The sequence below is a fragment of the Gossypium hirsutum genome, chromosome A12 (genome assembly GCF_007990345.1).
Source record: "Gossypium hirsutum isolate 1008001.06 chromosome A12, Gossypium_hirsutum_v2.1, whole genome shotgun sequence".
NCBI lineage: Eukaryota > Viridiplantae > Streptophyta > Magnoliopsida > Malvales > Malvaceae > Gossypium > Gossypium hirsutum.
The window spans coordinates 105,929,075-105,995,896 of record NC_053435.1 but is presented as its reverse complement, the minus strand read 5'-3'; the positions used below and the strand labels follow the sequence as shown (position 1 = coordinate 105,995,896).

The 66,822-nt window shown below is 32.5% G+C and overlaps 7 protein-coding genes across 11 annotated transcripts; 2 read left to right on the top strand and 5 right to left on the bottom strand.

Moving 5' to 3' along the window:
* Window positions 1-19,885: 19,885 nt before the first annotated feature.
* On the top strand, window positions 19,886-22,517 carry LOC107943520 (protein IQ-DOMAIN 1). The gene is made up of 5 exons (XM_016877267.2): window positions 19,886-20,584; window positions 20,699-21,019; window positions 21,105-21,356; window positions 21,431-21,568; window positions 21,655-22,517. Exons 1-5 carry the CDS (start codon window positions 20,456-20,458, stop codon window positions 22,372-22,374), a joined length of 1,560 nt encoding a protein of 519 aa, XP_016732756.1. The 5' UTR covers window positions 19,886-20,455; the 3' UTR covers window positions 22,375-22,517.
* Window positions 22,518-23,732: 1,215 nt separating this feature from the next.
* Window positions 23,733-26,087, bottom strand: LOC107943523 (growth-regulating factor 8). 5 transcript variants are annotated; one of them, XR_001696023.2, is made up of 5 exons: window positions 25,297-26,087; window positions 25,014-25,172; window positions 24,597-24,936; window positions 23,991-24,527; window positions 23,733-23,955 (listed from the first exon to the last, which is right to left on the bottom strand). XR_001696023.2 is itself a non-coding variant. In XM_016877269.2 (4 exons), the coding sequence occupies exons 1-4, from the start codon at window positions 25,712-25,714 to the stop codon at window positions 24,044-24,046; spliced, it is 1,401 nt and encodes a 466-aa protein (XP_016732758.1). In that variant the 5' UTR covers window positions 25,715-26,087; the 3' UTR covers window positions 23,733-24,043. The 5 variants fall into 5 exon arrangements, 4 of the variants coding, with proteins under 4 accessions (XP_016732758.1, XP_016732760.1, XP_016732759.1 ...); XM_016877269.2 differs by having other exon boundaries at window positions 23,733-24,527; XM_016877271.2 differs by having other exon boundaries at window positions 23,733-24,527; window positions 24,597-24,933.
* A 5,428-nt stretch (window positions 26,088-31,515) lies between these two features.
* Window positions 31,516-32,867, bottom strand: LOC107943524 (protein BRANCHLESS TRICHOME). Its single transcript, XM_016877272.2, has one exon. It carries the CDS (start codon window positions 32,729-32,731, stop codon window positions 31,799-31,801), a length of 933 nt encoding a protein of 310 aa, XP_016732761.2. The 5' UTR covers window positions 32,732-32,867; the 3' UTR covers window positions 31,516-31,798.
* A 2,769-nt stretch (window positions 32,868-35,636) lies between these two features.
* LOC107943522 (protein CANDIDATE G-PROTEIN COUPLED RECEPTOR 7) lies at window positions 35,637-37,357 on the bottom strand. The gene has a single exon (XM_041083611.1). The coding sequence runs from the start codon at window positions 37,295-37,297 to the stop codon at window positions 35,987-35,989; it is 1,311 nt and encodes a 436-aa protein (XP_040939545.1). The 5' UTR covers window positions 37,298-37,357; the 3' UTR covers window positions 35,637-35,986.
* A 5,252-nt stretch (window positions 37,358-42,609) lies between these two features.
* On the bottom strand, window positions 42,610-45,085 carry LOC107943521 (GDSL esterase/lipase At5g41890). The gene is made up of 5 exons (XM_016877268.2): window positions 44,787-45,085; window positions 43,683-43,813; window positions 43,368-43,610; window positions 43,041-43,299; window positions 42,610-42,969 (listed from the first exon to the last, which is right to left on the bottom strand). The coding sequence occupies exons 1-5, from the start codon at window positions 45,037-45,039 to the stop codon at window positions 42,731-42,733; spliced, it is 1,125 nt and encodes a 374-aa protein (XP_016732757.1). The 5' UTR covers window positions 45,040-45,085; the 3' UTR covers window positions 42,610-42,730.
* Window positions 45,086-50,491: 5,406 nt separating this feature from the next.
* On the top strand, window positions 50,492-54,231 carry LOC121211169 (probable lysophospholipase BODYGUARD 3). Its single transcript, XM_041083610.1, has 4 exons — window positions 50,492-51,595; window positions 51,674-52,005; window positions 52,089-52,288; window positions 53,651-54,231. Exons 1-4 carry the CDS (start codon window positions 51,034-51,036, stop codon window positions 53,979-53,981), a joined length of 1,425 nt encoding a protein of 474 aa, XP_040939544.1. The 5' UTR covers window positions 50,492-51,033; the 3' UTR covers window positions 53,982-54,231.
* A 4,498-nt stretch (window positions 54,232-58,729) lies between these two features.
* LOC107947206 (transcription factor MYC1) lies at window positions 58,730-60,660 on the bottom strand. Its single transcript, XM_016881785.2, has one exon. The coding sequence runs from the start codon at window positions 60,306-60,308 to the stop codon at window positions 58,881-58,883; it is 1,428 nt and encodes a 475-aa protein (XP_016737274.2). The 5' UTR covers window positions 60,309-60,660; the 3' UTR covers window positions 58,730-58,880.
* Between the last annotated feature and the right edge of the window lie 6,162 nt (window positions 60,661-66,822).

The following is a 66,822-nucleotide window of genomic DNA, read 5'->3' as shown; positions in this document are numbered from 1 at the left end:
CTTTGACAGAAAACCTAAAGAAATAGACGCTATTTAGGCTACATTTCTCAAATGTTTCCAACCCTTAGGTTGGTTAGTTCTAAACAATAGTCCTGTTTCAGGTCCTCGTATTATTTAGAAACTTTCAGAGTAATATGCAGAACTCCTTCTGCATGTGTATTGTCAGTCCATTAATCGTTATTTCAATGAAAAAATGCTTGAAAAAGATTATCAAAATGGACAAAATGAAATTTTGTTGAGAGCAAATCTCTAAACAAACAAATCAAGATAGCAAATTTTGCTGAGATACGAGATGAATAAGATGAAAAAGATTATCACAATGAATAAGATAGAACTTTATTGAGAGCAGAGCTCTAAATGAACAATAGCAAATTTTGCTAAGATGTAAATAAGATAAAAAAAGATGCCCCAGATATCGCAGCATGAGCTTCTCTGCACAAACTCTGTGTTTAGAAGTCCTAAAAGACTTGTTGATGCCCCAAGATGTAGCATCTCTCATTCTTGTTAATTCGGAGAAGAAAAAACTACTCTATGCCTCATCTTTGATCGAAAATTTGAATTGCCCATTCCTGGGTTTCAATCCAAACCCTTTGGTCTCAAGGTGCCCTTTGCGGGTTTTCGCCTTGGCCTCTCCTTTTTTTTAGGCAAAGTACCTCTTCACTGAATCCGAATTCACAGGATTGGGCAAGCTTTTGCCATCCATCCCAGTTAAATTAATGCCCCTCCTGAAAATGCCTTTTTACTACATAAGGTCCCTCCCAGTTTGGCATCCACTTTCCTCTGAAGTCTTTTTGTATGGGAAGGATCTTCTTCAGTACCAGTCCCCTTCATGGAAGTTTCTAGGACGAACTTCTTATTGTAAGCTCGCATTATTCGTTTCTGGTACATTGACCATGACGGATTGCTCTTAACCTCCTTTCTTCAATCAAGTTCAGCTGATCATATCGGGATTGACCATTCTGCTTCGTCTAACTTAGTTCTGAAAAAACTCGGAGAGAGGGAATTTCAACCTCAATTGGTAGCACTGCCTCCATTCCAAACCAAAGAGAATGGTGTTGCCCGGTAGAATCTGACGGACGTTCGATAAGCATAGGGCGAATGGCAACTTCTCGTGCCATCTCTATAGGTCTCAGTCATTTCCCCACAATCTTTTTGATATTTTATTGGCTGCCTCCACCGCACCATTCATCTTCGGACGATATGGCGATGAGTTGTGGTGCTTGATCTGAATTGATTACAAACCTCTGCTATCGTGCTATTATTCAAATTTAATGCGTTGTCTGATATGATCCTTTTAGGCATTCCATACCGACATATGATTTCCTTCTTAAAACTTGCTGACAGCTGTCTTTGTGACGTTGGCGTAAGAAGTAGCCTCTACCCATTTAGTAAAGTAGTCAATCACTACAAAAATGAAACGATGTCCGTTTGAAGCCTTTGGCGATATCGGCCCAATGACGTCCATGCCCCACATGGAGAAAGGCCATGGGGAAGTCATGACGTGAAGAGGTATGGAGGCACATGAATCTTGTCTCCGTAAATCTGGCATTTATGGCACTTCTTAGCATATTGATGCAGTCTCCTTCCATGGTAGACCAATAATATCCAAATCTCATGATCTGTCTGGTCATTGTGAACCGTTAGCTTGTGTTCCACAAATACCATCATGGACTCTTCCAAGATCTGCTTGGCTTCCACAGCGTCCACACATCTTAACAGCACCTGATCTTTTCCTCTTTTGTACAGGATCTCTCCATCTAAGACATAACCACTGGCCATCCTCATCAACATTCTCTTGTCATTCTCAGTTGCTTGGTTTGGGTATTCACAATTTTTCACGTATCGCAATATGTCCTGATACCAAGGTTGTCGTCCTTTTCTTCTTCCTCGTCAATGTTACAACAGTGGGCTGGAGCATCATAAATGCTCATTTGGATAGGCTTCACATCCTCTGGTCTATTTACTTTGATCATGGAAGCCAATGTAGCTAAAGCGTCGGCCATCTGATTCTCGTCTCGTGGGAGATAACAAAAAGTGATGTCGTCAAACTCCTCAATCAATTCTAGGACTATCCTTCGGTAACTAATCAACTTAGGGTCTCTTGTTTCCCATTCGCCTTTGAGCTGATAAATTACCAATGCGAATCCCCATATACCTCAAGTACCTTGATTTTGCGTTCCATAGCCGCGCGGATTCCCATGATACATGCTTCATATTCCGCCATGTTATTTGTGCAATCAAAATCTAGTTTACTGGTGAAAGGATAATGATCACCGTTTGGATATACCAAGACTGCCCAATCCCGTTGCCCAGGGCATTTGAGGCTCCGTCAAAATTTAATTTCCAAGTATTGCCTTCTTGTGTGCTTGCTTCAGTAGTTGCCACATACATCAGATCCTCATTTGGGAAATCAAAGTTCAAAGGCTCATAATCGTCCAGGGCTCTACTTGCTAGAAAATCTGCTATCACGCTCCTTTTTACAGCCTTTTGATTCACATAGGTTATGTCAATTCAGATAATAGAATTTGCCATTGGTCATCTTTCCGTTTAGAGCAGTTGACTCCATCATGTATTTCAGAGGATCTAACTTGAGATTAACCAAGTCGTATGGTAAACATGTATTGTCTCAATCTCCGAGTAGTCCAAACCAATGCGCAACATAATTTTTCAATTGGCGAATATCTCGTTTCGCATTCAGTGAACTTCTTACTGATATAATAGATCGCTCTTTCTTTTCGTCCTGACTCATCATGTTGGCCGAGCACGCACCCCATGGAATTCTCAAATACTGCCAAGTATAGTATCAGTGGTTTGTCAAGGCAAGGTGGCATCAGTACTGGGGCGTTGGACAAGTAATGTTTAACTCTTTCGAAAGTTTTCTGGCACTCCTCATCCCATACACCTGGATTGTGTTTCCTAAGAAGACGGAATATGGGGTCACATTTCTCAGTTAATTGTGAAATGAATCGAGCGATATAATTTAGTCTTCCTAGGAACCCGAACTTCTTTTGGTACTTGGCGAGGTAATCTTGTATGCCTTAACTTTGTCTGGTCAATTTCAATTCCCTTTTCGCTGACTAAGATCCTAGCAATTTCCTGATCTAGCCCCGAAAGTACACTTGGCTGGGTTAAGTTTAGCTGGAACTTCCTTAACCTCAGAAACAGTTTTCTCAGAACTTGCACGTGTTCCCTTTCTGTTCTGGATTTTGCGATCATGTCATCAACATAAACTTCTATCTCTTTATGCATCATAGCATGGAATAATGCTACCATGGCTCTCTGATACGTTGCTCCCGCATTTTTCAATCCAAAAGGCATCACTTTATAACAAACGTCCCCCACATCGTTATGAATGTGGTCTTCTCCCTGTCTTCAGAAAGCATCTTAATTTGGTTGTACCCGGAGAAACCATCCATGAAAGAGAACAGTGAGTATCCGGCCGTGTTGTCTACCAAGGTATCGATATGAGGCAGTGGGAAATTATCTTTTGAGCTGGCTTTGTTCAAGTCTCTGTAGTCCACACACATTCGCACCTTCCCATCTTTCTTAGGAACAGGGACTATATTGGCTACCCATTCTGAGTACTTTACCACCTGTAAGAAACCAGCATCAAATTGCTTCCTAACTTCTTCCTTTATTTTTAGCAAGACATCAGGCCTCATCCTTCGGAGCTTTTGTTGGACTGGTTTGCATTCTTCCTTTATAGGCAATCGGTGCACCACGATATCAGTAATTAAACCTGGCATATCTTGGTAGGACCATGCGAAGACATCTTTAAACTCTTGAAGCAACTCAACAATGTCTCGCCTTGTTTCCTTGGCAATGCAAGCACCAACTTTTACCTCTCTGCCCTCTTCTAAGATCACAACTTCTACTGATTCCTTATAGGGTAAAATTTGTTTTTCTTCTTCTTCCATCATTCTTAACAAATCCGGAGATAAAACGCTGTCTTGGTCACCCTCAAAATCTTGAGGATCATCTATACTCATGTCTTGCTCAAATAGAGACTCTGAATTAGTAACAGCGTCGCTCATCTCGTTGATATCTGAAGACCTGTTATTGGAACAAATGGAGGCCCAAATAAAAGAATCTAAGAATACTTGTATGCATAGTATGATTATAAAGGGGATGAAAAGAATGAAAGAATATTTGCTCAAGATGAAACTGAATGATAAGTTTTCACTGAAATTAGATTTTGGACATGTACTTTTACAAAGATTCTTATCACCCCCAGGCTTAGGGCAACAAGTGTTCTGAATATTACTCTGAATTAGTTCTAAATGTTACAGGGATCTCTTCTGCAGTCCAGTTATTCAGAACACTTCCAGGTTCGTAAGGACGAATGCCCGATAAATTCCTTTCCACCCTTTCTTCCGCGGATATGGCATTGATGTCCAACATCTCAATCCTTCCTTCTGTAACCTCGTCATTCTCTTCAGGGTGGACAATTCCCCCTGAAACAAAAGTCTTAGATATATGGGGAAAGGTTATCGGTCCCCACTTGACTTCTATCCCGCCCAAATGTGCTCTTCTCTTTCTTGCTTTTTCTCCATCTCTTTCCTCCTTTCCCTCGCATTAGGCTTATATCCCAAACCATAACGGTCCTGTTTGTTAACTAGGATCGGTACTCCGACCCTTCCCTGGAGGTATTTTCCCAATCCTCTTCCAGGCAATGCTCCATTTCCCATCGTTAGCTGTAAGCTCATTGACGTAGCTTTAGATATTTTAGGCTCTGGGATTTTGCTCATCTCGATGACAAATGTGACATTTATGAATTCCAATGATCGGAATAAACATTCTATCGCTTCACTATCAGCCTCTATGTATGGCATATCATCGGTGACTGATGCAATGATGTCTTCTTCTGCACCTATAGTCACCAATCGACCCTCTATCACCAATTTTAACTTTTGGTGAAGTGACGATGGTACAGCTCCTACAGAATGGATCCAAGGCCTCCCAATAGGCAATTGTAAGATGGTTTAATATCCATTACCAAAAGTCCACCTCGTATGTATTTGGACCAATCAATAGAGGTATCTCGATTCTTCCCATCACTTTTCTCTCAGTGCCATCAAATGCTCTCACTATATTTTGGCATGATTTCATGTGAGAACTATCCACAGGTAGCCTGTTTAATGTGGACAGGGGTAAAACATTCAGGGCCGATCCATTGTCAACAAGTACCGCGGGTAGTATACACCCCTTGCAACGGGCAGTGATGTGCAAGGCCTTGGTAGATCCCATACCGCCTGGCGGGATCTCATCATCATTGAAGAAGATGAAGTTATCGGCATTTATATTGTTAACCAGGCGATCCAATTTGTTCACTGAGATATCTTTAGCGACATAAGTCTAATTTAGCACTTTTACCAACGCATTACGATGTATCTCTGAACTTAGAAGTAACTCGAGCACTGAGATGCGAGCGGGTTGCTTATGCAATTGTTCCACCACGCTATACTCGCTATGCTTCAAGAATTTAGGAATTCTCTAGCCTCATTTTCAGTCACCGGTGTGTTAATATGCGGTTCAATTCCGGTCGTCTCCATTTTATCTTGTTCAACCGCCAAGGCTTTTCCTTTTATAGGCTCCCTTTTTGTATTTCCCAGGTCGTAACGTTTTCCACTACGCGTATAGAAGCCTGCGTCATTACCCTCTTTTGAAGCATTTATCGGGTTCTCCTCTCCCGTGATCATCACATTGCAGTCGTAATTCCAAGGAACCTTTTTGCTATCTTTGTAAGGAAAGGCTACAGGTTTTTGGATTATGACCCTTGGCGCCAGTTGTATTCCAGATCCTGTACTCGTTGGCCTTGAAATAATCACCACTGGGTGATTTGGGGCCTTTCCCGTAGGCCCCTCCTCCGAGGCATAAACTTCTCCATTTTCAAGTCATTTGATCTCTTCATAAAATTCTAGCTCTTTGTTGTTCATCAGATTTTGCACCATGGCCTTGAATTCAGTGCAGTTTTGAATGTCATGGTCTTCTCCAGCATGAAACTCGCAGTACGTCTTTGTTCCTTCGGGCTTTTCTTTTGAATCTTGTTTGATGAGACCTCCTTCTATCATTTGTTTCCAGACCCAACTCAATGGGGTTTTATCTCTGCAATGTCGGTTTTGATTCTCTTTTTCTCACCTTCGATTATTGCGTTTACCCCTTTATCAGCATGGTTGGGTAACGGATTCGCTGCTACGTTGGGTCCTAATGGGTTGTCAAACTTCACAATCCCCATCTTAATGAACCTTTCCACCGCCTTTTTAAACCCAGTGCAGTTCTCAATTGAATGTCCTGGTATCCCTGCATGGTATTCACATTGGGCATTCGTGTCATACCATTTGGGATATGGAGGTTGCATGGGCTCGAGATAAAATGGAGATACTATGTGTGCATCAAATAACTTCTGATACAGTTCCCCGTATGTTATTGGAATGGGCGTGAATTGAAGTCTCTCTGTGTTAGTCCTTGTGTTGGGCCTTGTGTTGGGTTCCTGCCTTGAGGGGGCTTGGTGACTAGTGGTTATTATTTTGGAGGGCCAACAGTAATCGGTTTTGAATGGCTCTTGCTATATGTGCTTACGTTGTTTACTTCGCCCTCTTTTTTCCTTGGGGCTGGTCTTTTAAAGTTTTCCCCCGTGTCAATCTTACCGCTCCTTACCGCGTTCTCAATCATTTCACCGGACATTACCATATCCGAGAAGCTCTTGGTAGCACTCCCCAACATGTGGTTGATGAACGGGGCTTTCAAAGTGTTGATAAACAACATGGTGACCTCTTTTTCCAAAAGGGGTGGCTGGACTTGTGTTGCCACTTCTCTCCATCGTTGGGCGTACTGCCTGAAATTCTCGCTAGGCTTTTTTTCCATGTTTTGTAACGTAATTCGATCGGGTGTTATATCCGTTACATGACTATATTGCTTCATAAAAGCTTGCGCCAAGTCTCTCCATGAACTAACTTTAGCACGACTCAGTTGGTTGTACCATTTGGCTGCAGATCCGATCAAACTGTCCTGGAAACAGTGGATTAACAGCTGATCATTGTTGACGTATCCTGTCATTCTTCGACAGAACATAGTTATATGAGCTTCAGGACAACTAGTCCCATTATATTTTTCGAATTCCGGCATTTTGAACTTAGGTGGGAGTACTAAATCAGGGACCAAACTCAGATCCTTGACGTCAACCCCGCGATGATAGTCGATGTTCTCCATGACTCTAAATTTTTCCTCTAACCATCTACATCGGTCCTCTAGTTGTTTTGGCAAGTTCATTCTTGTTTTTCTGTTTCTGCCACGTCATCGAGGTCCGGGACCACAGGATTAGTGGGATTATCCCCGGGATTAGAACCCGAGCTCATTTGAAAATGCAATGGTACCGAGGCACCAGTCAGATATTGAGGTCTAATGGTAACCGGTACCCTCTGTGGGTACACCTCTGGTTGTGCTTGGATGTTAGTTGGGGTCTTTTCCTTTGTTATTTCCTCCAGCCAATAACTGCTTTAATTGGTTCATCACAGTGTTCTGGGATTCTAACATGTCCTGCTGGATTTTTTCCAGTCGTTCATGCATCTGATCTTGCATCTCTCGTTGCAACTGTTCCAATCTTTCCAACCTCTGATCCATTGCTTTTGTTTGGCGACGAGTACCGTAGTGATATTTGATTAGATTTTTGTTGGTTTCTAGGGTAACTATCATAATTTAATTTTATTAGGGTCATTTTATGAAACTTACTGCATATGATGTAATGCAAATGTATGAGATGAATGCAAAAAGAGGCATTGATTCGAATTCAATTTCATTAGAAAACTCAACTAGAAAGCAAATTTCTTTACATAAAATAAATTACATATATGGCTTCGCCTTTATACCCAAAGCCTTAACCTTCCTAAGAAGCCAAGCTAAATCTCGACCTCGGCTCGATTCTGACTCATATTTTAAACTCAATACATCGGCCTGAACTGCTAATATTTGCAGATGATCAGCCACTTCCCGCACTTGAGTCACAGCTTCGCCCATAACGTAATCTCTATCTCTAACCTGACTTTGAGAATGATGGAATTGCTCTTGCCATTGATCATTACTCCTCTCAATAAGCTCCATTCGTAGCTCAGAATTGTGTAATGCGTCCTCAAGCTCCCCTATCTTTCCTTTCAGTTCTTCGATCTTATTTAAGCTCGCTCTAACTCGATCATAGAGTTGCGACTACGGTACGAGTGAAGTGACTTTTCTAGCTCTGCCACCTTAGCCTTTAATCTTGCCTTCTCGTTTCGGCACTCTAACAAACTCCTTTCCAAAGCGTTTTCTCGAGCTCGAGCATCTTGAAATTTCTTTTCCCACTGATCGGCCCTATTCTTTTCCTCATTGATCTCTTGTCGCCACTGCTCTGACGTTTTACCCAAACCGACAGTTCTTATTGACAATCGCAGCTTCTTGTAATCTGTTTTTAGACTATCCAAATCCTCTTCAGCCTTGTTCTTTCTCTTCCTTAATTTCTCGGCTTCTAGCTTGTGGATATCGATGTCTAATCCCAAATGCATTCTTTCTTCTTCTAGCTGTTCTATCCTCTTTTCCAACTCAGAATTTCTTTTCTCAAAGTCTCGTTTGATGATCTCTAATTCTGACGGAGCTACTTGTAGATGCTCCTCTATAGACTGAACACAATCTTCCCTCGGCTTAGGGATGTTGTCATTGACTCTTTTACTCCACCACCCATAATATTCGGGAGTTGTCATCGCTCCTACAGTAAATCTTTTCATTCGGTGAACCTGTTTCCAAGCGTTAGATATTTCTCGAGTTTTTCTCTTGTAGTTTTCATCCTTATAAGAAAACTCACATTGAGCCAACCCTTGTGTTACTGGTATGAACTGTCTCGATCTATATTATCTTAATACGAGTAAAGGGGCATAACCGATAGCTCCCCAAATTCCGAGTAAAGGGACCCAGTCGAAATCACCACATCGATACAGGATCTCGTCGGGTACCATCCAAGGAGCTTTCCATTCAACGTCATCCTCTTGAAGATTTTGGAGAATCGTCATCCACTTCTCTTCCGTGATGTCGTCTCGTCTTGGTATAGCAACTTGTTCCTTCAATGGGGAATAACCTTCTGAGAAGACTCGATAAGAGACATTTTCCACCTTCCAAAAGTGACTATGGAACCACACCAATAGTAGCTGTGCGCATCCGATGAACCTTCCCTCCCCTGCTCTTCGACATGCGCTTAGAGATCTGAAGGTTTCTGCTAAGATTGCCGGGATGGGCGTGACTCCCTTACTAAGCCGATCGAATAAATCAGAGACGGCCTCATCTATGTGCCCTAAAGCTCTAGGGAAAATTACCAATCCATAGATACTTAGAGCGAAGACATCCACTCTTTTCTTCACATCAGGATGTGCTAATACTAAATCTCGCAAGCTTTTCCAAGGAATGCATTTACTGTCTCCTTTCTGTTGGATTCGGGCAGCGACCCACTGTTCGCTCATCCCTGTAATGCTCATCAATTTTTTAATAATGTCGGGACACTAGCAGCTCTAGAATAGGCCTTGTCAATTTGAATCTTTGGACATCGAAGCAAGGTCGTATATTCTTCCACGGTGGGCACCAAATCCACTTTTCCAAAAGTGAAACAACTGTAAGCAGGATTCCAAAACTGGGCTAGGGCTCGGAATAAATGCTTGTCCACTTTGACACCAAGTAAGTAAGGCAAGTCCCCATAGTCACAGTAAAACATCTGCTTGGTCCCATCGTCCCATTGATCCCATATTTCCTTCATTTCTCGAAGATCATTTTGGATTACGCTGATACGGGTGAAGTCCCATAACTCTGATACGTACCCTTCTACAAGACTATCGCCTTTCTCTTTCCACATCGTCTCAGCCCACACTCGTACAGCTGCATTGTCTTCTACTTTATCAAGAAACCTCTTTTCCATGATAAGCTTTCTATTATACTGAACGTGAATCGACACCTCTTTTGAAATGAAAATGCCATGCAATCACAAACAAAACAAATCAGCGCTAGGATTTAAAGTAAACAATAATAAATAAAGCATCTATTCGGTAAGCACTAGGGTTTAGAATAACTCTATCTCGGTGGGTTCTTACGGCTCGCTATATGTGGTTTGATTCTAAAGTAAGGGTACCTGAACTAGCAGATTCCTCGATCCTTACCCATTATAGGCTCATATGGACCGAGTTCAGTTCAGGGGAATACATTTCCCTATAGCCATGCGGAGATGAAAATCTCACGAAGACATAGGTACGGATGTATCCCGGAAGCGATTCACTATCCCATGCGGAGGTGAAAACCTCACGAAGGCGTAGTCTCTCACTCCCACTTAAAAGGGTATGACCAGCGGTCATGCAATGCAATGTGCAGAGGTATAAAACAAAATACAGAACATGATAAAAAAAATATAACTCAAAATAAAAAGATGCAATGAGAGGATCGTAAATTTAAATCGAATTTTCCACTTTCAATAAAAAGACAAGAAATAATCAACACGTGGCTTGACTCTCTTACTGTCCCCAGCGGAGTCGCCAAGCTGTTGACACCATTTTTTTGGATGAAAACGGGGTCGACTTGGATTTAAAAAAAGAATGAAAACGGGAGTCGCCACCAATCCTTTTTGATGAGGTGTGATCGGGTCACCTCAAAAAGTGGTTGTTTTTTTAGTAAATGATTTAATTTTATTAAAACAACGATTTTGGTCTACGAAATTCAGAAAAATGAGTTCGGGAGTCGGTTACGCACGAGGAAGGATTAGCACTCTCGATACGCCCAAAATTGGTACCTAGTTGATTAATTAGTGTCTTAGTGTCGAAAATTGGAAATTTGAAGAGTTTTTTAAAAAAATACGATCCTTGAAAGAAATTCTGATAACGTGAATTGGAATATAAGATTCTCTTGTTCCGAAGGAATATCATATCCAGCACGTTAGGACACGATACTCTAAACCATCGAAACCAAGATCATCTTATAGTTTAATGAAACCATGCTTTGAAGCTTTAAGAGGATATTTGGCTATTTAGTCGAACGAGAAATCGAAACCCAGCACGTTAGGGCACGTTTTCTCGATTTTCCAAATGCGAAATATTGCCTTATTTAGAAAAATTTTCCTTTTGATGCTTGGTATTAATGCTTGACAAAACAATAACGAATACGACAATGTGAGCAAAGTAAAGTGAATAACAACAATACAATAGGCAAAATGAAATGACGAGACGATTACATCAACAAAGCATACAAATAAATAAATAGAACTAACATTTTAGAAAAAGCACAAGTGTAATGGATAAATAAACAAACACCAAATAACAATGATGACGATAAATACAATAATGTAAAAATATATATGCATGTATAATTTAAAGCCATAAAATAAGAAATGCATATAAATTACAGAATATGAAAACATAGATAAATATATACATATATATAAAATCGGTAAGTATAAAAATAAAAATGTAAATGTGTGTATATATATTTACAAATCGTGATAATATAAAAATATATGTATGTGAATTATAAAATATGTGAAATATACAAAAAGCATTTTTAAGAATATAAAGAATATATAAGTATGTATATGATGTAAAATATGCATAAATATATGTAAGTATATAAGAATTATGAAATATGAAAAATATATTTAAGTATGTATAAGTACGTATATATACATATTATAAATATATAAGTATATAACAAAGCATAAACTAATAAAAATAAAAATAATAATAATAATAATAACATTGGAATATAAAAGAAATAAACATAAAATTAATAAAATATTAAAATAAAGTGAAATGAAAAATATTAAATATGAAAAAAATATATATGTATACACGTGCGTAATAAAAATAAAATGACAATATATGAATAAGAAAGTAAATGTTTAAACAAATAAAATAAAAGAATAATGAATAAATAATCAAATAAGTAAATAAATGGACAAATAGATAAAATAACAAGGCTTGACTAAAAGTTTAAAGGAATTTAAAGAACGAGAAAAAAATATAATGAAGCAGGGGACCAAACTGTAACTCGCAAGTGAAACAGAGGGTTTGAAAGGGAAAATATCCCTATGCTCTTAAATGCCATGTTTTATGCGGGACTAAAATGGGATACCAGTAGAGTTCTGAGCCAAAATTAAAAGAAAAAGAAGGGACAAAAAGAGGGGCCAATCGAAGCAGATCAAAAGAGTGGAATGACCATTTGCATAATTTATCCCAAAAGCAGAAATATGCTTATCCTGGGGGTTGTGACGCCGTTTCTCTAGTTATTAAGACTAAAAATAAATAATAATAAAAAATCACTTGAATGGCCATCTGTCATTTTCTACAAAAATCAAAACAAATCCTAACCCCCATTCTTTATCCCTCAATTGAAAGCCAGGCATCCTTATCCTACAATTGGAAGAAGAAGGTTTTCCCTTTATTCTCTTTTGGGCTCGGTTTCGCCGATGGAGAAGGAGACTCCGGCGACGTGACCGTGAGGCGATTCAGGTAAGTTTTTCTTTCTTCTCCCTTTTATTTTCATATTTTTATTTAAAATAGATTTATAGAAAAATGAAAAGAAAAACAAGAAAATGAAGAGACAAAAGATTAAAACGAAACCTTTTCTTTCTATTTTGCTTTTTTGATTTTTTGGATCTGCCCGTATTACAGTGTTTTTTCTTTGTATTCAAAAAAGGAAAAACCCCTATTTACAATCGTTTTTCTCTTTTGAAATCTCCAAAAAAAAATCCCCCCATTTCAAAATACAATCCGTTTCCCCTCAAATCCCTCATCCAAATACAATCTGTTTTCCCCTCCTTTGAAATATCAAAAATCCTCCTCTCAAAACAGTGATAAGCTTTGGCCTTTATAGCCGGATTACAACTTTTTATATTTTTATTCGGATCGTTCGTCTGTTGTTTTCTGCTTTGTTGGTTACATGTGGCTCTCTGTTTGCAGGTGTCAGAAGGCGTCAGACGCATGGGTGGCCGGTGATAGGCGAGCAGTGGCGGTGGGCGTGCGCAGGAGGTGGCAGCAACAAACATGCGGCTGGAGTTTCTTTTGTGTTTGAAAGTTGGTGTAGTTTTGGGCCATTCGGGCCTCTAGGGTTTTTATTAATATTGGGCATTTGGGCTTGTAATTTTTGGGTTTATTTTGCTGGTATGGGCCCGGGCAGATTTTGGGCTTTACAACAATTATTACGAAATCATTTAGGAGCATTTGCATTACAATTATCATTAGTTTGCTGCTCCATCTTTTCACTATAAATGGCAACTTTAAATGGTTTTTAATGACATAAATGGTATACCCTTTTTCCTTACTAATAAATACATACGCTACTTGTGTTATATTCTTTGCGATTTTCTTTAAATGAATGTATATTTCCTTAATTAGTTGTATATTAGAGAAAAGAAACTATGTGAAATAATATCCAATAGATCAGTTATGGTAAAAGTATTATAAAGGTCCTTGTATGACGAGTTGAATGGTATTTTATTTTATTTATTCAATAAATGAAAAATTAGTCCCCGTATGTTATATTAGAGATCAAATTATTTAGTTCTGTTGAAATTTTTACTATTATTTTTACTGTTAAAAACTACTGTGATTAACGAAATAATTAGACATTTACACTTGGCATGCCACGTATATCTCATACTAACATACATGGGCCAATTTTTAATAGAATGACTAATTTGCTTATTAATTTAACATTAACTTGTTCCTTTTTTAATAAAGAGACAAAATGCAATTAGACTCCTAATACAAAGACCTTCATTATACTTTTACCCACTAATCATTAGGTTTTTACAATATTTATTTTCCAAATTTTCATCACCAATAAATTAAAATGGGTTAACGTACTATTTTCCTCAAACCTTGCGCTCAATTATTACTTTGGTATTTAAATAATTTTCTTTATCAGTTTGATACATGAAATTTCTAAACGTCAGGCATGTTACTCTAATCGTTACTGCTTTATAAAAAAGATGACGTGGCACGTAGGAGTACACCGCATAACTCAATTTTCTGTTTTTTTTTCTAAAATAAGTGCAAAAAGAAAAGGGAAAATTTCAAGAAAATAGCAAAAAAAAACTTGAAAAATCTAAAAAAAATTAAAAATCAAGAAAAATTATAATAATTTTCTCTAATTAAAAAAATTTATCTTTTTAGAAAACATAAAATATTAAAAAAATTGAAATTTCAAAAAGAAAAAATATTAAAAATATAGAAAAAAACACAAAATAGTATAAATATGCATATGTGTAGAGTATGTTTATTAACCTGGAAATTTTTATTTTTAATTTTTTTTAAATTTATCTTTTCATAAAGACAATTACTCAAAGCTTGATACTTATTTTTTTAAAAAAAATAGCTATGATCTTAATTCTATAAAGTAAATAATAGTAAATTTACTGTTATTTACTATTCTTATATATAATTGAACTTGAGAGTTTGTTTAAATCAATTTCAGATTTAGCTTATAAGTAAATGCTAAATGCAATTCAAAAGGGAAATAATCTCAACATTATATTTTAGCTCTAAAAATTTGTATTTGTAATCAACTCATATTTATGAATCAAATAAAAAAAATCTAACGGCAATCAAATTCAAAAGTATTTACATTTAAATAAATTAAACTCAAAATGGACTCAAACCTCAAATGAATAAGGTTAATTGAAGAAAATTATGACAACTACAAATTCATTTACATGAAAACTTATGATACGGGACCAAAAGTGATTGAAAAACGAACATAAACAATCTGTAAAGTTAAACCCCAAAATATTTTGTACAATTTTAATTTAATTCTTGAGTTTTGACAAACCTTGAAAGAACCATATACATATTGTGTAAAAGATAATTTTTAGAGCTCTTTTTATAATCTTTGTAATTTTTTTTCTTTTTTGCTTTTTTAAAAATTTTATTGTAAAAATAAAAATTTTAAAAAATAGAAAACATTCAAGGTGTTAAATTTTTTATGTTTTTTAAAATTTTAGAAAAGTTTTACAATTTTCCTGTTTTCTTTTTCATTTATTTTAAGGGAAAAAAAAAAAAGAAAATTGGGTAACGTGGAGCAGTCAATTTTTTTTTAATTTTTTTTATAATGGCAGTAACAATTGGGATAACGTGCTTGACATCTAATTTTTTTTTTTAACAGTAGTTACGTTTAAAAACTTCAAGTATTAAACTAATAAAAGAATAGTTTAAATACGAAAGTAATAATTGGGTGCAAGTTGAGGGACAAATAATTGATTAACCCAATTAAAACCGATGGAATTTAAGTGTGAGCAAGTAATGCTAAAATGATTAGACAAAATTATAAAGAGAGGGTCCCCAAAAGAAGTTTAAATTTAGGGAGTTCTTTGACTTCATGAATCGACATTGATTGCTTATCTGCAATCCTTCAATTGGAAAAGCCAATTTCTTTGCCCAAACTTTTTATTTATCTCCTGAGAATTTATGGTAGTAATTAATGAAGTAGTAAATACAACACGCTAAAAACAAAATTCAAATGAGCATTTTCATTATTATACAACACATATTTATCGATTTTGGTTTTATTTATTCGTACAGTTATTTATAAAATTTAAATCTTAAAATCTAAAACTGGAAAAGTAGAAAACCAAAAGGCAGTATTTGCAATCATTGGCTCCAACAAATGTGATTGAATATCTTCACCGGCTCAAATAAAGTGTAATACTTATACTACCTAGTTATAACTAAGCAACTCCAACTCCATACAAAACTACACTCATGTATTTATATCTACGACATTTTTTAATTGAATTGGTTGTCGACTCAGTTGAGTTTTATAAGATAATAAACATTATTATAAGGTTTTTTTTATCATTTTAATTCATATAAAATTTAGAAAATATACTTGATGGGTTATCGTGAAAAGTGTTTGGTTCGTCAAATCTTAAATTACGTTTTGTAATTGGATTATAGGAATATAAAATTACGAGTGGAATGTGAGATTACATGGTTTTGTTCATTTGGCTGGAATGTAAGATTAACGTGTTTGGTTGATGGAATGTAAGATTATACATTTATTTTATTATATGAAATTTTATTGAAGTATCTTATGAACTCAATTAAACCACCATTAAATCTAATTATGAAAATTTATTTATACGATTTTTCTCCTCACCGCATGCCAATCATTTTAGGAATGACTCAAATCTGTATACGAGACAGCTTCGCCAGTTTTTAGAGGTCTGTGTTTTTACTTGTTGCGACCATTCTTAAGTACTGCATTAAAGCACTAACTGTGACCAATTTTTTTTTCCAACAAGGAAAATCTTACGATTTATATATTCACATAACTTGTACTCAAATAAAGATCATGTGTTAAAACTGTAAAATAAGATCTAATATAAAACTTAACAAACCACAATCTATCATATCAGATCACCAATATCAAAACTAAATGTAGAAGCGTACTTGAATCTATCAATTTCTTGAAATCTTTAAATCTTATGATTTTGATCTTCCAAATTAGCACCTAAGTAATTCAGAGAAAGTTACTCTCTCTTTTTCTAAATGCAGGATATTAGAAAAGTTACGTGTGTGTAATTCGGGGACTATAACCCTAATATATATAATGTTTGCACATTAACCATAATTTCTAATCAGTCTATCACTAATTAAAAATTAATTACTAGAGTATCTAGATATATTTGACCCGTACTATGTTTAATAATTAAAACCTAATAAACTTTAATCAAATTATATCACTTTTAATTTTGGCTAATCTTTTATGATAGTAAATAATAACATGTAATTACTCTTATTATATATATAATTTCTGTATTTTTTAACATCGTGAAGAGCTGCTCAGATTTAATGACAATGATATATTTTACCCTAATTTTTACCCTTTTAACCAAAATCTTATTTATGTACAAGAAAAAAAAACCTTATTTATTTTTAACATTTTTTTTATAAATACACTTGTTACGTAAATTTTCACCTACATGATGTACCATAATTTAATATATTTATTAAATCTGTTAAAAGAATAATAATAATAAATTACTTCAATTTTACCATTTTTCATATAACATTTTATAATAGTTTACAATTAAATAAAATCATTTGATTTTTCCGTAATTGTCCATAACATATTAAAACAATCTATTTTTTATCACTTAACCACCATATAAAGTTTGACGTCACATTGATAACTTTTAACATTTCGGACTAACCCTACTACCTGCTGCGTCATCGGAGGGACATAACGGAACTGTGATGTCAACTTTTGAGGTTTTGTCGTGGAAATGGCTTTCTTTGTGAAAGGGCACACCCAGTTAGGGGACAGGTAGGGGCTTAATCCCCGCTTGATTTAGGAAAATTGTCTTTTAAATCCTTAAAATTTATAATATTCAAGGTAAATTTTCTGTTTAGTACAACTCAAAATTGGCCACTGTAAAATGTTCGGCTCGCCCCTAATTTTGGCGACAGTTGGCAGCGACTCTAAACCCACGTTGGTTTGGATGTTCTTTCCCATTTCATGAGCTTGTGGTTTTCTTTGGGCTAGGCTTGGATTTTGTCGGTCCACTGTATTTATCTTTGTATATTTTTTGGACATATTCAGTGTGCTTCCCTCAATAGATAGCCTTTTTAATGGAGAAGGAAAACTTTCTAAATACTTTAATAATGTATCAAAATACATAGGGTTAAAAGTGCAAATTTACCATCATATTATAGGTGAATACTGAAATTTGTTATTTTCATTGATGTTTTGAAAAATATAAGTAAATTTACCATCCAACTCTCATGTGAAAAAAATTTACTACAAGCCTTTGAATTTTATTAAAATTTGTCATCAACTTTCCACCACTCAATATTAATTTTGATGATTTGAAAATATAATTTAATAAAATAATTGTTTTAAATATTTTATTGTAACAATTAACAATAATTTTACTTATAATATTAAATTTTAATAAAATAAATTAGAATTTCTATTCAATGAAATAAAAACATGAAAAATAGAAATACATATATCATAAAAAATAAGTTAAGCAGTTTGCTTAACTTTAATAGTATATTAATTAACTTATTGTTTTTATTATTTTAAATTAAAATTGAATAACAAATACCAATCAAAATGAAATATGGTGATAAATTTCAATTTTTACTTAAATTATAGTGACAAATTTACATATTAACCCAAATATATATAAATTTATAATCTTGCAAAGAGTTATTTTTCATTAATTACTTAAAATTCCATACTCAATTTACGAGTGATAGAAAGATTTCATATACGATTTTAATCTATATAAATTAATTTTTCTAGGTTTGTGATTGTTTCTCTCAATAATATTTTCTAAAATTTAAATTCAAGTTTTTATCTTAAAAGTATAATGTATTTTATCATTACAGCCTTAAAATTTCGCAAAATTTGTAATGAGTTGGGTGAGTGGGGCATTTTAATAGGCTAAAGGCCGAAATCATCGATACGCTTTAGTTTCAGTGTACGTGGACTTCAAATGAGCTTTAATCTTATTTTTATAGTTGGTTTCATATCGGTTCTAGTTAGTGTGCCCTATTTTAGTAATAAAGCATTGAAACCAACCTTCTTTTTTGCACCAGTTAAAATTTCGGTTTGTACTAATTGCATTGGCCTGTTCCATCCAATGTCAGTTGCATCGGTCAAAACATTATACACAATTGGTGCATGAATAATATTGAAAATTATAAATTTATAACTTTTAACCTAAATGGTAATAAATGATAAAAACTTTTTATTAGAACATTGTGCATCAGCTTATGCATGAATATTTTATATTTAAAATTTATTTAATATCATTCAATTAATGTTTGTAAATATGTTCATCTACATGTATTAAATAATTTTTAAAAAAAATATCATTAAATTTAAAACAGTACACCGAAATAAATTAATACTAATATGCACCAATTTCAGTAGAAAAACGGTGCATCCACCGATGCAATATTGATTACCTTACGTTACGTCTCCAACACTAAACTAAAACTAATATTTTTATAAAAAACTTATATTCTATATATTCACTAATAAACGTTTAGTGTAATAGTAAATTACATTATATTATCAAATTTTGTAAATGACGTTATTGAAAATAAGAGTCATGGATTTTGAAATAATTAATAACCTTAAAAAGAAAATAAATATTTTTTAAAGTCACAGTACATGGAAATTTGCAAATTAACTTTTTTTAAGCCAAATTCATGATATAACAACAAAAATATATAAATACATATAATATTAGTACAAATAATTGGTTGAAGAAGGATAATTTTGATAATATGGGAATTCGTCCACTATCAATTTAACCGTTACTTCAAGTAGAATATAAAAATTGAAGGATTTAATGCCTCCCCCATCTAAATGAGTGCTGTCCTGACTGCCATTCCCGGGAGTTGAGCGAAGCATGTGACAATAATTGTGACTCAACTCATCAACTCTAAGTACATTTAAGGGCACCGCCAAAACAAATATCAAGTGGGGACTTTAGATTTGAGACTAGACCTCGCCCAACTGCACCACCCACAGCCTTTAATCACAAACCATGGCCCCCCTTCCTCTTCTTCTTACAAACAAGCGAACAAAATTACTAGTGGAAATTACCAACTTTTTTTTAACTTACATAAAATCTCCAACGTCAATTATGAGTTTACTCTTTCATGCATGGCCAAACAAAATCCCCCCAATCAAAAAAAAAGAAAGAAAGAAATGAAATTCATTAGTTTATTTTCAGACAAGAAACGATTCGGGAAACTAGACAGGAAAATCCAAGTTTGACCAGTCCACCATGGAGATGAAGCCAACTCATTCAAAGAGGGGATTCCCTTTGTTCAAGTTGGTACTTAAAAGGGTGGTTTTTTTGGTGGTCTTCGAGGAATTTTTATACACTAAAAAAAACAAACAAAAAACACTTGATATTTTCTAATGAATCACTGGTCTTTTTTGCTGCTGATAAACACGTGAAGCCAATGAGATTTTGTCAGTTTGGTTTTTGAAACCCAAATAATATACACACACTCTCTCCCATCAATCGAAAAGGGTTTAACAATTTTCAAAGTGACTTTGGATTCTTATGTAACAAAAACAACATTAAAACACTCCAGTCTCTCCTTTCTCATGTCATCTTCTATCATATAATATGATAGTATCTTACAGTGTTATTTGTGACAAAAGTATCTGACACTTCCCCCCCACCCCCCATCAGTTCTTTTTTTTTTTCCTCCCAATGCCACTAGAAAACACCTACCGCTTAGCAGATATATTGGAGGTCGTACCACCTTGTTAGATTCTGCAACAAATGAATATCATCTTCTCTTCTTCTTCTCTCTCTTGCTTTCTCCTTTACTTAATATATTCATGATCTGTGAAGGAATCGATTGGGACAAATACCCATCTTCTTAATTATCTATACCCTTTCATTTTCTCCTCCTTCTTGGACCTGACCATGGGAAAGAACACTGCTACCTCGTGGTTGTCAATGGTGAAAAAGGCCTTTAGGTCTCCAGGTAAAGATTATGGGAAAAAGAGTAGCAGAAGGAGAGAAGAATGTGGGCATCAGGAAGAGGATGAAAAGGTACGTAGTATATAGTAATTAAAAACTTCATCATTCTCTTAAATTTATTTTTTGTAGTATAATTTATTTAATTGAGTTGGTGGTGGGTGCATGGCTTTTTTTGGGGTTGTGCAGAAGAGGGAGAAAAGAAGATGGCTGTTTAGAAGGGGCAATAGTAATATCAATCATGTCCAACAGTGTGAAGCAAAGACACCAACACCAACAACATCGACAAGTACTGCTGCACCACCTGCGAACAATGCAGCAGAAACAGCATTGGATTTTGCAGAACAACGGCACGCAATTGCCGTTGCAGCTGCTGAAGCTGCTGTGGCAACAGCACAAGCGGCTGTTGAGATCGTTAGGCTTAGTTCTAGACCTTCCAATTATGCCAATGTTAGAGAACACTATCACTATGCTGCTATTGTCATTCAAACAGCTTTCAGAGGTTACCTAGTGAGTGAAGTTAATTATTAAATTAGTCATTATCTGCTACAAACTGTCGGGTCTCAATCTAACAACTTTTTTTGTGATTGTTAAGGCAAGGAGAGCATTGCGGGCACTGAAAGGGTTAGTGAAGCTTCAAGCATTAGTGAGAGGACACAATGTCAGAAGGCAAGCAAAGTTGGCACTAAAATGCATGCAATCTTTGCTTAGAGTACAAGACCGAGTGCTAGATCAACAACGTGCAAGGCTTTCACATGAAGGGTACAGAAGAAAGTCTATGTTTGATGAAACCAATGCATTGTGGGAGACTAGATATCTTCAAGATATTCGTAGGAGGAAGTCCATGGTAAGTAGCTGTAACTAAGTCTTAATCAACTTTTTTTTTCTCTTTTTTTATTTATTGGTTATTTTATGCTACAGTCCCGAGACATGAGCTGTACAACAGATGAATGGGACGATAGACCACAAACTAGTGAAGAGATCGAAGCATTGTTGCTAACCAAGAAGGAAGCTGCATTGAAACGTGAAAAGGCACTTGCTTATGCTTTCTCTAACCAGGTTCTTTTTTTAATTATTATTACTATTTCATGTTTGTACCAGTGCATGTTTAATTATGAACTAATAATTTTAAACACATGTTGAAGATATGGAGATCTAGAAGAAACCCATCAGCTGAAGATGAAAAGGAGGTTGAAGAAAGAACAAAATGGCTTGACCGGTGGATGGCTACAAAGCAATGGGATAACAACAACCGGGTATCAACTGATAAAAGAGACTCCATAAAAACAGTGGAAATAGATAGTTACAAGCTACAATCCTACTCTTCACCAACAATCAGAAGACCTCATAGTTTCTTTCTGAACCAATTCCCACCCACACCTTCCCCTTGCAAGACAAAGCCTTTACAAGTACGTTCAGCTAGCCCTCGGTGCTTGAAAGAAGAGAAATGCTACACCTCTGCAGCAAACACACCTAGCTTAGCTTCCACGTATTGCACCACAAACGGAATGTCTCGGTATGTAAATGGAACTGCCACGACGGTGCCGAATTATATGGCAGCCACAGAGTCTGCGAAGGCTAAGGCAAGATCGCAGAGTACACCGAGACAAAGACCATCGACACCAGAGAGGGAACGAGGTGGATCATTAGTGAAGAAGAGACTATCGTATCCAGCACCTGAAAATCATGTTGTTGGCATTGGGTGTAGTAGCTTTAGCCAGAATTTGAGAAGCCCTAGTTTCAAGAGTGCATTTGAGGGTCATTATGGGATGGAGAAAGAATCACTTTACTCATCTTATTATACTGAAAGTTTTGGGGGTGAAATTTCTCCATGTTCTACTACTGATCTAAGGTGGTTGAGATGAAGGAGATTATTCATGTATGGTTTTCATTCTTAGCACATTATTTTTATCTGAAAATGCATCATTTGGGCTTAGAAAGGTGGTATGTTTTGTATGGAATTTAACAAAATTTATGATCTCAGACTCTGAGATGAGATTTGGCCCAATAGTTGTATGCCTTTGTTTTCTGTTCCCAACATCTAATCATGATAAGCCCAAATGCAAAAACCCTGTTTTTGTGGATAAAAAATTTCCATCCTTTTCTTGAAAAGGTTTTACCTTTTTTGCCCTTTTTAAGGTTGGATAATTTTTTAATGAATTAAATTATGATAAATCATTAAAAACTAAGTCATAATTTTTTAAAAATGTTTAGCATTAATTTTTTAGTTTTTTTTAAACAATTCCTAACATAATAATCACAACAAATTACTTAAAAAATAACGGATTCTTTATGAACAATTACAAACCCTCGTTTCTGTCGAAAGTTAACTTTGTGATGCGATTAGTTTTTGTGTTCTAATTTTTTTTAAGAGATAAATGGAAGAGATTCTCTATATTTAAATTTGAGATCTGATGTCAACAAATTCAACTTAATATTATTAGTAGTTTTTTTTTTCAAAACGAGGGTGAAGGGTTTAAGTGCGTTTGTATCAACATTAATTTGGAGGAAAAAATGTGTTTTAAGTATATTCATATCTACATCCTCCTATTTATTGTAATAGTAACAATTCCAATTAAGTTAAAGACTTAATCAACTTGAAATTTAACCGCTTCACTTTTATGAAAATAAAGAAGTTAATGTCTTTAATTTATCAAAATTCGATTTTAAAACTTTGTAGATATTTCAATTGAATGATACTGTTAAACATGAAAAAGAAAACAATTCTAAGTTGATGTAAATACCAACTAGATCGATTTCACATAAAATACAAAAATCAAATTATTTTGTTAAATAAAGAGATGGAATTTAGATTTAGAAATTTTATATATAAACAATTACATTACATTGATGAATGGTAGGAAAAAGGAATGGTGAATGGTAGGAAAAAGGAATGGTTATTAACAGGAATACAATCCTAGTAATAACACCAATTAGCCAACTTGATTTATGACTTGATTGATGAAAAGTTTATCTTTTTCTTCTTCTTAAGAAAAAGGTTAAAATGAAGCAAAATTTCATTCTGACACCCATGACATAGGAAAAACATTTATGGATGATAATTAATGGATTCCTTATTCATAAATAGTACTCTACTTACTAAATGTGATAAGAAAAGACAAGTGATAGATAGTTAACATGTTCCTTCTGTAAGCTTCTAATGATGATAAATGATAGAATCATTGATTTTTAATGGAAAAATTAAACAAATCTACTCACATTCTTACACTGCAATTCAAAATCACTGATATTAATGAGCTATGAGATGTAAGAGACCAAAGCATGCATACCCCCCTTTTTTCCAAAAAGAAAAAGAAACAAAGGGAATTCACCCATTCCAGAAAGCTTAGGCCTTTGGGCTTAGCTCCAAAAACCCAAATGGAAAACCATTCATTTTAACACTAACATTCAAAGAAAGAAAACCCTTTCGTCCAATATAGCAAAAAAGGTTTTTTTTTTGTTTTTTTTGTTTTTTTTTTTATCCACAAGGTTGAAGAAAATTTTAGCTACCAACCAGCCGCCGTCCACCATGTCTCATGTGCTCTTGCTACAGCTACTTGTACTTGTGGTTTGACTAGTTGCGATGCCAAGGCACAATGCTTCAGCCAGTGGTCCACCAGGCGATGAACCCATCCATGACAAGGTACCACGCATCTCGTGATGACTGTTCTCGTCGTCTTCTTCTTGATTGTTTTCGTTCCCACCACCCGACATTGATAATGTAAGTGATGACAGTGGTAGCTTCTCGTTTGAAGAAACAGGGCGTTTGCAGCTCCCAATTCCTTCCATTTCGACCACTTCTCTTTCTGCTATTGACCATGCATCGATGAAGGCTCTTGTTTCTTGTGAATGTGTTTGGTTTAGGTTCAAGGAGCCTTCCAAAGAGGCTAAACTGGGGGTGAATTGCTCGTTTAGATGATGCTGAGCTTGTAAATTGACCCCATAATTCGTCCGCTGCCACTCGGGGTTAGAAGCAAAAGGAACGGTGGTTTCCCCTTTCATGAACCATTCCAAGCACCTTCACGGGCCAAAACATTATAAGACAACAAAATCCACATCATGCATTTATTAAATGGTCAGAGCTTACCTGGATTGATCAAATGAAGATGTGAAGAAATGAGGGTCGTGGTGGTTTGTAAAATGTGGGTTTTGATGAGGTTGGTTGGTGGTGCCATCAGATGCCATGTTGTGAAGTGTTTGTGATTTGTGATCATTGTTGTTGATGTTGATATTGGAGTGGTTTGGCAATTCCACAGGCTTTCTTGAACGGGGACGGCTCTTATGAGAGTGACGCTCACAGTATTTTTGGTCAGGCGCCACGTCTCTCGAGCACCTCCATTTCTTCCCATCTGTTCTTCTGCACCTCCATGGCTCCGGATCCGAGCTATTGCTCGAAAACCCCAATTCCAAAGAACCCTTTATCGCTACTATATCAACAAAAATATATGATTAATGCAAAGAAAAATCTAAACAAAGAAGAAGAAAAAAGAACAAAAAGATTTACCATTTGAAGGGTTTTTGGTGAGGGGGATAAGGAGTTCAGCAGGGACAGGGACAGAAGCCATCATGTACTTGTAAATCATGGTCTGTCTTTCCAGCTCTTGCCACTGAGCTGCTGTGAAAGGAACTCTAGCATTCACAGGCGCTGCTGCCATTTCTCCTACTTTCATTAAATTTTGAACACCATGCATTAAGTTATACTCTTTTTAATTACTTCATAAAACAGAATTAGAAAAACAAAAAAAATGGACGAAGAAAGAACAAAGAAGAGTTTTTTTTTTTTGTACCAGAGAAATGGTGGGGAAAAGGAGGGTCAGCGGAAAAAGAGTGATGGTGCAGAGACTTTAACACAACTGCAGCTGCAGCAGAAGAAACAGAAGCAGAAGCAGAAGCAGCACCGACAACATCGTATATATCGCCCCTGCATGGTTCCTGATTGCTTGTGTTACAAACAAGGGGCCCACCACCACTAGCTCCTCCATCAAACCCTTCAACATAACAAGAAGAAGAAGATGATGATGATGATGATGATGATGATGAAAGGTGATTATGATTATGAGGAGGAAGCATTGCCATGAAACTCTTATTTGGACAAGACTCCTCAACTTGTTGCATCATCATCAAACCTAACCCAACATCACATTCCTCATCTGTTCTTCCCAACCCTTTCTCTGTACCTACAAAAGCATTATTTCTGGTATCCATGTCTTCAAAATGTCACATTTCCCATCTAAAAAGAAAAACAGAACAAGACAAGACAAACCTTAAACTCTCCCCTAACCTACTACTTTCACTCTTTTTAACAAGCCAAAAAAAAAATAAAAAAATAAAGTTACAGGAAACTGCAAATCAGTCCCCTTTGTTCTTTCTTCTCTTCACGCATCTCAAGCCAAAAACCAGTTGTGTTTGTTGCTAATATATAAAAGAAAAGTTGACAGATATTATGGTGTAGCGGTGCCGCTATTTTCAGCCATGCGTTTTGCTTTGCTTCCTTAGCTTCCAACATTCGCACCCCTTATGGAATACAGACAAAACCCACTTCACTCCTCTCTCCCCCACTCTTGACAAAGACACATCCCCCCCAAACGTTAACACAGTCTGAAAACCCGTAATAAGATTACAATAGTTTTACTGTGTAATTACTAAAATAATATTTCTCCATTTAGAAGTCAAAACAACCCTCCACTTCAAATAGTGATTTAGTTGACTGAGATGAACCGTCAAAGTTAACGGCGTGAGTGTGCATTGGGAGACGTGAAAGGAAGGGCTAGGGTCCAGTTGGGTTTCGTGTGAGCGTGTGGGGGGACCAAACCCCTTCATTGATGTGATGCCGTAACTAATTTGTGCTATCCACTTATAAATATTCATAATCTTTTTTAGAAACCAATGCATTCAATTTGGACCAAGAGTTTTGCTTGGTTTACTCTTCTCTTTATACCCATAATTTTTATTACCATCCTATTTATGTTCTTCTTGCAATTATTGACATTGTTTTCTTTTAGAAACAAATAATGTTAATGCCAGATTGAGATAAGTTTTTTAAACTGCCCTCTTCAACCACTTCATTTTTTTGTTTCACATCAACCTAACCAAGTCTTACTATATTTTTCATGTTTGATGGTAATTTCATTCAAATTTTTTACCATTCCACCCTACCCATATTAATATTTCCTCAAACCCAATCCAGTTGAATGCATTGTTTCACACAAACCAAGGTGTGTGCTAATTTTTTTATTTTTGTAAAAATTCAGTGCCTTAATAGATTTTAACCTCATGTGATAAATGAGTGTTCGATGACCGAGGAAGGGGTCAATGCCTCCTCCTTTTTTATCAATCTCTTTTGTCTCAATTGTTTGTCTCTTTTGTGGATTTCATTTTTTGAATTACTGTATTTTAAAAAAGAAAAAAAAATATGTCTAGATTTTATTATGGATAATAGCAGTTGTTTCTCCTGGGTTTGTTTGAATTGATAAGAGAAAAAAAATGATGTTACGGGAAATACATGAAACTTAATCATGTTTTAGTACTTTAAATGATCCATTAAGTCCAAATGCTGATGAATCTCCACTCCTTCGATGTCGTAAAGGTTCCAACTTCAAATGTCAATGATGAAACAATAGGGGAAGATATTTAAATCTCTTTCGTTTTAATAAAAATATTATTACAATTACAAATAATATATTTGAATAATTATAACAAAATTTTAATTATTATAAAATCTAATATAACTAATAATTATAATATATCTGACCTAAATCAAATTAAGTTTATATTACACGAAGAGTTGCTAAAATTTAGAATCTTAAGCAAATTTTAAATAAATAAAAATTTTAACTCTACAAGCAGATTTAAGAAATCACATGTGTATTATTTATTTACTTCCTATTTTTAAAAATATAAATTAAAGATATTTGACAATTTTTTAAGTTTGCCCTTCCACCGCCATTTATCAATAACCCTTGGAATATTATAAAAACAATGGGGTTTAACTTTTCAAAGCTTGGGAATCAAATTATAAATTTAGGTAAAACAACTTTTAAGATGAGAATCAAATTATTTTTAACTCTAAGATCAAAATAAATAAAATCTAAGTCTTAAATTTAATTTATTTCACTAAAATAAATAGCACAACACTTACATCTTTACCATTTTTTTTTATCGTAGAATACAAGTTTTGGGTTGGAAAAAAAATCTTAGTTTCAGATTTAATTTAATTCACGACGAGATTAAAAATTTTGAGTATTTGACATTTGTTTTTCTCTCAATATTTGTGTTTATTTCGTGAAAATTTTATACAACATTTAGTTCTAAAAAAGTTGGGCCCAAGTATAGGATATACCAAACACCCAAAGTTTTCAGAGTGAAATTCTCAGCAATTTGTCTAGGAAAAAAATAAATATTGAATATCCAAATTGTTTAATCTCAATAATTTTAATCTCTTACATTTTATCTGATTGTGAATATGCTTTCAATTTTTTTCTTCAATAAACTAAATTAAATCTAAATGTAAAAGATTAGGCCAATATTTTTCACTTTAAAACTTGTATTACGTGGTGAAAATAAAAAAAGAAGAAGAAAGATTGAGTATTATACTCATTTTAATGAGGTAGATTAAATATTAAATCTAAGACTTAATTTTCTTTTTCATTTTGATTTACGAGTTATAAACATTTTAGTTAATTTGATAGCTATAATTTACCACCATTATAAATTTACTCCTCATTTATTTAATTATAAAATATAAATATAATTTTTATATTTAAATTAAGTTTTACAAATAATTTATATTAATAACTTAAAAAAATTATATATTATATGTTATAAGTTACCATAAATTATTATTATATTTTTACTATAGGTTAAATTGAATATTTCTTAAAACCAAAATAATAATATGACATTTTACATTCGAGTCAATTAAAATTATAATTTAAGTTTATATATTTTATATATCATAATATTAATGAATTTGAATATTATGTAAATACATATATTATACTTTACACTATCATATTAAAATCGATATCTTATCTTCTAAAAGAAAACATATTTTTACATCAACCTTAAACACTTTAATATTTTCAAAACCACTGTTTAGATTTAATGGTAGACCGATGCTTAAAATATAACAATGATAAAAAATTCAAATCTTATTGTTGTTGTCTTTTTTCGAATACTTTTTTGATAATATATTTAATGAATATTTAATATCGGTACAATATTTTTTCAATGAAAAAGTAGATTATGAAGTTATGTTTCCTTATTTGGATAATTTATGAAGATTAGTTGCTAAATTTTAAGATAAAATTTTCGTTAAAAAGAAAAGGGTGGGGGATTACCAAAATTTGCTTCACTAATATTAGTATCTCAATAATAAAATGACATTTTTTTTTTTGAAGACCGATAAACTCCTTTCCATTAATAATCTTATAAAAGGTCAAAAGTAATACCCATGGTTTTTAACCACAATTGCCTTGAATCTTTTTCCATCTTTTAACCATAATTTTCACATGCTTTTAGTATTTTTGTATATAAAAATAATGGCACATTCATAAAACTGGGTGAATGGTGAAAATAATAATAGTAATAAAGAACAAAAAAGTTAATTGACTCTATGTTTCATAATAAAGAAAATTAAATTAATGATTAAGGGTAATTATTTTGATATATTATTGTTAGAGTATTTTAGATTTTATAAACTGATTGAGAGCGTCATATATTTTCTATTTAATTATAAATTCAAATTTTCTATTACAATATCAGTCACACCTAAAATCAACTTGTAGAACTTTTTAAAAAAAAAAATTTAAGTGATATATGAGATATTTTTTTTTATTTTTTAAAGTGAATAGACATTTATATTTTTAATTTTAATATCTGGGTGAAGACAAAAAAAATTGCAATTTAAAATTTTGATTTGATTTTTTTTTTATCAATTCTTAATTGGGTTAATATCACTAAGTCAAATTCAAAGATTAGCACTTAGTTACTATCACTAAAGAAGGTGAGGAAATTCGTCCCATAAATTGAGAGAGAGAGAGAGACCTTAAAAGAATAGGAAAATGGGAAGGAGAAAAGAATGGGAAACGTGAGGATAAAGACAAATATGGGAGGTCAACAAAAAGAAACGAGAGAGATGATCAGCGATGAAAATGAAGGACAAAGAGATGGTGAGAGCGGAGAGATTTTGACGACGGGGCCAGGGGCGAACCTAGACGGGTAGGTCTCTTAAAATAAAAAGAATTGCTCATTTAGTCTTTTGAGTATTTGTGAAGTTTTAAAATTAATTCAATAGTAAAATTGTATTTTGTTCTTTCTTAAAATTTAAAATTAAATTCTGTACTTTCTAAAAACAAAAAATTTATAGTTTAATCATTTGAAATTTGTAATACAATAACGAAATTACAATTTTAACTCTTTAAAAAATTATAATTTAAATTTGACCACTCTAAAAAAAAATTTGACTTCACCTCTAGAAGAGGTGATAGTTGATTATCAGATAGCTAGGCAACCAATTGCAAAATAAAGGAAGGCCATAGGAAAAAACAAAAGGTCTCATAGGTGATCATATGCCACTTATTGAACCTGTCACCTTAAGCGCTTGGGCTCTTTTATAAATTTAAGAGATAAAACCTCGATCGAGGGCAATACTAACCATTGAGAGATCCACGTCATCGATGAAAGGATGTGAATTTTAATGAAAGGACCATTTTACTCCATCAATGTATGAAGACTGATTTACCTATTTTTTCAATAAAAAAATCAAAATGTAATTTAAGGTATAGTACAAGAAGTATTATGATACTTTTAGCTGAGAATAAACTAGCAAGATAATTAACATGTAAACCGGGATGCACTAAACTAGTCTATGGCTAGAATAAACTAGAATTGGTTGATTTGGTTTTATCATTAAAAATATTTTTATATATTTTATATTTAATTAAAATAATAGTTTTTTTCAAATGAATATTAATTCAATTGTATTGTTGTTGTTACAACTAACGCTTAAACGCCTAATATCTTCCTTTTTAAAAATTAAAAGATTGTAAGTAATTTAGACATTATAAAAGGAATTTCGTTAATAAATAATATTCAAATTAAAAAATCTTTATCTAAAATCTGCCCGAGTTAAATAGAACTTGCAAGAACGGGCAGCACAAACCAGTATACTGTAAGCTCATTTTATCTTCGGCTTCTATGAAAAAAAAAATTACTTTTTAAAAATAAAGGGTAAATAAATAAAAAATTTTGACTTTTGCCAATGTTTTAAAAGTTACAACTCAGATTAAATTTAGAGTAGAGCCATATCGAATATTTAATTAGGATGTACAACTCTTATTTTGTTTATTTATAAAACTCGAATCTACAATTTTATTCAATAACATTGAAGTGCATACTACTTGTTTTGATTTTGATGGTATTGGAAAAAATGTGTGAAGTTTGAGTGGAGTCAAGGAGAAGGGAAGGAAGAGCTAAGAGGAGAGGATGAAGGGGGTGAGGTTGGAGGTTGGAATTTGAAGGATAGAGTGTGTGTGTGCAATTGGAGTTGGGAGAAGTGAGATATAAATATGAGTTGACATTTCTTGCTTTGCATTTCCTTTCGATAAATCGTTGGGTCATTAGATTGATGATGTGTAAGTGATAGTGAAGAATATGTTTAACGGAGTCAAATCTGATTGCATGTGTAAGAGATTTATCTCTAAATTCAATGCTATAGATCTGCACAAGATTGCTATTTCTACGAACTGCAAAGTGACTTGTGAACTAGTTTTCACTTTATATCAAATACCAATTTTAATGCACATGTGATCACCTAAAGATTCATGAATTTTCCCTTCCCTAACCTAAGGTTTCTTTTTTCCAAGAAAATGGTTGATTACTTTCATCTTTGTCAAACATCTGCACATGTCTACCATATTACTCTTTTAAAAGAAATGAGCTTTTAGCTGTTTACCTTTATACAATGACTTCTGTGTAGTCTTTCCAACAATTTCTTTACTCAGATCTGTTCCAACCGACAAATTTTCCGGTTTCCAATTTCAAATCCTATAATATTAATGAACACGACAATTTCATATACATTCTGACACCATTACGGTAAATTACAAAAGCCAAATCATATATTTAATTTACCCCCATTTTTATAATCTTACAAGACCAAGATCTTTGAGGGTAATGGGTACTAAGTCACCCTGTTTTGAAGGAAAGAAAACAAGAAATTAACAAAATTTAATCCAGAAAAGAAAAACCCAGAAGTGAAATTACTTGCAGAAAACTGATAATATATCTTCAACTCATGATAAGGTTATTTGATCGAATGGGACTCTTCTGTTTAAGTAGAACCCTTAGCTGAGCCTTTTGACATTCAAGCTTTGAACCCCAATGTCTACTTTTTGATCCAATCGCTCGAACCACTCGTGGAAATTCAACGAACCCTTTGATCCCTCGTTTTATGTGAGGATTCTCTGTTTCTGGGGATGCTTTTCGTTGAATTGCCATGGATGAATCGTTACAGGTTGATGATGCTTTTTCACTGAAAACTAACCTCGAAAATTTCCCAGAAAGATTGGTTGTGAATGCTGCTGGTGGTTTATCTTCTTTATCAGCTGGCAATACTCGTTTAGTTTCTTCCAATTCTAATAGCTTTTCTTCAAACAAAAACTTGGCTTCGGCCAGCTTCATTTGAACCCTTTCTTCCCTTAATACTTCAGCCATTCTTAACATCTTTCTTTCTTCCTCGAAATCCCTTTTCATTCGATCAATCTCTGCTTTATCTAATGAAATCTCTCTTGCAAGCTTATCACATACCCTCTCCAATGCTTCTCTTCCTCTTCTTTCTTCGGCAAGATCCTTAGCCAGTTTCTTGTTGAGGGACTCTGCCTTTTTACGTGCTTTAACTTCGTAATCTAGCTCAGCTTGTAAATCAATGATCTGGGCTCGAGCAATATCCAGTTCAGAATCCATGGTTGAAGAAGGACCAAACAAGGTAAGATCCCAAAAAGGGTCTACGATGGTTTGAGCTGAAACAGGTGAGCACACTTGATGATGATGTAGATGCTTGCTACTTTGCCATACTTGTTGACAATGATGATGGGAATTAAAAAAAGGGTTATCATATACTTTCCAGCTAGTGCTAGTGGAAGCTTCATTGCTTTGATTATTAGGGCTGCTGCTGCTGTTGATCATCATCATCATTATCATCTCCATATCTTCTCCTTCCATTCTTAATAAATCAAACTCTTTTTTTTTTTTTTTGCTTTTCTCTTTCTTTTATTATTGTTTGAGTGGGGGATTTTCCCTGTCAAGAAAGCAATGGGAGTAGGCCCATTTATTTATTCTGGAACTTAGCTTTGAAGATCATGTGGATTGAAAAAGTGAATGATGGATATATATATATCACATGCATCTCATCTTAATTAAAAAAACTAGTCCTAAGGGGAGGTGGTGGTCTTCATTTGCCTTTATTATCTTACTTCCACCGGTCCACATCTCTTATCTGCCCTGTTTTCCTTTTTACCACTCTCATGGCATGCCAATACTAATAGTGGGATCTGTAGTTATATGGCCAAAGTTTCCAGGTTGTACGCTGACTTTTTATACACTGCGAACTGGTCAGAAAAATACCCTACAGTTGTTTTGAAATGGGTACACCGTTCATAGTTTTATTCAAATCATGTCCGGTAATCATATCATGGATTAATAACTTAAAAACAATCAAACACCAATAATTCTAAGTGGAGAGGAAATTGGGAATTAGGGTGTATTTGTAAAAAAAATTATAGTTTTAATATGAGGAGACCGTCCAGTGTAATAATGAACACATTTGGTCCACACAAAAACCACTAAATGTTCTACTTATTGTGAAAGAGTAAGGGCCTCTCTGGCTTGGAGTATGTACTCCTCTGGCACTCCACATGTTAGTGGGGGCATTTTGATCTATTCTTTGGAAATATAAGTAATTCCAATCGAACCTTAGACCTCATGTACCACTGAATTCGTGTCGTAATTTACATATATTGATTTTGATAACTAAAGTACCGAGTACATATCCCAGAGCAATTCGTCAGCCACAACAGCCCCCAGATGCATATTTTATGATGCGATTAAAGTTCCTTCACAGCAGCATAAACTCTAGCAGGGATTTAAACACCTATTCTTCAAAAATATGTTGTATTAGTCACGCATTACAAATGGGAGCTTTGCTGGTTATCTATGATTGGATTGCAGAAGATGCTGGATTATTTTAATCAGATTTTGGTTGCAAAGTTCTTTTAAGGACATTATAGGCCATAATTGAAACAATGGTGTGTTTATTCCTACAGGTTCCACGTGTATTGTCCCTCCCTTTAATGTTAAATCCAGGGTCTGCTGCAGTGTCAGTCATAAAACCTTAAGAATGGACAAAAAATAAGAGCTCTTCTGGTGTTTGGGTTAGTAAGTGAATACACACAAGCCCTGTAATCACCGACTTGGATCATTGGATACTTTTTGGTTTTGGTGAAGGGCGGCTCAAAAGGAGACAGGTTAACAAACTTCCCATGTGCCAACACAGCTTCAATCTTTCTGCTTGAATTCTCGTGGTTCATAATCAACTGCTGATGCAAGAAAAAAGATGAAAATGGACCATATTTCCTATATGGTTAAAGTGAAGTAAAAGTGTCCTCTTTTTTCTTTTCTTTTGCTTTTGCTGCTCAATTTTTTTTTCTTAAGCGAAAGGAAAATTGTCAGCATACATGAGATGAATGAATGGATCCTATGAAAGAAATTTAGAATACAGGGTATGTTCTTTGTCACAAAGGGAAGTTTGTAACCCATAACCTTAATGATTACATGGTTATCAATACTCTCAATATTTTATGTATCAAGTGTTAAGACTGCCGATGATTTGCATGATTTTGTCTTTTCGATCACACCCAAACTTCTGTTACGCCTATAATATATATTTCAAGAACATGGCCCATACTTCAATTTTCTATTACTATGATCTGTCAATTATAATCTGAAAATCTACCGTGTTTCAAACTGCCGAAAGAAATCTTTTAATTTGTTTAGCCCAAACCCCAAAAAATACCAACCTCAAACAACTAAAACCCCTAATACCTCAAAACCAACCCAAAGTCGAAAATGATCCAAATCCAAAATCTAAATTGATCTGACCTAAAATCAATCCAACCCATGGATCCAACCCATGGATTTTGTAACAACAAACAAATATGTGAGAGGAAAATTGAAGGGAATAATAGAAAGAAACTCCAAGCAATAAACTCCCATATCTCAACTAATCAATACGAATTTCTCAACCACCGCTAACTGGTGGACCTTTGACTTCAATTTTGTCACGAGGTATCTGATAAAATTTAGACCGTATCTTCCCAAGCCCAAGCCAAAGCCAAAGCAACCATAAGATAAGAGGGTTCACGACGAAACAAAAGCCATTGAACTAATAAGACTGAAATTAAACAAATTCTCAGTAAGGAGGAGAACATGCCTGACTCAAATTCTAGTGTTAACTAAAACAAGCTTTCAAACAACTAATCATCGATGGTCAGGTTCGTTTCTAGTATGCCTCACAAATCAAACACATGCCATAAAAATCCAATGCAGAGAACCTAAAACCATAGATCTCCTAGCGGTAAGAAACCTCTCAAGTTAACCAAAGGATACAACCATGTCTGCCAAGGGCAACTTTTCCAACTTCATGAAAACCAATCTCACTCGTATCATTCTAATACAATCTCAAAAATTAATGCTAAAACTAAATATTCACAGAAGAAAAGAACTTAGATTTAACAGCATTGCCACAAATTGGACGAAAGATATATCCATTCGGATTTTAACAAAAGGCTTAAAGCCTGAAAAGTGCTGGAAAATAAGCATGTTAAAACGGATCAATGTTTTCAAGTAGCTACATGCAAATTGGAATTCAGATTCAGTAGATAGCTAGCTCAGATTCATTAAAGCAGTCGAGCTATGACTAGATATCAGAAGAACCACGTCTGACATATAACAGGCACTTCAAATATGTAATAAAAGCCCCTAAAACAAATGTACCACTACATATATTCCAGGGAGTAGTACAGCAACTACTCTTAGTTAAATGAGCATATGCTAATTGGTTCTCTGCAAATGCATGCACAATAGAACTTTTAGATACATATAAATGACAATGTTTCACAACATATTCCCAGAATGAGGAAACAAGGAATTTAACAAAAAGTATGGCAGAAGTTTTGTATTTGTAGTTACATATGCTATTAAATTCACAACAAGCATCAAAGTTTAAGTATCCTAACAACTTATAAAAGAAAAGGTACAGTAGATCAAAAGGGCACAATAAGTACTAACAAGCATCAAATATCACAATTTTTTTTTTCAATGGTACCCATTAAGATGATAAGGCTTCTACCTCAATTGCCCCAGTTTGACAACCTGAACCTTCTTCAATCATTCTCCATTTCTTTTCCTCAATGAATACTATCACAATTCAAACTCATCTTCAAGCTTCAGCTGCTCTGCTGCAGCTTCTTCCTCCTCATCATCGATCACAAAGTATGGGTTATGAGCCTCTGGCTTGAATTTGAACCCTGTAAACACATAAAATGCAAGTGTGGCTAACTCCCCAGCCACTACACTGGTCCAAAGATACTTATAAGAAGTAATCGTCTCCAAGGCATAAACCACAACACGGGTAAAGTAAATATAACAAATCACTACGATGTAGTACTGCCTAAACAGAGTCAACTTCATCAAATTCACGGCGGCTTTCCCATCTGTCTTAGCTGCCTCGCGCAAGTTCTTAATAGACCAAACAATCGGGAACAACACTGCGCAACAACAAACGACATCAACAAGCAAAAACACTTGCTTCCATGTGTTCCAATCCTGACTGAAAGGCCCAGTTTCATCGATAACAACTTGGGCAATGTTAGCAACGACTTGAAGTGGAATCACAATCATCAAAACCTTCTTCTCCTTGTCCTGCAAGTAAGGCTTCAAAAACGACCACCCAGTACCAATCAAAACGATCAGCGTGAAAAGCGTTATCCCTTTCAAGAAACTGAATATGTAAAACAATACATCCCAACCGTGAGCACTCCCTGTACGCTTAATATAAGACTTATCCTCTGCTTCGCATACCAGGTTAAACGCTTTCAAAATAACCACAGCAAGCATAAAGAAATGGATTCCGAAAACGGTGAGTCGTTTTTTGTAAAGCACGTAAATCCAAACCCCGGCGAGAGTGAAGTAAACGAGGGACAAAAGGAAGTAAACCCTAGGGAGAACCGTTTCGCCCGCCGAGAGATAATCCCTGCGATTTTTCTTGCCGTCGAGATTGTACATCGCTGATCGGACTTTCATCGATACTTTAACTTGATTAAGGCAGTTAGCAAAGACGAGGGTGTACTGATCGGCATCCTTTTCTTCATAAAGGGAGTTGAAGCTGGATTGCCCGTTAAGAGATTTAAAATTGGAGACGAGTTTAATGAGATCGGAATCGAGAACGCAGGCGACCTCCTCATCTTCAAGTTGTTGGAGCACGTGCATCCATGCGTCGAGTGTGCAGAGGAAGAATCCGACTTTGGACAAGTCAAGATTTCGGTTCGAGTCTGATAGCTCGACCTGAGAGATGTTGAGCTCAAGACGGCCTGTGTGGGTGAAACCGAATTTGTCGAAGGGAATTATGGGGCGGCCATCGGATCGGATCTCCGTGAATCGGATCTCAGCAGAACCAAAAGAAACAAGCAGAGACATGAAAAGAAGAAGAACAAAATAGAGAGACATCGCCATGGGAGAATTGGGAATTTGTCGGTATCTCTAGATCTATTATTTGTCCTTCCGGTTGGGGCTTTGGTGGGTTTTTGTTTTTATCTTCACCTACATTTTACTTTACTCTCAATAAATATTTGGGTAAATTTCACCCTTAGTCACTAAATTATTGGTAAATTTTTGTTATAGTCATTTAACTAAAAAAGTTATAATTTAGTTATTGAACTATTTGAAAGTTTTCATTTAATTCACTAAACTATTCAAAAGTCTTTATTTAAATAATTAGGCTGTTAAGTTTTCTTTATAAAAAAATTTTCCACAAGTGAATTCTAAGGAACGGTTTGACAATCGATACGGTGGATCAGTACTCATCAATAAGTAGAAGAAAATACCTTAGATCCAAGTCGATCTAGCGGCCAGTGTAGGAGATCGGAGATTTTTTTTTAATTTTAGTTCGTAGATTCGTGATGTCTAAATTTGTTTCATGAAAAATGAATTATAAATGAGAAAGGGAAAGAGAACTTTCGATTGATGCATACAATGTGAATAGTGAGCACCACATAACATCGATTTTAATAGCCTGATGACTTGAATGAAAACTTTTAAATAATTCAATGACCAATTTGTAACTTTTTTTAGTTAAATGACTAAAATGAAAACTTACCCATAATCTAGTGATTAATGATATAATTTACTCTAAATATTTGAATGAGTATATTTAACAATAAATACTACTCCTTTTATTTGTTTTGGGAGTTTTTAAATTAATAAATATATTAAAGTATACTATGGGTGAAAATAATTATTAATAATTAATTTTAAATATTATTATGGTTGAAATTGTAAAGTTGGAAAAGTGTACGTTGAATGATTTAGGTTAAAGTCTTGTAAGCACGTATTTTTTCTACATGTTATATAAAAAGATAAAAATATTTTTAAATTTATATTTATTTCTTTGTTAAAATAAATGATTTTTAGGAATTTAATAATAGGTAGATATTGAGTTATGATTACACCAATAGATTACCCTTTAGTTGTCTTATTTTATAATTTTATCTTACGTAAATTATATGGATTCATTCTAATAATAAAATATTACAGACACTAAATTAAAAAAAATTTACTAAAATAGCTTTAGATAATTTAAATAAGTTATACTATTACCTGGGTAATTTTGTTTTTTTAAACAAAAAGAAATGTAAATATTGATATTTAAACTCATGTCACCAACATCTATGATATTTTTAACTACTTCAATTAAAATTTTATTCCAACGTTTTTATACATTTTAATTTTATTACACAAATTATTTCATCTACATTGTTTGTATATATATACTATTATCTAAGTGTTTAAATAAGTTAATATCATGAGTCAACTTATTACCAACTCAAGAAAAAAAAAGAAGACAATACTGTGATAAAAAATTAGAGTGCATTTAGCATTCTTAATGGAATGTATTTACCTATTTAAATTTTTTTTACTCACGATTTAAACTTATTTTATTTTATTTTAAATTTGTACACTTACATATGTGTTATTATTATTAGTTTTAATGTTACGTTTCATTATTTATTGTATATTTGTATTATTTTTAAGTGATGGTATTAAATAAGATGAAACCGAAAATATAATTTTAAAATTTTGAGTTTAAATTTCATTTTTAATTAATTATAAAATGACATGACAATTACATGGGAAAAAAATAAAGGGTTAAAAATATACATGTCATTAAGTTAACTATCAACTCAACAATATGTTAGTTAGTATTTTAACGGTTTTGGACTAAAAAAATAAAGCGATAAATCAGATGATCATTTTGTAACTTTTTAAAGTTGGTCGACCTAACAAGAAACTTTCTAATAGTTAGTTGACCATTTATGTAGTTTACTCTTTTATTTCAAACAATTAGGTACCATTTTGTGTTTTCCCATGTTATGATTCTAATGTGATTCACTGGAATGTGATTGTCAGGAAAATTATTTTACAATGTTTGATATACATTTAAAGGTATTTGATTAGAATCTTAGGGAAGTTATATTATCATGCTTGGCTCACTAAGTGCTTTACTAGGAAAGTAATTATAATTTACGAATTCATCCTTATTAAATAAAAGATAATATTTATGTATTTAATTTTTATATTAAACTTCCTTCTTAACAAATATTTGGATTAAATATTTAATAATAAAATCTAATTGATAATTTTTAAATTATTTTCTATTTTTAATTTTAATTGAAAAAAATTATTTTAAATTTGTCTTGCATGTATTTTCTAAATATAACGATGCATATATAAAGTCATGGATATATAAAACTTGATTTTTGGAATAAATTTAGAAAAAAAAAACTGAAATCACGTTTTGTCTTAGTTAAAGACTAACCCATGAGAATATTATAAAAATAGTTGATTCTAGATATTGCTCTTAGCAAAACTACAAATAATTAAATCAAAGGAATGTAAAACCAACAATTCTTACCCAGCTTAAATAGAACAATTCTACCTATAGGAAAGTAACTTTTTCACATTTTATCCGGAGAGCTATATTGTCATGTTAATAGGAAAGTAACTCCAAAGGAAAGTTAGAGTATAAGGAAAGTAAATAAAACTTGACATACCAAATGTTAGAATCACTTTCCAACTGATTAAATTCTAAAAAAGTGACTACTTTTCATCATACCAAACACTACTTAATATTAATTCATTATAGAAAAGGAGACCAAATCTTTGTTTTCATTGAAAGAGACCCAAAATTTGAAATTGAAATGTTGACGTAGAAATTGGTTTGCAAATATATATATATATATATATATAAAATAAGAAAAATCACATCAATAGTCATTTAACTATTACTATTTTTTTTGGTTATTCAACCATGAAAAATTACAAAATAGTCACTCAGCTATTTTTTTTTGTCACCAACGAGCTAACGGTGACAACTTGTAAATGGGAGTAATAACAACTTTAACCCTCAACATTTATGAATTATGTCAATTTAGTCTTGATTCTAAAAATAATTAACCCTCAACATTTACACATTGTGTAATTTATTTATTTATTTATTACAATTTTGCTTCTTCTTTTTTTGTGACATTGAAGATTAATTTTAAAAGAATGAGAATAGATTTTTTGGTGCTTCTATTTTTTGTATATTTTCAATCAAATTTAGTTAATAATTTTAATTTTTTTAGCTTTTTTAGGTGAAAGGGTCACAAAGAAAAACAAAACTGTAAAAAAAGATCAAATTACACAATGTGTAACTATTGAGGGTTAGATTTTTTAGAATCAAGACTAAATTGACACAATATATAAATGTTAAAGGTTAAAGTTGCTATTATGCCAATTTTAAAATCTATCATAGTTAGCTAACTGGTGACAAAAAAGATAAAGTTAAATAGTTAGGGTGATGGTTTTTTAACTTTTCATAATTAAGTGACTAGAACATAAATTTACTAATAGTTAGGTGACTACTAATATAATTTACCCTATAAAATATTCAACCATTAATTTTAGCAATAATTTTAAATTTTTAAATATATATATCAAGATTATTTATATTTTACTATATTAAACTTAAATAATCTAATGCTGGCAAAAAAAAAAACCCTTAAATATTCCAATGAGTTGGTTGAGTTTGGTTGGTCTATCCCAAAGAATATTTTATTTGTGGCTCTCCTTGATGGCATAGATAAGTATAATGGTTGGTGATTTTAAATACTTTTAAAGCTTAAAAGAGAATTACATAAAATATTAATTGGTATGGGTATTGTTATCAATATAAGAGGGCTTGAGTTCAAGTGCTCTCAAATGTATTATCCTATTATTTATGAGTTGGAAAGGGTTATGAGTAGTTTTAAACATTATGTTAAAAAAAATATATGATTAGAATCTATAATAAAATTGTTCAAAAAAATTGTTTCATTAAATATAATATATAAATTACAATTTTCAGAAAACTTTACGTGAATAATGAATTATACAATAAAACCATATATCAAATGAACAACAACTAAAACAAAATGTTTGAGAGAGTTTCGAGAATCTATACAACATCCATCAACATGAATGAGATTTTTCACAAATGATGAAGGAATTAGAATACTTGAATTTTCAAACCTTTTCAAGGCTTCAACTGCATCACTGGACTTAAACATGTTTCCCTTAACATCAATAATCATAAGAGCATATTCTTGCCAAAAATAGTAGATATTGAGATTTCTTGTCACGAAAAATGACGTAAAACTCCTTTATATCCATGAAAAGCAACATAGAATTGCATTATAATATTCTCTTGTAAATTCATTCTTACTTATTTGTAAGAAATGGTGACTTGAACTTTTCGAAAAGAACAAAAAAAAAAAAAAGAGTAAGAAACAATGAAATATGGACGATGGTAAACAATAATTATAAATGGAGAAGTTCAATGGCTACCATAGGGAAAATAAGTTAGGTGAGAGAGATGAGAGGTATGGATGTAGTATTTATATTCGATAAAAATTATATATTTTGGTATTTGAAGGTAATGGCATTAATTTTTTAGTGTTTCAATTAGGTTTTACGGTTGATTTGACGAAAATTCATAATTAGCTAATAATATTTGCAATTAACTTTCATCAAATCTACTCTAAAACCTAAATTAAATCACATTCATTGAAATGTATTTGACAAATTAAATGTAAAATTAAACAAATTCACAACAAAACTAAATTTATTCTATTAACAAAATCATGAAAAATTCTAAACTAATAACATTAACAATTAAATTTCATCAAATTAATCTTAAAACTTGAATTAAAAACCAAAAAGTTAACACAATTACCTTTGAGTGTCAAAATGTATAACTTTTTTAAAATATAAGTACTAAATTGAATCAAAAAATAACAGAAGTACTACATTAAAAAATATCAAATGGTATATTAAATTTTTTTTTAATTTTAAACCGTATATCATAGAATTCACTACCCTAAACTATATGATGGACACATGAATTATGGAAACTGAGCATTTTTCGTTATATAAAACCTTTTTCTTCGAATCTCAAATTATGATGGGTGTTTATATTTCTTGAAAATAATTTAGGTTCAAAATTTTAAAAATTCAAGGACCCATGGTAATGTCTTTTAGGTTGGTTTGTAGGCCCGAAAGCATTAATTAACACAAAACCCATACTGTTGGATTCTAAACCTGGGTTTACTTGTAGGCCGATAGCCCAAATTAACTCAACAGCGAGAAAGGCTTTAAAGAACCCATAAATAACCCAACCCCGAGACCAAGAGCGTCCCATGCAGACTGAACCCCATCCATGGCCTCTATAGTTCCTTGTTGCAAATTCATTTCCATTAAAAGTTAATAAATCACATTCATGGTATAATTTCAAATTGGGAAAATTCAACAAAGGATTAGCATTAAATACATTTGACAACATTGTGAACCTTTCCTCAACCATGCAGGCCACTAGGAATTATTGTAGTTGCAAAGCTTGCGAATATTGATTGGGAAGCTAACGCTTTCATCCCCATCTACCAATTGTTTCGCAATGATAAGATTAGCAGCTTCGGTGGGGTGATACGCATCCCAAAACACGTACTTGGATCGATCGTCGCACAAAGCCGAGGTGTTCGCGTCGCTGCTCTTAAAGCAAACGAATGGCGGAAAATACCCACCGCAACATGGGTCATTGGCGTTCTCTAAGCCTAGAAATGTCCCAACACATCAATATACGCTGTTTTTGTGTACAAGATGATAAAAATTACGACTTACTAACCGTATTGATGATAGTTAGCAATGATGTCCATGAAAACATCGTAGGAGTTTGCAAACACGAAGATGGTTTCAGGTCCCATCTCTTGATTTAAACGACTCAAAAGCTCTTTTAATCTTTGATTATAGGCTTGAATCAATGCATTCACTGCACTCGAGCATTGTCCACTCCGCAATAGCTTGAGTGCTCGAACAAATGGTATGCAACCGAGTGGTCCAACCCCGACAACAATAAACTTCCTAGCTCCCATCTCGTGCAATCGCTACACAATACAAATTCGATATATAAAAAAGTGACAATAATATATTTATTGTTAAAAATTGTTATTACCTCAAGTTGAAGTGTCAAGTTAGAGATCATGAAATCTAGGAATGTTGTGGGCGAGACCTTGTCATGTCTTAGAAATGGTATTGATGGTTGGATATAATTCAAAACATCATTAGACCCAATAGTGAGAGAAAAAATTGCCTTCTTTAAAAATTTTCTTGTATAATTTTCACCCATCGCATTCACCATATAAATTCGATTTTGTTCGAAATTACTCACTTGTTCCCCAAGTGGAATTCTTCCAATCTGCATATACTTTACATTAGTTCTCTTTTTACTTATAAAAAAAAAACACAATGAATGTATTATTGGACTCACAAAGAAAAACCCAGTTTTATCCATAATTCCTGAAGCTCCAGAGGCATAATTTATTCCCCTGAGAATGGCCAGAGCTTCGGTGTTTGGTGCCAAGTAAGGTGGTGGAAACGATTTGGCTCCCAGAGATTGACCTGATTTATATATATCATCCAAAAACAACAGTTTAAAGGGATTGAAAATACAAATAGTAGCCTGCATGCCATGTGCTACATTCCTTTTTTTCAACCATTCTAATAGTGGTTCTTTTGACACATTAAATTCCCATACAGTGGAATGCATGTAGATAAAAGACTTGAAAAGCAAATTAATGTTTACCATTGTGTATACATTAAAATAACTATTCTAGTTTGGTTAAAGTCTTATATCAATCCTAGGCATAACTCCCAACATGCTTTTAATAAAAGCCAGCGTCCTGAGAAAGCTAAAGTCAGGGTGTTTCCACTGATTTTAGCAAAGCCTTTCATAGGGGACTCAAGTATAATTCTCTAAACAATCTCTTTTTTTTTTAATCATAATTTAGTTTTTATATTTTATGAAAGCCGATAAGTTAGTTTAATTGTTACTAAACTTGAATTACTATATCGAAGTGCTTTACGAAGTTTGATGGGAGCGTTTAGGTTCAAACCCATGCCCTTATATGATATTATTCTTACTCACAAAGACCTTTTAAAGGTATAGGTTTGAATCGGCCAAAATTCTCAAACATTTTTTTTTTGGGATTAGATGTTCCTGCCAAACCACTTGAATTTCTTTGGGTTCTTATCGGAGTGAGGAGACAAAAATTTGGGATTAAAATCAAGCATAGACACTTAAGAATAAAGCCTTCGTTGAGGGTCCGAGACCGGCCTCAACATAACTAAACTTCAAAATATAATGAACTTGGTATAACTCATATACCATGAACTTAATTAAAAGTTTGAAAATTCTCACAAGTTAACAGATTAAAATAGAGGGAATTATCTTAAAGTAGAGGGAAGAAATATGCAATTAGACCCAAACTAAAACAAACTTGTATAGGACGAATTTCAGTTAAATATTGGAGAATTTAAGACTTGTTAAAGATAGAGAAGCTGGCATTATTAATATATTGATAAAAGAATTTACCTACAATGTCGGCTATTGTTCGACCATTGGTAAATCTTCCAGTAGGTTGCCCACCCGAAGGCGTGAAATCGATGCCATAAGGAGGGGAATCAGCCTTGGAGAGGGTGAATATATAATCGTTGTTTCCCGCATCTACCAATGAATCCCCAAACACGAAAGACGTGAAATTACATGAACTTGGCATTGCATGCAAGCACAGAACTATTAGTATTACAAGGCAAATTGGCTTTAAAATAACCTCAAAACTCTCCATTTTGCATTCAACCTCCAATATTGTTACTTGGCATGATCTGTACCAGCTGATATTATTACACATACATATATCTTTGCTTGAAGAAGAAGCTCCTTGAGGGGCAGGTAAGATTTTGAACTGGTCGTGTCAGATTAGGTTGTGGTCCAAGAAAAAACAAAATCTTCATATGATTGAAAGCAAGCTTGAAGAAAACTTAAGGTACATACTTTTTTGGTCAAATTGTGGTTTTGGTTCCTTTATTGTTCTCAACTTTGAGATTTATTTAATGTAATTTGGTATAATTTTTTTTATAAAATCATTAATTAATCCAATTTTAATTATTCTTATTAAAATGCTTATATGAATTTTTCATAAAAAATAACCCTTTTAACATAAAATGTAGTTAATGATATTAGGAGTAAAACATGATATTATAAAAGTAGAGGATCAATTTATTCCAAATTCTCTAATTTGAGCATGATAAAGGGACAATTTAACCTATTTTCCATTGTTAAGGAAACATAGGAGAGAGGAGGAAGGAAACATGACTTATTGAAGGGTTCAAACATTAAAAGAAGGCAAAAAGTAGAAAGCAAACCACCCTTGATATTACTTTACTTTTTTCTAGCCTACATGATACCTTATAATGCCACTAGTTAATAATATATTAAATAGAAACGTTTAAAATTATAAGCAATTCATTGATTCTTAAAACGATTAGTGAGACTGAGAAGCATTAAGAATAAGATTTGGAGACATCCTCAATCACTTCCACAAGTCATCCTGTTTCTAGATCAATTGGTCAATAGGGCATTTTGTGATGATATCAGTCCTATGCTCCTAATATCTAAGATATTCTTCTTATAAATTAAGCACCAATGGCGTTACTTTTACTTCACAAATTAGAATAATACTTCATCTCAATTCACCACGGTATTTTAGTCTTTACGATGTATAAAAATATTTAGGTTTTATTTTCAATTTTCATCCTTCTTTCTACTTTAATTTATTGGAATTTCATGATCTGAATTTTGAAAAGTTAGTGTAGTTGTGAATTTAATTTGTTCATTATTTTATTGCATATGAATTGTTGAATTGATGAAATCGATTATTTGAATGGATTGATTTGAATTTAATTCATATACAATTTAAAAAAAAAGTTAAATTATGCTATTAGTCTCTGTGCTTTGTAAAAGTTGTAGATTTAGTCTTTGTACTTTTCAAAATTTGAAATTTTAGTTTTGGTCCAAATAGTAGCAGCCAAATTTGTCTGGTTAAATTGAATTATCAGTCTTGTACTATGAGTATAGTTACAGATCCAGTTCATTTTCTCCAATTAGATCATTCTAAGTTCTCATACTTTTCGAATTTTAAAATTTTAGTCTTACTACAAATGATAGTTGGTAATCCATTAACTAAATTTTTAGTGAGTAATATGTTAAAATAATAAGCTGACATGACATTACACATATAGTAATATATTTGGCGCATTAAATTTTAAAAATAACAGAACTTTGTTTAATGAATTTAACAATTATTGTTTAAGAATTTAAAATTTTAACAAAGTACACAAATAAAAATGATCAAATAAAAGTATAAGAATTAAATCCATAACTTTTATTAATTACAAACGCTAATTACAAAATTTAACCTTTAAAAAAATTCTAACCACGATTCGTAAACAAAAATATTTGTCACAACCCATTTGAATTAACCACACCGTCATCCCAAATACTTGACAAGGATAGTAATGATGAAACCATGATAAGCATCTTGAATTGAATTATGGATACATGGTCCATTGGTTCTAACTAAAAAAAGCAAATTAATTGCCAAATATCACTTTAATAAATACTTTTAGTTCAAAAAAACCCTCCACATAATACAAGATCATTTTGGGGTCTTATTAATTGCATCCCTCTTCTCATTTACATCTTGACGTAGTCCACACAAATGGGTCGTCGTCGGTTAAATTGGCCGCAAATTGTAGGTATAATGGCCTATTATTATATTTGCAAGTCAGCATCAATATCATTAAATCAATTTAGGCCCATATGGGACAACACATCAACCGTATCATTACGGATAAACAACAAAATTAGAGGTTTCGAAACAGTCCCTCACCGCCAAAAGAGGCTCATTAAGTCTTCTCTCATTGCTATCTGCCCAAACATCATAATCACTATCCCCCCCCGCAAAGAAAACTATTTTTGTAAATAAAATTGACAAACATGGCATGTTAATTAAGTAATTAGTCAGTAATAATGGTATATAATATGATCCTTGTACGTGCATCGTATTTGCATGTATCCTTACCGTCCTAAACAATGCAATTTTTTTTTTATTACAAGGATCCAACTTCATTGTTACAACCTTGTCCGACATGTGTTTTACATGCTCTGCTATATATCAGAATGGAAACTGTAGGTTTTTTTTTTCTGGGGGGGGGGAGAGGGGGGTGGGTTAAAAAGGGTAAAAATAATAAAAACAGATTAAGATTAGTATGCCCTAAAGAGGAGGGTGGTGAGTGTCATTACCAAAGGGAATATGAGAGTCATGTGGAGAAGAAAGCACGAAATAAATACGAGAGGTTTGGACAATGACAAATTAATATTTAAAAACAGGAAAAGGAATATGTTTACTTCCCATAAAAGAAATACGTGAGTGTCATTACCAAATGTTTTATTTAATATTTGAAAGTTAAAATCCAAACAAAAAAAACGTGGTATGAATATATATATATATATTTAAAAGTTAGAAAAAAATGTGAAATAAATAAAATGGAGTGAAGTCAAACAAATCATATGTTTAGTTGCAAAATTTTATGTATAAGTCTTCGAATCTCATCATGTGCAAATTATATTATTATAGGTGGGTTTTAGTCGAGTTAATTTGTCGAATTTAGTCTAGATTGTATCAGTTCTTAGTCTGATGTAATGGTTTGATTCTAGATTATGACTACTTAAACAGTCCGTTTATAATAATTTGATACGTATAATTACTCGGACCTGTATTTTTCTTTGATTGTATTATACTTGTTACACTAAAAAAATGAAAAACGACACATTTAGTTGCAAAATTTTTATTTAATATTTGAAAGTTGAAATAAAAAAAAACGTGGTATGGAAATATTAATATTTAAAAGTGAAATAAAAAAAGTAGTGTGAAAAAATTAATATTTAGAAGTTGAAAAAATATTTAAAAATAGGGAAAAAATAAACTAAATATTCTAATCAATAATTAGGAACAAAATGAAGACTTTAATTTAATTGAATTTTTTAATTAAGAAAAAAAGAGAAGACTTTAATTTAATTGGATTTTTTAATTAAGAAAAAAAAAGAAGACTTTAATTTAATTTAATTGTTTTTAGTTAAAACTTCACCATAAATTTTTACATTAATGAAAAGTATTTAATATTCCATACTATTTTTGTCCAAAATTCGCTATTCGCCACTTAATTAAAAATAAAATATAGTTACTTTCACAAAAAATTAAAAATTACTTAATTGTTTTCGGTGTCAAGAGAATATAATAAGTCAAACACATGATCTACAATCATCACTATATCAATAATTCAAGCAAAAATGTTAAATTTCTAATCAATATTCAAAAAATATAAGAACGCAAAGACATTCAATCCTAATTTATTCAAAGATTTATATTAATTACACTCTAAAATTTATTTTCTAATTAATATATTAGTAACATAATATAAAATTAATATTTTAAAATCATTCAATCAACAAAAACTTAATTTTGCATAAAATTTTTTAATCTATCACAAGTAAAATCACTACCTTAACTTTTTAGAGATTAATTAATAGAACCCAAAAAAAATTATTATCAAATTATTGAGATTCACTCAAAAGTATTAAGAAGGAATAGTAGAAAATCTAGAAAGAGACCTTGAGAAAATAAGAAAACTTTAAATGAAAAATGATAAATGTTTAAAGAAAACAAAAAAGGAAGGATTTTTAAATTTTAATGGGTTGGAAAGAGATTAATTTATTTTTATATAAAATTATTTGTTTTATAAAATAAATTGTATTTAATCTTTTGTGCAATCAATTTATTTCTTATATAAATTAAATTTCCTTTTATAAAATAGTTTTTTTGAATTATTGTGGGTCAATTGATCACACAATATTTAAAGTGGTCTTATCATTGTGTGGAATCCATATATTTAGAATATGAATATGTGGTTAAAAATAATATATAATAAATAATGAAACATATGGTTTAAAACTAATTAATAATAACAAATGAAATATGAACGATATTAAATTAAAAAAATTAAATTAAATTACAAGTAAAATGAAATTTAAACACATAAATACATCATATTAAGACTACTAAATAAATGCAATTGCCTATTGTGGTGTTGTTATCAATCCGAAGTTAATGTTAAGTTAATTTGTGACATCAACTCAATAAAAAATATTAATAATATATATTCAATTGATAGAGGTAATCAAGTGTACACAATAAAATTAAAATGTATAAAAAAATAAATTAAGGTTTTGGTTGAGTGATAAATTTATGATTTTTCGGGTTCAAATCCTACCATATACATATATATATTCAAATAAAAAGATTAAAATACCCTTTTATAATATAACTTATTTTAAATACAAAAAATATATTTTAGTAATTTTTCTAATTAAGTTGATGTTTGATTGACTCGTGACACCAATTAAATAAGTGACTTCAAGAATTGATGAATGTTTTAAATTCAAAATGATATTTTAGTATTTTTCTTAACCGAGTTGATGTCTGGTTGACTTGTAGCCCCAACTTAATTAGGAGTTTAAATTAGAGAAAATACAGAACTGATGAAGGCAATAAAATTTGTATAATAAAATTAAAATGTGTAAAAAAATTATCAAATTAAAACTTTAATTGAATAATAAATTTAAAATTTTTTTGATTCAATTGCCATAAAAGCATGGGATAATATTTAAAAGTTGAAAAAAGTGAAAGAAAAACAACGTACGAGAGAAAATTTTAATATTTAAAGGTTGAAATTTTAGTATTTAAAGACAAGAAAAGGATTACGTTTACTTCTTAAATTTTTATTTAACATTTGAAAGTTAAAATCCAAAAAAGGAACGTGGAATGAAAAAAAATCAATATTTAAATGTTGAAAAAAAAGCGAAATTGTCGTTTAAATAATTACCTTTAGAAATTATTAAAGGTATATGTATCGTTTACATTAATTTGAAGCTGCTACTTTTATATTATTATCATTATTATATACACACAAAAAACACATATATTTTTTTATTCGATTCTTAAAAGTAGGGATGAACAAAATTTAATTTGATTCGAAAAATAAATTTTTTTTAATTTAATTCGAATAAATTTAATGACTCAACTCGAATATTATATCAGTTGATTCGATTTGAAAAAACCATATTCTCTTGCACGGACAATACTAACTAAATTAAAACTCAAACAAAAAATCTTAAATTTAGGGTAATGTGAGAAGAATTGTAACATTTCTTCCTTCATTCGGTTGAACCACCACAAACCTTTTTCTAAGTTTCTTCCTTGGCCAAATTGTTGTAACAATATTTGGGCAACCCTTTCTTCTCTCTTTCTCTATTATTAACCTTTAAGAGAAGCTCTCCCACACGCTTCCATTTCATCACACAAAATGTGGACTTACATGTGATTATTGGTTTGTGTTTAAAATATTATATATTTATATCAAATTTTAAATTGATAATACTGTGTTTACGGTTATTTTAGTTTATCTTTTTATTGTATATATATAATGTATTCCAGCACCCATTTTCAGAAAATTGATTAACCTAAAACCCGTATATATACAGCCATTTGCTTTCTATTTATGTCAGTGTAGTTTGCATATGATGGAGGAGTGAAACAGAGAAGAAGTGATGAAAGAGTTTACAGCTTTAAGACAGTTTTGAATTGTTTCCCAAATATTTTTACTTGTCAAAAGCCCCATCAGTGCCTTCACATTGTTCTTGCAACACTTTTGATTCTCTGAAAATGGCTGGAATGTGTAAAATGGGGTCCGTCTTAAAGTTCATCGGAGGGGTTTTGAATAAAGCTGTGAGCTTCGTTGTCTTCTCTGTTCTTGACCTTCTTGATTTCATCTTATGTTATGGATACAAAGTGGCTGATTTCTGTATCGAAGCCGAGTGGCGGCCTTGTTATTGCTCCTCCGCTAAAGAGGCCATCACTAGCAGCGGCAAGATCTTAGTCTCCGAACAAGGGGAATCCAAGATTGTTTCCCTGAATTCAAGCAAGTTGCAACTGGAGGATATATCGGATACCCTTTATTCACGTCCTTCGTTAGTGGCCGAGGTCTCGAAACTCACCGTTAACGAGCTGAAGAAGTTCAAGTTAGACGGTACCGCCGAGACGAAGAAAGGGTCGACGAGATCGACATTTACCATCAACTCCATCATTGTAGAAATGCTTCAAGGCAAGATGGTCGGTAGACAACTGCATCATATCCCTACATGGTCTGATTGTGATTGTAAATTTTGCAATTCTTGGACATCTTCTAGTAAAGACACACTTTATGTCAAGGCTCAGGGACCAAAGGGTATATATGATCTCATCATATTATGATATTACCATTAACTATTTCACTTTTTCTCAAGATATTGTTTGTGATTGTCAGATAATAAAGCACGAGAAGATGTGATATTCATCCATGGCTTCATTTCATCATCAGCATTTTGGACGGAAACTTTATTTCCCAACTTCTCAAACACTGCTAAATCAACTTACAGGTTCTTAGCTGTTGATCTTTTGGGTTTTGGGAGAAGTCCAAAGCCAGCTGATTCACTTTACACCTTAAGAGAACATGTGGGCATGATTGAAAAATCAGTGCTGGAAGCATACGAGGTTAAATCTTTTCACATTGTGGCTCATTCTTTAGGCTGTATCTTAGCCCTTGCTTTAGCTGTAAAACACCCTGGTTCCATCAAGTCTTTAACCCTACTTACACCGGTAAATTTCTTTTCCACTTTTTACCAATCTTAGGTTTAAAAAAAAAAAAGTTGGCAATTAATATGCATGAAAAATGTTGGCAGCCATACTTTTTGGTGCCAAAGGGTGAAGCAGCAACACAATATGTAATGAGAAAATTAGCGCCCCGACGAGTGTGGCCGGTGATGGCATTTTGTACATCATTGGCATGCTGGTACGAGCACATCAGCCGGACGATTTGCCTGGTCATATGCAAGAACCACCGGCTATGGGAATTTCTTACCAAACTTGTCACCAGAAACAGGTAAGCTTTAATTTCGTCAATCCTAATAATTCCTAACACCTCCTCAAGTCTAAGTCATGTCAACCCTACCAACAATCAACTATCCCCATACAGTACGTACGGTAATTCATGTTTTTTATCGTCTTTGACTGTCCAAGTTCCACCCTTGGCTTCTGTTTTCTGTTTTCAAATATATGTGAAAGTACCCCCCCAAGTATTTCCGTTGAAATTTGGCACAATCATAAAAATTTAAAAATCTTTCAAAATGTTAATTCAGTTAGAAATTTAGTATTATTTTGTTGCTTTTAATAATGCAGAGATTCATTTAATAATACAACAATTAATTTAATTTTTTTACTTATAATAATCATTCTATAGAGTATACTCACCTATATATGCATATACAGATAGTCACATGCTTCTTATATTCTCTTAGGGCTAGTTTAGCATTATTTTTGAGAAGTATTTTTAGTATTACTATTGAGAAATAAAATGTTCATTTTAGACATAAAGTAACAAATATGTATTTAAATAATGTTTAAATTAGTAGTTAATATTTTAATATATGAAATATAATTTTTACAAGTTTTTTAAACAATTAATATTAATTATTTAGAAAATTTAATTCAAATATGTAAACTAAATTTTAAATATTAAAATGCAACCAATAAAATTTTAAATATATAATATTATATATTTAAAATAAATTTCAATAGGAAAGTAATTACATACCCATATAAATATTATATAAAATATTTTATAAAGATTAAAATTGTCCCTTGTTTCTAAAAGTGTTTTTGCCGAAAGCAGAAGTTAGAAAAAACTGCTTTTATTTTTGGGTTCAAAAGCACTTCAAGTTGTCTATTTAGTATTACTTGTGGCTCTAAAACCGCTTTTAATTTTAAAAACAATTTTTGAAAAATAAGATTAAACTAAGCCTTAACCTTCCTTAAATATTCCTACAGAGCTATTAAAATCATTTAACTTTCTTTTCAATCAAATTTATATTGTATTACACTTTTAGCAAATAAATTATATTCTTGACATAAGATTTCTATATTGGACTTAGTTGGGTCCTGTGTTACTATTATTATATAAATTATTTTCTTTTTTTTTTATTGATAATTTTGTATAAAAGAACTAAGGGTCTAAGAAGAACAACTTTGAAAAAAAAAAGATATTTTAAATCATACCAAATTGGTATAGTCACGTAAAATTTTTCAATGTCTAGCAATAAATTCACCAGTATCAATTTCCTTTATCACTATGCTTTTTGATACTGACCTTCATCTACCATAGCCCTTGAAGTTTAATGCATTTCTTTTTGTTATCAAAATAATAATAATAATAATAATAATAATAATAATAATAATAATAATTCAGGGTGAGAACATTCTTGATGGAAGGGTTCTTCTGCCACACGCATAACGCGGCTTGGCATACACTTCACAACATTATTTGTGGCACCTCCACCAAACTCGACCGCTACTTGGACGTCGTTCGTGACCGAATGAAGTGCGATGTCAACATATTCCATGGCAAAGACGATGAAGTAATCCCGCTCGAATGCAGCTTTAATGTTCAAAAAAAAATCCCTCGTGCCCGAGTTAAGGTTGTCGAAAACAAAGACCACATTACCATTGTTGTCGGCAGACAAAAGGTCTTTGCCAGAGAACTAGAGGAGATTTGGAATAGATCATCAAGAAGCCATTAAAAGAGTGCCATTTTAATTAGTTTGGAATTTATAAGAAGAAGAAAAAAAATCAGTGAAATTTGCGTAAAGATGACATGAGATTGGCAGGCTTTTTCGTTCTATGTTAATTGCTTAAGACCAATGTGAGATGGTTTGGTGTGTCCATGTTGTGGAAATTGCTTAATTAATTGTAACCATATCTATGATGAAACATAATGTCCTGGTAAACACCTACCCATATATATATATTTAAATTGTTATAAATAATTAATATACTCATGTTCACACTTATCATATTAAAATTTGTATTAAATCCGTTGGATTTTTTTCTAAATCAAATAATATAAAATTTATATATTATTTAAAAAAAAGAAAATTTTCAAAATTACATATGAATTTTGATTTACCGTCTAATTTAATATACTAATTTTGATTTGGTGTAATTATATATATGAAACTTTGATTGAGGTTCAAATGTATAAATAAACTTTTAATTTTGATTCAATCATACATATTTAAATAAATAAATAAATTTATTTTTATATTCGATAAATATAATTATTTTTGTATGCAATATATAAATATAAAATGATGTTATATCAATAAGTATATTAATGATTTGTTAGAATTAGATCAGATCAAAATTTTATGTTAAGATTATAAAAAAAAATCATATATAATTTTGAGATGAATCCCTTTTAAAAATTATAATATATTAATTTTATAATTATATTAATATTAATAATATTACCATTTAAACCCCGGCGAAAGCGGGGATCAATGCTAGTTTCTTTTGAAAATGTTGTTTAAACTATTTAATTTTTAATTGAAAGACATGAAAATCATTATAATAATTATTTTTATTTTTTCTGTTGACATCAATTGAGTGGGTATTGTTATTTTTCAATAAAAATTTTATTTATAGTTTTTATGATTTTTAATAATTTTTAAAATTCAAAAGATTTAATTTTTTTAATTTGATACTAAGATTTTGTTGATTTTTTAGTCTAATTAGTTTTTAAATTTTTAAATTTACTTCTTAATAAAAGAGTAGGGGTTAAATTGAATAAATATGTAAAAGTTAAGTGTTAAAATTATTATCATTCCTTATATATAAACACCAAATTTAATTGAAGGTTATTTTTCTCACTCATCTAATGTATAAGAATTAATTTACTTATAACAAAAAAAATAGAATGCAATCCAAAATCTTTAAAGAATATGTTTAATTGTCTCCATAGTCTCTGTATTTTTTGGTTATTTTTCCTTATATTTATTGTGTGAAAATTAAAATTTAATTACTGATATTGAATAAAATTGGATAAAAGGAACAAATAAAGGGAGGAATAATCAAAGACAAATATTTAAACATGATAAAGCAGATGTATGGTTGGGGTGGTCGCTGTCTCAAAATATGTGGGGAGCTCGTCGGCTGTCCAACTTTTCGCATTCGTGTCATCCTCTGCCTACTCTTCCATTAATGGATTGGTTTCAGCTTCATTACTTTTTCCTTGAGTCTTTTGCATTTTCAGTCAACCAAATTATTAATGTAGTGGTGAATTTTTATCCTATTAAATTTAAGGGTAAATTGTAGAATTAGTCACTCAATTATTAGTATATTTTTTTTGGTCATCCAATTATCAATATTTTTAATTTAGTCATTAATGTTTTAGACCATTTTTATTTTGTTCACTCTTCGTTAAATGCTTAATGGAAATTATGACGTGACCGTTTTCTTACTGACATAATAATACATTTAGTCCTTTATATTTATAAATCATATCAATTTCATCCTAATCCTAAATAATTCAACATATTTAACTCTCCACATTTATAACTTTTATCAATTTGATCCTCAAACACATGTAATTATATTTAAACCCATATGATTAAATCTTGATAAACTTATACGTAAAATGTTGATTTTGATAACCAAAAACTCAGTAAATTTATGATTTTTCAAAAAAAATTCAAGGGAATATTAATTATTCTTTCAGAAATTTGGGTGACCTTAGCCAACTTGGCCATACACAAATAATGATATCGTAATTGCAAATAATAGAATTTGGATAGTGAAGAACTAAAAAATTGAAGTGTGTTAATAATAAAGAAATTAAGATATGAGTGTAAAGCAAATAAAGAGAGATTGTATCGTGTGATTTGTCTTAACCAATTCATTCCTCACACAGGTTTGATGATGATTGTCCAATTTGTCACTTCTCTTCTTCCATGGAGCCAAGTATACTTGTGGATATTAGACACAAGATTTCAAATACCTCATCCTACCAATAATTTTGTCTGTTAACAAGCATATGTTACTAAATTTCTCAACTGATATTTAAGGAAAGGTGGAAGAAAAATTTCCTCATTTGGTTAGGACTTTGAGACTACAATGGAGTTTTTGGGAAGAAAAACCATTGAAATGGGTAACTGTTTATTGGCAGAAATGTTAGCTAACTTAGAAATTTTGTAGATTAAAAATTAAATCTGCACGCCTTATTAAGGTTGGTGAATTATATCGACCTAACAATTGCTAGCTGTATGAACATTAAGCTCAACACAATAATTTTTTTTTTTCAAATTTAAGTCTTAAATGGAATATTAGAATATTAATATAATGAAAAGCGAGAGAGAATGTTTTATTAGGCCTACAATGTTCAATTAAGATGCCATTTGGGAATTGGGTCAGTCGCTCCAATTTTTATTTTCTTTTAGTATGGGAATTGGGTCCAGTAAGCCCATTGTGCAAGAAGATAATCTATATTTAATGATGGTGTAATCACAAATTCAGCCCTTAATCTCTATTTTTTTTTATCATTTTGGCCATTATTTTTCTTATTAGTTAAATTTAGTCTTTTTCACAAGTGTTAAATTTGATAAAAAAAATCTAATTATTATTTTTTAATAAAATACTAACTAAAAAGTTAATTTTTTTTTCAGCCAAAAAATAGTACCAGCGGCAGTCGATCACAATGACCAAAGAAAAGAAAAGCTTTCTCATAGAATGGAAAGAGTTAATTCCGCTAATCATCCCTAGATTTTGACTCTCATTTTAAATTAGTCCCTAAACAAAACTATTAAAATTATGTCACTTAGGTCATTTTGTTGCTAGGATGGTTAATTTAACAGTTAAATGACATATTAAATCTTATGTGATATAATTTAAAATGAATTTTTTAATAAAAATGGATATTGTGAAAATATTAATTTTGAAAATTTCAAAGCTTTTACAAAAGCTATCATTCATGCACTCTCTCTCTCTCCCACTTTTACTTTATCTTTAGTTTTTACTTTTAAAAATTATACGATAATGTTCTATTTTCTTTTTAAATTTAGTTACATAAAATTTGACACATCATTTAATGATTTTAATAACGAAAGGAAATAATTAATATAACATCGATAATTTAGAGATGTAATATTGAAAGATAAATTTAGAATGAGATGATGATTTAAAGATTTCTAGTAGAATTAAATCAAATAAAAAAATACTAATTAAAGATATAAAATCTTTATTATTATGAACCAAAGAGGGATACACGTTGGCAAGGGATTGCCCATTCTTCAAGCATATTCGAAACAATCACCGTTATGAACTTATCAGTGTTTTGAATGTGACCAATTTTGATAAAAATTAGTGACTAAATCATACTGGAGTTTAATTTATACTATCATTGAAAGAGTTGTAATTTAAATAAAAATAAAGCTGATGCCTGTGGTAAACATACATCACAAAATAACCCTTAGTTATAACCTTATTTCTTGATTAACATGTGTCGAATACTTGTCAAAATTAATCAGATAACAAATTTTTTTTATTTAATGTGCTATTTTGTAAATAAATTTGACTGCATTACTTATATAAATATGTTATTTTAATAAGTTTGAATAGGTGATAGAGTAATCAAGGTGATATTACATTGATAATTTAGATTTAAATTTTGTCACTCTATTCACACTCCTTATATTGTATAAAAAAAAGAATCTCAAATTCGTTATATATCCTTTCAATCAATAGATTCGTAGGAAAATTAATAGAACGGCTCATGCATTAACGAGGATAGCATCCTTATTGTTTTTTTTTTTTTAATGTTTTGAGTTTGGATGCTATTGATAGTGTAAATAGTGAAAACGCAATGTTTAGGAATGAATGTATAAAAAAAGCCTATCGAGTAGGCTTTAGTTTATTTGATTTTTATTTTTTGATCATTTCCTCTAAAAAGAATAGCTAGATCATTTACTTTCTTCTTTCGTAGTCATTTCCCCCAAGATATTTGGTTATTTTATGTAATTCCCACATGAAATATCCCCTCAATTAACTTCAGCATGCAATTTCTTGATAGTTTTAGCCCAAAACTAACTCAATGGGAGATTATTTCTTGTATGCTATATATCTCAAACCCTAAATCTGCCGATCTCCAAAAGAACCTATAATTCCCTATTAAAAAGGTTTATTGTTTGAGGGATAAAGCTTTCACCATATATAAACTTATAAGAGTAATTTAAGTGATCATCATCAAGCACAGGCTACTGGCGGCCTGGATTTCGGGCTGTGTAATTGATGTTATCTTATGTGGTTAAATTATTATTTGGAACTTAACTTCGACAATTAAAATTCAAGTTAGCTCCTAAGTTTAGTAATTATTATTTCTATATTGTAGCCAGTTTCCACATTGTTCAAGCCCCAATGTTTGTGTTTGTGAGGAAACATGCATATAGCAAAGTTGTTTAAAGCCAATGAAATGATGAAATCTGATAAAAGCAGGTCGTAATTGAAACCTATCTATACGTAGAACATATATAGGAAATGTTAAAGAACTAATGCACGAATAAAACAAGAAACATTGATCAAACAAAAAAACAAAAGAAGGCAAAAAAGAAAAAAAGTGCATCTCACTGCAGGGCTACCTAGCTAGCTACCTAATTCAACGTGCATCTCTGAAGGATTGCAGTACTAAGCATCTCGTCGGTTATGAATATTCCAGTAGGGACTCTGACAACAACATCCTGTAGCATAAGATCATTGACGTTTGATACACTGGCATGGTGAACTGGTAGCTCTAGGTCTCGAAGTGCATCCATCAATCGTGCAGCTGGATGATCGATATCTGGACTTCGAACCCGAATCATAGCTTCGGATCCTACTATCTTCACATCAACTTCCACTGTCTTTGGCCAATAAGTAGAGGATTGTTTCATGGTATTGTCGAATGCGGATTTGGTAGTTTGGTTTTCGAAAACATTGATGGGGTTCAACTTGGATTTTTCAGATTGTACTAGGAGTTGAGCCTCTAGTTTATCGATTTTTGATCTTAGTTCCTTGATGTAGGCTACTGCATCTGAAAGTAATGAGGCTTTGTCCATCTTGGATACGTTTGGAACCACGGAACGAAGTGCGTAGAAACGATGGTTCAGTCTCTCACGTCGTTGCCTTTCTGCTTCAACGTGGTTTATAGGGGATTCTTTCCCATTCCCTGGTTTTCTACCTCTCTTTTTCGACCGGCCGCTGGCATTGAACTCGGTGTCTGCAGAGGCGAAATCCCCATCAGATTCCGATGACGAACGGCCTAAACCTGTAGTTTCTTTCTTGGGCTCGACTTGTTGTTTGTCTTCAAGAATCCGCTCCTTTTGATCACCTGAAACCATTCCAAAATCAACAAAAGGAATACTTGGGGTTGAGATTTGGGGTTGGGAATCATGGGCAGGTTGATTTGAACCCAGGCTGTTGTTGATCCCAGAACTGAATATCGATTTAGTGAGTTGAAGGGTGCCCCAGTCTTCCATGATGATATCAGAAGATCCCAATTCGACAACCCCGAAGGATGTAGGAAGACAAACTAATGTTTGAATCCCTCGCATTCGAGCTTCTCTAACACGCTCACACTGGTACAATTGGAGTTCATGGTCTCCACCCAACCAAATATGGGAGCCTGATCCGAAAGCCTTCCCAAGAATCCCATCACCTACAGCGAATGATCGGGTCATGGATACGGTATAGTACCACTCATAATCAGTCACATCGCCATCTACCATACGGTCCACGTCCATCACTTCATTAAAATAAGCTTGCACCTGATCTTTTCCCGACCTTTTCCTCTCGAAACTGGACCCCAATTTGGAAGGGCTCAGCCTATTGATGGATTTTCCCGTACCATCTCGGGTCCCTCGAAAATAGCCATCGCCCCATGACAAAACAACGCGACCATCAACATCCCTTGAAGCTTGCCAGAAAATGGAGTATACCCACCATTCAGGCCTACTTTGGACGATGAAATGGAGGCGTTGTTGCAAAGTAGGTGAGGCATCTTGACCTAAGGTAATAAGAGAAGACGAAGAAGAGGAAGACATTATTGAATATGATAGTGTGTACTACCGTTTTTCAAAGAGAAAAAAGAAAAACTAACCAAAGCGGACTCAGCAGCAAGAAGAATAAATAAAGAGGAAAAAGAGTGATGATCAAAGTCGTCACTAGGTGGCTATAAACCCCATGGAGCAGATGAGAAAAAAGAGGAAAACTATAATTATTAAGTGAAGTGCTTTGGAGAAAACAAAGTATAATTTTCCGGGGAAATAAAGGACCATCAACCTCATGGTCCTATTGTCAGTCAAATCTTGACATCATTATCACGTGGAAATCTCCTGTTCCAGATTCTCTCCAAATAAGGATGATGACCGGTCTGAATTTTCTTCTTCTTTTTTGTTCTTTATGGCATGGATGGTTTACTCTATTTGATGTGGAGTTGCGGTGCTTCTGTTGGCGTCTTAACCCCTCCACTCATGATCTTAACTTAATTCACACCAGTTATTATGGGGCGATTTCGTGATCATCTTTTATCTGTCTTTTTTCTATTTCCCATGATTTTTAACTATTTTTAGATATTAGGACCATTCCCATCCATATTTTGTTAATTATTCAGCTTATCGTGTCACCTTTAACCCCAACTCAACTCCCAATTAACTACCTTGTTGTTTTAATATTTGATACAAATGTTAATCTATTAAATTAGCTCTTCAACTTTGTTAATTTATTCAAATAACTCTTCCTAGCCTTTTTTTTTAAGGAAAGAAGAAAATAGATTATTATCAAATCGGAATGAAACAAACAAAATTACCCAAAATAAGGATTGGAAAATTATTTTCTTAAGCTAATGGGCTTATCCTATACACTCGACTCCTCATTAGATAAAAGAGTACGAACATCTTAAATAAGAATGGAAGACATGCAACTAGGAGAAGAATTCTAAACATAAGGATTTGCATGACATAAAGCTACCCTTGCAAGAGCATGAGCGATCTTATCAATGTTTCTACTCATTCAACATAAGGACATAAATTGAAAAAAAAAAAAGCTTTCAACATGAGACAGCCTTCAATAATCAAACCCATCATAGAGATAACCTTTTTTTACTCGTTAAATCTTGCGGTACAATCAAACAATCCGTCTCAATGATCACTCTCTCAATTTGCAACGACTTCAACTAAAGCAATGCCTTTCAAATAACAATCATGTGTAACTTTTGGAGCCATAGTTGCTTGGATAAAACCTGTGCGACCTTTGTCAAAATCACCATTTTCATTATGAATGATAGTCGATCAGCTCGTGGCAACATTCTTATAAAAATAACCATATCGATGTTAAATTTGAACCCATTACCTAGCGATTTACACCAACTCTACTTAGAAGTAGAACAACTTAACCTGGAAGGTTGAATACGAGTCATCGTCGTGTGAGCTCCCTACCAAGCCTCCATGTAAGAATATTCAAATTGAACAATTTGGACTACATTATGATCTTTTTTTATTCTAAATAAACTGGTTCCTATGTGTCCATATACTCCATGCTACACCTAACCACCAACTCAGCTCATTATCATCTTGCATATTAAGGTGGTAATAGAGAAACTCCAAGGTTGAATCTTGCAATAGCCTTAACCCAACAATATGCAATACAAATTGAGCTTTGATATACATCATTAAAACATGGTCTAAGTTTTCAACAATCAATCCTTCACTAGATTCAAGAAACCCACAATTCGGGAACTATTTAGCTTTGAATATTTGACTCTGAAGAGGATTGGGATTGTTTATAATCCACCAACTCTATTTGCCAAGCATAACAAGATTAAAGCATCTTAAATTTTGGATACTCATACAACACATCTTCTATGGCTTGCACAAATTTGTCCATGATGCTTAGTGTGTTTTCCTATTTCCATCTATGTCTGACCCCCATCAAAAGAAATTCATCATTTTCTGTAAGGCATCACAAATATTGAAAGGGAGAAGAAAAACACTTATGCAATAAATAGGAAGATCTTGAGGAATAGTTTTCAATACAATTTCTTTACCTTCTTTTAACAACTTATTCTTCTAATTACAAAGTCATTTGCTCAGTTTCTCTCTCATAAAAGAGAATATTTGTTTCTTATTTCGTCTAATAAAGAGGGAATGTAATACCCCATCCGACGTAATCTTGTTAATAGTTTGTATGGGATGAAAGTTAGCTAAGATTTAAATCAAGGCAAGACTAATTTATGTTGTATTTGTCAGAGTGGTAATTGTATGGTTGTACGCCATGAGTGGCAGACTGTATGATTTATAGATAAGACTGCTAATATTTGTATTTTGGGTGAAGTCTAAGTTGTTTTGGTGTGGTCGCTTTAAAAAACCACCAATCAATGTTTCTTTTAGAAAGTCTATGTGTTAAGACCTTCTATTTATGTACGCCAATAAAGGATTGTGGGATTGTGGATCTAAATATTGTCTGTTCGTGCACGTGTGATTTCTATTCAATTCTAGTCATGTTTTAACTAGGATCCAGTTAGAAATACCAAAGTGTTATGATTATTTTTTATGTATAATGACCTATAATGATTATGTTGGTTAAGATAGAATTGAGTTAGCCTTGAATGTTAGCCACATGTTAACCCTAAGTGAGGAAGCTATGAGATATAAATATTGGTGAAAACCTTTGTAGTGGGGTTTTTCCTTCTCTTTCTTTTGCTATGTTATACATTGAAATCCTATTAAAAGGAGTTCGTTGGAGAAAAAGTAACAAGTTATCGAAAAGAAAGAAAGAGGTGTGCATGTGGCAGTAATGAAAAAATAACAAGTTCCTTGAAATCATTTATGAGTATCCAAACCATGTGTTTCTTTTCTATGTTGTGTTCTATTATATATAATTGTCTGTGTGTATGTGCATGATCGTGGCATGATATAGAAATTACTTCCTTGGGGGTATAAACTCGATATCTAGATAAGATGAGCCACTGGTAGGGCATGTTTATTGCAAACTAGAATGGTCTAAGTTTGTGTAACCACTGGAAGGGCATGTTAATTGCTAACCAGATGGGGATATATGATATGCCGCTATTAAGACACGTTAGTTGTTAACCAGTTTGGCGACCACTGGTAAGGTATGTTAGTTACTAAAAAGTTGGCATGAGTGTAAGGTTTTGGTAGTGCATACTAGTTGCTAACTAGCCTAACGTTATGGGTGTTGCCTACGGTAAGACATGTTAGTTGTTAACCATAGCAAATAGCCCTGAACTCATAAGAACACATAGGTGTTCTAAATGATATGATACGAAAAGTCTATTCTGATATGTGAAATCTGAGGTTCAACCTAAGGAAGGTTATGAAAGAGTAAGACAATATGTTTCTTTATGTGTTATAAGATATGTTTTGTATTGAAAAGAATAAGCTAATACGATATTGTGTATGTTTTTCTGATGTATATATCAGTTTTGATGAAAAGAATGGTTAATGATTAAGGAAGTATTTTCTAACTGCTGTTGACGCGCTAAAATCATAATGTATTTGATAAGAAATGATGAGGGATATATTGAACCCGCCCTAATAAGTTTTGAAAGTAAGTATGAGTTCACTTGAAGAAAGGTTGTGATACAAACGTACTTATGAAAAAATACTATGTTAATGGAGAAGCATCAATTTGTTTAAGTTTTACTGCTATGTGGAGGAAATGATATAAGTGTACGCCCAATGTCATGAAAGATGGTATGCATCAGATATGTGAGTATGCTCGGAAGGTTATACGCCAAGGTTAAGTGTTTGCTAATGAGATAAGAGTGTACGCCCGTATGTCTCGACGTATAGAGTCTAATGTATAAGTCTATATTATGAACTTGTAGTGTGAATCTGTTCTCATTTAAGTGTTGATTTTTCTTTTGTGGAACTCATTAAGTTCTTTTGAACTTACCTATTTTCTTTCCTTCCTTCTAGATGGTCTTTATTATGAGCTTGTTGAAGGGACTAAGCTAAAAGAATCATTCTCTACAGTGAGCTTCATTTGTTTTTTTTTTCTAACATGCATATGTTTTGGGGGCGGCATGTAACTCTATTCTTAAAATTAATCTGTAATAAATAGCTTTCTCATTAAATTACATATTTATAAGAATGTGACCCCTTGAGGGATTTGTTAAAGTTTGTTAAGTTCTAATTTACGAAATTATTTCTACTTGTATACGCCAGAATGTTTTATAAATAATCGTTACTATTAGTATTTTATACAAATGAGAGTCTTTCATCAAAAATATTTAAATCCATTTACTTTTATTCTATGGTGTATATTTTTAAATAAACTTGTGTTTTGTAGAAGTTTTCTGAGGTCGCCTAGTTAAGTTAATATGTATTTAAGTTGAACTGAAAATCAAATTATGCATATGACTGTTTTCTATATGTGTAACACTTCAGTTGACCTACGTGGATTAGGGTGTTACAAGGAAGATCAAGATATGTTTCATGATCAAGAGACAAGTAGACTCCCAAAATCGAGCTCACATCTTGTTTGTCATTAAGGTTAGTATTGGAGTTGAAAATACCCCCAATTTTTTTAAGATTAATTGACTGACTGTAAACTTCCTCATAATTCCTCAAAATAGACTTAACGTTTAACATTCTCTTTTTGAGGATTTGAAGAACAGAAAATTTTTGCTTGTAAAGAATAAGTATCACATTGAAAGGTTTACCCTATAAACTAAAATGCCATGGATATCTATCATTGTGCCTTAGCTTTCCTTAGCAAATGATTAAAACCTTTGATACATAATATAATTAAGTATAGGGACATAAGATCTCCTTGACACAATCCCCACTTAGGAATAATCGGCCTAATCTTGCTACCATTAAAAAACATAATAAAATTCATGGTAGAGACACGCATCATAATCCAATTTTTCCATTTCTCATTGAAACCCATTCGCGTCATGAGAAAACGAAGAAAAGACAAATCAACACTGTTGTAATCTTTATTAATGTCGATATTCAATGTTGATTCACCTACCTTTCCCTACCCTTTATTTTTCATGTGGTGAATAATCTCTAAAGCAACCATAATATTTGCAATGATCAATCGGCCTAGAACAAATGTTGATTTTAGAGGAGAAATGATCCCATGAAGTAAGACTTTGATTCGGTTTGCTAGAACCTTCGGAATAATTTTATAAAGGACACTGTAAAACCCAATGGGTTGAAGATCATTCATGTTCATTGACTTGTCTTTCTTCAGAATTTACACTAGGATGATGTTATTAAGAGTCGAAGAGAGTTCCCCTCTATCCAACCAATCATAACAATACAAGTAAACATCATTCCCTACAATGGACAACACTCTAAAAAATGTAGGGTTTATACCATTCGGACTTTGAAATTTACCTGAATTCATCTTTTAAATAACTTTTTTAAACTCATTAATAGTAAAAGGGGCAATCAAATAATCATTATCGCTATTGGTAACATAAGAAGAGACATTGGTGAAAGTACCCACACCTGACCCACTGAAAGCAAAGAACAACTCGTGGAAAAAGTCGTTGACAACCACTGCCATACGGTCTGTATCAATACAGACTTGTCCTTGCTCATTGGTTAACATAGCAATGTAGTTTATTCTCTTTCTATGTGTGGCTTGAGCATAAAAAAATTGGAATTAGTTTCCTCGTATTATTACCAAGATATTTTACTTTTCTTTCTTATCAACATATCCAATGTCACCTTTTCTTAAATCCCTTTTTCTAGTAGCAAGAATTTTATCAAGTTTACCACTACTAGCATTAAACTTTTTAGCATGCATTGAGTAGCTGCAAGGTCCTTCTATGTATTATCCAAACTACCAAGCTTCTTAGCAAGTAAAGAATCTTTCAACTCCATTTCCTTAACAAACTTCTAGTTTTCTTCCTTGAGGTTGGAGTTCTCATCTATTAACTTTGCATTTACATGACATAATTCCTTCCATTTTCCTAGCAGAGTCTTCTAGGTTTTTTGAAACTCTATATTTGAATTACCATCTGATTCACTATTTGTGTCTAAGTCACTCATACTAGGAGAAATAACCTTTGTAGTGAAGGCCATATCAAGAGCTTTTCATCTGAATTTGAGCTGGTAAAAGAATCATAATCACTCCAAGTTACACACAAAGACTTTTTTCTCATAGTGTTTGGACAATCGGCTTGAACACGACCATACTTTTCAAATCATTTACTACATTTCTTTTTTTTCCATGTCAATTCTTTAACCACTTTCAAATTATTTGCTCTATTTAGATAGCTTCTTGAAAGTCCTGTTGAGGTTTAGAGTAAGAAACTCTACTTGTTTTTGAATTCTTTTAATTAAAGTGAAGTCTGTAGTAGGCATCTTATCTATCACTTGGAAAATATTGCTCTTTTCACCTTTTTTCCTACTTCTATTGGTTTCATCAAGATTCATCTAAAAGGTTTGCAAGGACCCAATCAACTCATCAATCCTCGTGTTATATAAAGCTTTTGCTTCCTCAAAGGTTGACTTTAATCGCAAACATTTCAAGAAAATATCTCAACACTTTTCTAACCAGTTTTTGAGTTAGAATATT

What these genes read in the sequence shown, in the direction of transcription:
- LOC107943524 (XM_016877272.2), bottom strand. Translation starts at nt 32,731, where the DNA reads ATGGAAGGAGAAGATATGGAGATGATAATGATGATGATGATCAACAGC.
- LOC107947206 (XM_016881785.2), bottom strand. Translation starts at nt 60,308, where the DNA reads ATGTCTTCCTCTTCTTCGTCTTCTCTTATTACCTTAGGTCAAGATGCC.
- LOC107943523 (XM_016877269.2), bottom strand. Translation starts at nt 25,714, where the DNA reads ATGGATACCAGAAATAATGCTTTTGTAGGTACAGAGAAAGGGTTGGGA. An exon ending in CACCAAAAACCCTTCAAATG is followed by an intron (nt 24,937 to 25,013) that starts GTAAATCTTTTT and finishes TTGTTGATATAG; the next exon opens with TAGCGATAAAGGGTTCTTTG. An exon ending in TCTTCATTTGATCAATCCAG is followed by an intron (nt 24,528 to 24,596) that starts GTAAGCTCTGAC and finishes TGGCCCGTGAAG; the next exon opens with GTGCTTGGAATGGTTCATGA.
- LOC121211169 (XM_041083610.1), top strand. Translation starts at nt 51,034, where the DNA reads ATGGCTGGAATGTGTAAAATGGGGTCCGTCTTAAAGTTCATCGGAGGG. An exon ending in CAAGGCTCAGGGACCAAAGG is followed by an intron (nt 51,596 to 51,673) that starts GTATATATGATC and finishes TGTGATTGTCAG; the next exon opens with ATAATAAAGCACGAGAAGAT. An exon ending in CTTTAACCCTACTTACACCG is followed by an intron (nt 52,006 to 52,088) that starts GTAAATTTCTTT and finishes AAATGTTGGCAG; the next exon opens with CCATACTTTTTGGTGCCAAA.
- LOC107943521 (XM_016877268.2), bottom strand. Translation starts at nt 45,039, where the DNA reads ATGGAGAGTTTTGAGGTTATTTTAAAGCCAATTTGCCTTGTAATACTA. An exon ending in ATAAAACTGGGTTTTTCTTT is followed by an intron (nt 43,611 to 43,682) that starts GTGAGTCCAATA and finishes AAGTATATGCAG; the next exon opens with ATTGGAAGAATTCCACTTGG. An exon ending in TGCTAACTATCATCAATACG is followed by an intron (nt 42,970 to 43,040) that starts GTTAGTAAGTCG and finishes GGACATTTCTAG; the next exon opens with GCTTAGAGAACGCCAATGAC.
- LOC107943520 (XM_016877267.2), top strand. Translation starts at nt 20,456, where the DNA reads ATGGGAAAGAACACTGCTACCTCGTGGTTGTCAATGGTGAAAAAGGCC. An exon ending in CAGCTTTCAGAGGTTACCTA is followed by an intron (nt 21,020 to 21,104) that starts GTGAGTGAAGTT and finishes GTGATTGTTAAG; the next exon opens with GCAAGGAGAGCATTGCGGGC. An exon ending in TTCGTAGGAGGAAGTCCATG is followed by an intron (nt 21,357 to 21,430) that starts GTAAGTAGCTGT and finishes TTTATGCTACAG; the next exon opens with TCCCGAGACATGAGCTGTAC.
- LOC107943522 (XM_041083611.1), bottom strand. Translation starts at nt 37,297, where the DNA reads ATGGCGATGTCTCTCTATTTTGTTCTTCTTCTTTTCATGTCTCTGCTT.